We start from the raw sequence: 71,895 nt of genomic DNA on the forward strand, positions 1-71,895 counted from the left end.
AATCTTGCTCCTGCGCCTGGGGTGCCCTCTAGGAAAGAGAGGCAAGGTCTGAGAGCGAGGAAGGAGCAGGCAGCGGCCGACAGCAAGAGCCCCCCGCCCGAGGGGAAAACGGGACCAGGTGCCCAGGCGAGAGGCAGCAGAAGGAAGAGGGCGGCGGCGGTAGCTGCAAGCACGGACCCGGACCAGGAGGCAGCCGGGAGCGCGAGAGGGAGCGCAGCCGCAGCCGGAGGGCGAGGAGGAACCTCTGGCGCTGGGAAGCCGGCGGGCGGGCGGGCAGGCAGGCAGGCCGGGCGGCTGCGGCGGGGCAGAGGATCCGCCGGTGGGAGCTGGGAAGGAGGAGGAAGCGGTGCGTGTTCCGGCTCCTCGTGTACTGCAGCGCGGCAGCTCCGCCCGGCCCGGCTCCTCCTTCCCCGGCGCGCGCTCAGCTCGCGCTCTGCTGCTCTCCCGCCGTCTCTTCCAGCTCAGCCAGCGCCGAGACAAGGACACGGGGAAGGAGGAAGACGAGGAGGCGGGGCCTCGGCACCCACGGCAGCCTCCTCCGGGCGGGAGCCGCACTACACGGCGGGGAGCCCACCTCCTGGGGCGGAAGGAGAGGCGGGCGAGAGCAGGGCGCCTCAGCCCGGGAGAGGCTTCGCGCGGCCTCGGGCGAGCTCCTCCTCCTCTCCTGCCTCCCTTCCCGCCTTCCCTAGAAGAGGAAGAGCTGGCCGGTCGATAGGAAGCTCCTTGCAGGCAGAGACTCGTCTCCCGGTCTCCTCATGCGCAAGGGCGTCGTACGAATAACAATGCGTGGTGGCGTTACGCTCCCGGCGTCTCTCCAGGAAAAGAGAGCCGACAAAAAAGTGGCTGAGGGCATTTTTCTGAAGAGTGGCTACAGTTGCATCAAGAGCATAGTAAATAAAACCCGTTCGATGGCAAAAATGGTTCAGGGATAAGGATATGCAGAATATCCCAAGGAGGAGACCTTGCTACGATATCGTTAAAATAGCACAGGTGCACACTGCATTTTAAAAATAGCAGCAGCAGCAAACGGACATATGAAAAAACCGCAAGGCAGCCAGAATAAAACCAGTCATAAAAAGCCAGATAGTATAAACTGGTTTTTCAAAGCCAGCCTAAAAATGGCAGGGGAGAGGTTTGATAGATATCTACAAGGAAAGAGTTCCACATTTGCAATGCGACACCAAGAGGGTCCTGTTCTGGTACTTATTGGTTCTGATCTTAACTCATGGAAAGTCAGAAGAAAGGTTTTCTGATGCTGATGATAGGTTTGTGAGGGCAAGCCTCAAATTACCTGGCTTTAGGCTATTTAGAGCTTTAAGATCCCATCTGCACTATGCTTTTAAAGCCACATACGACATTAAACAATAAACAGAGTGGTTTAACTGTTCAAAGAGGTAGGATATTGCTTTAAATGTATAATACAATGGGACCTTAGGTTGAGCCACGAAACAAATTGGCAATCAATGAAATTGATGTAGGATTGGTTCAATATGTGCTTGACCATCTTGTTCCTCCCAGCATCTTGGCAGCTACATTTCATTTGTACAGTGGTATCTTGGTTTAAGAACAGCTTAGTTTATGAACAACTTGGATTAAGAACGCTGCAAACCCGGAAGTAGGTGTTTTGGTTTGTGAACTTTGCCTTGAAATAAGAACATGTTTCGCTTCCTGTTGAGTGTATTCAATTTGTAAACTGAGTCCCCCGCTGCTATGGGAAAGCACGCCTTGGTTTAAGAATGCTTTGGTTTAAGAACAGACTTCCAGAATGTATTAAGTTTGCAAACCAAGGTACCACTGTACTACTCCCAGGGCCATTGTTAGGGAATGGCCCAGGAACTCCAAGATCTGGTTCTGTTGTCCTGGGTTTCAAATCTTCTGTCCTTACCCCATTTTTTAATACATGTATCTTAAAAATAAAAGCTTTGCTTTATTTTGTCTACATTCACAAAATCTCTAGATCACCTTTCATCCTAAATAATCTCAGGCCTATGTCATGCACAAGACCATGCCCTGGGCACCCACCCTGTACAAGTGCATATTAATGGAAATAACGTACAAAAATGCATTGTATTAGGGGAAATGGATTTGCAAGAAATTGCATATTAGATAGAAGTGCTTATACACATGTGTGTATTTGGAGAAATTCACACTAAAATGCCAATTAATTTTCATGAGGACTTTAAAAAAAAGTGGTAAAACCAATGTGGAGAACTGAACTTAAGATTGGAAAAAATTAAAACAGAGAGAAACCAAAATTGATTTCCGCATTCCTGTTTGAGAATTAGCTGTCCTCTCTCATAGAATTCTGCGTGCTGTGATTTGTTAAGGGTTTCTGTGCACTGTGTTTCTGTGGGGGGTAAACTACAATGCCCAGAATTCTTTGAGGGAAAGAAGATGTCAACATGTGCTTTAGCGGTGTAGCATGAACACAGCCTGTAATTTTCAAAACTGTTCATGCAGTTTAAGAGCTTTCTTTGAATACTCAATCCTGGTAATGTAAGTCCACTAGAACTTAGTTCTGCCGTCTCAGACAGCAGAGGGCAAATTGTTGTCCCCTTCCTTTCAATTAATACAATGGCAGAACCATCCTTGTGTCTTTGATTCCCCATCTAACAACCTCATAGGAATGCAGGAGGAGGAGATGTGAAATGTAAATATTTGGGAGGCAATTTGTACATTGTAAGTACATCACCAAACCTCTATGGGCGAGCACTGTTATCTGTAGCTTCAACTTACACTAGTACAGAACAGTATATGAAACTACATTAAGTTACCGTATTTTTTGCTCTATAAGACTCGTTTTTTCCCTCCTAAAAAGTAAGGGGAAATGTGTGTGCATCTTATGGAGCGAATGCAGGCTGCGCAGCTATCACAGAAGCCAGAACAGCAAGAGGGATTGCTGCTTTCACTGCACAGCGATCCCTCTTGCTGTTCTGGCTTCTGAGATTCAGAATTTTCCCCCCTCTTGTTTTCCTCCTCCAAAAACTAGGTGCGTCTTGTGGTCTGTTGTGTCTTATAGAGCAAAAAATACGGTAGTTTAGTTATGTGGATGCCAGTTTCCCTACCAGCACACTGACTTACTAAAGATTGTGTATGTGGACTCACTTCAGCCCAAGTAGCATATTGGATTCAAATATCCTGATTTAAGTGGACGTCGGTAGCCTAACAGCTATTTTGGTTCAATCTGAGGTCAGCAACTAGTAGCCCGGGGTCAGATTTGCCCATCTCAGATATGGAATTTGGCCCATCACTGAAGCTAGAGAGGAATGTGGATGAGCAGCATCTGCAAGCAATGAAACCTGGAAGCAGGCCATTTTGAAAGGCGGAACAAGAATGAGGCCTTGCCCCCCACTTCTTTATCAAAGTTCCTCCATGGCAATGCTTTGCTGCTGATCAGCTAAACCAGCCTGACTGGTAGTGATGAATACACACTTCTGTCTCATGCTTGAGAGGACAACCATGGCACCATGGTTTTTTCCATGCAGAAGGAAGGTCCCAAGTTCAAGCCCCACTATTTCCAGTTAAATATATCTAATAACAAGTGGTGAGAAAGACCTCTGCCTAAGATCCTGGAGAGCTGCTGCCAGTCAAAGTAAACAGCACTGAGCTAGATGGACAAACAGCCTAACCAATAGGCATAAGGCAGCATTCACTCCATGTAAAGTCAGCTCTGGTAAGGTCACAAGGACGGGCATTCATCCATGCTTAGTATTCCCACTCCATACTCTGTTCCAAGGAAATTGAATAGGGCCTAAGAAGATTCTCAGCTTGCAGACCCCATGTCTTCTTAGTTAATGGGGTCCACTGTGTGCCTCCAAAACCCTCGACCCAGCCAGGAGAGACTGGCATATCAGGGTAAATTTTGTTGTGAAGCTGGGCTCATATAGCACTGAATAATTTGTTGCTTATGCCTGCCTTTACTCTAAGCGTGTGTAGGATTACATCCACCTTGAATCATTCGCCGAGCCCAATGAATTGTACAATAGCATGCAACCTTTGGAGTTTTCAACAGCTTTGTCCCTCTTTAAACGGGCATTAATAATAATAACGCTTTATAGCACTGGGCAAAGTACTTTGCAATAATTCTCTGCTTCAGGCTCTCGATAAATCTGCAGTGCATTCATTTGCACACATACAGATGTATGCACACACACACATCTCAGCGTGTGGTTGGTTGCCTGCGGTCAGTCAGAACTTTCCCCAGGGTGTTAGGCTAAATCTCTATTAAATGCTGGCATTGTCATGGAACTTACCACAAGAAATTACTGCTTTGATCCACTTTGCATGAAAAGGGAATTCTGTGTGGCATTTAGGGCATAGTATTTCCGGGTGAACAAAGATTTTTAAACTGGGAATCCAATACAGTGGTGCTGTCAGGAGGAAGGACTTCAAGGGGGTTGGGCTGTAGCTCAGCGGCAGAGAGCATGCTTTGCATGCAGAAGGTCCCAGGTTCAGTCCCTGGCATCTCCAGACAGGGCTGGGAAATGAATTCCTCTCCAAAAAACCTGGAGAGCTGCTTCCAGTTAGTGGCAACAGTGCTGAGCTAGATGGACTAAGGGTTTGACTTTCTATGCAGGCAGATTATGATGTTCCCAAGTCCAGAGCCACACTCAGCAGAATGAGCAGGAGGGGCCCCCAACATGGCAAGGCACTTGGAAGTAAGGGAAGTACTACACATTACTATCTAAAGGGTGGGGGGCGGGTCATAAAACCATTAAATCCAGAATCAAAAAATCTAAGTGCACTATCCAATCTAGCTTGATGCTTGAGGCTGATTGTGCTTATGCCTTAGAGCACTGGCATCGACCAGGTATGTAATGGACATGTCTAACCTCATGTCTAGCTTTTTATTTTATTTTTATACAAACTACTTAAATTAATATCGGATTTGTGGGGGAGGTGATGGATTTTCACTGAGAACATAGCAACTGAGGTTTTTTAACACTATTCCCCATTGCTGTAGCCGGATAAAAATTGCAAAAAAAACCCCAGCCAGCAGGAGCGCCCCACCCCCTGCCCCACCCCATCCCACTGGGGCCTGTGAGAAGGGGTTGTTGAGACCACAGGGGTGTGTGTGTGTGTGTGTGTTAAACCACCCCCGTACACTGCTAGAGCCAGTGTGGTGTAGTGCTTAAGAGCGGTAGACTCGTAATCTGGTGAACCGGGTTCGATTCCCTGCTCCTCCACATGCAGCTGCTGGGTGACCTTGGGCCAGTCACACTTCTTTGAAGTCTCTCAGCCCCACTCACCTCGCAGAGTGTTTGTTGTGGGGGAGGAAGGGAAAGGAGAATGTTAGCCGCTTTGAGACTCCTTCGGGTAGTGATAAAGCGGGATATCAAATCCAAACCCTTCTTCTTCTTCTTCTACAGTGGCTCCCCACTCCCAGAAGAGGAATTGTATCACCAAAGGAGAACACAACTTTGCATAACATCTGCATACTCTAATTTATATGGACAGATGCAAAATTTTAGATTTTTTTCAATAGAAATGCATCTCATTGTAATGGAGAAGACAGGTCATCTGTGTGCCTGCTGAGTTTTGTGGTCCAGGAGCTGATGAGGGGCAATCCCAAGGCACTTGCTCGCCCTCCTTATCATAGAACTGTAGAGTTCAAAGAGACTACCAGAGACTACTACAGTCCTCTCTCCTCTTACCTCTGGTTCTAATTTTTCAAAAGGCACTGCAGTGGTTTGCAGTGAGGAATTTGATGTCACATCAGTTTGACCCGAAAGCAGATATTATTTATTTAATTTAACAAAATTTACACACTGCTTGATTGTAAGAAAACCTCCAGGTGGGTTACAAAAATATAAAATAAAACATTAACATTCTTGATTTTTTTTTAAAAAATCCAATTAAAAGCAGGTGTTTTAAAACATTCAAAAGATGAATAAAATCATAGCTAACACACACACACACACACACACACACACACACACACACACACTCTCACTCACTCTTCTGTATGTCTGGATAGGCTTGCCTAAACAAATACGTCTTATGCAGGCACTGTAAATAATGTGGTGAAGGTGCATAACTGAATGTCAATAGGCAGTGAGTTCCAAAGTCTAGCTGCTGCCACACTAAAAGATTGATTTGCTACAATTGCAAGGCAAGTATTACTGTATGTGGCATTTGTAACAGTGCCAGTTCCGCAGATTAAAACAGTTGAGGGTGCATATACAAATAGTAACACCTTGAACTTGACCCAGTAGCAAATGAGCAACGTGTGCAAATCTCTGAGCAGAGGTGTTACAGCCTTAAGGGGTTTCACTCCTGTTAGCAATCGTGCTGCAGCATTCTGCACTAACTGAGGCCTGCAAATCAAGTGCAATGGAAGGCAAACACAAAGTGCATTGTGATGTCACGGTGGCTAGCCAAGAGATGCCCATGTTACTTGCAGAATGGGTTTTTGCTTTTGACAATATTGTGAACAATTTCATTCCTGGTTTGCAAGGTAAGAACTAACAGAGCTAGGAGAGTGTGAAGGAACCATTTGAAAATGCTGCCACCCTCTGGAGAAAAAATAATTTCCCAACACAGAAACTGCCGTTCAATCTAGAAGTGTCACAGAATTGGATGTACAAGAAGAAAAGGGGTTTTCACCAGTAATGTTAAGATTGCAATCCTAGAAGCATTTCCATGTACATAGATGGCACTGAATTTGATTGGGCTACCTTCTGAAAAAGCATCCATACAGTAAGGTTACAAGCCTCTTGAACCCACTTGCACAGAAGTAAAAAGGGTAAAGGTAAAGGACCCCTGACAGTTAAGTCCAGTCACAAATGACTCTGCAGAGTTTTTCTGGGTCATGTGGCCAGCATGACTAATCTGCTTCTGGCAAAACCACAACAGGGCACAGAAACGCCATTTACCTTCCCGCCAGACTAAGGGAGCTCACCCCGTCACAGGGATTCGAACCGCCAACCTTCCGATCAGCAAGACCTAGGCTCAGTGGTTTAGAGACTACAGCGCCACCCGCATCCCTCTTTGCACAGAAGTATATTCCACTAAATCTAGTGGGGCTGGAATTTAAATAAATTCATTCAGACACAGGCTAGAAGAGTGTTTTGTGGGAGTGGGGTCTCACTCGAAAATGTATGCTAATGGAAGATAAAACACTATTATTAAACCAAACATATCCTAGTTTTATGGACTTGAGTCCACCTCATTCTAGACCTGACTAGTGTCCATATGGTCAGACTACGGGTAGATCCACATCATACATTTAAAGCACATGGCTTTCCCCCCAAAGAATTCTGGGAGCTGTAATTTAAGGGTGCTGGCAACTGGAGCTCTATAAGGATGAAATTACAGTTCCCAGGCTTCTTTGTAGAAGGCACATATTTTAAATGCTTGTTGAATGTGCTTTGAATCAGGGTTGTAGCTAGCGGGTGGTCAGGTGGGCCCCCGCCAGGGGCGCAGGTGAGGGGGGCGCAAAATTGGCTAATAATATGTCCATAAATATGTCTATAAATAAAAATATTGATTATTGCCTCATAAGAAAAGGTTTTAAATAGAGAGTGAATTGAATGGGGGGGTGGAAGAGAGGCAGAAAGAAGAGCTAATTTGTCAGTGGCTAGGGTGCGCAATCTGGACAGTTCAGCCAGGGGCGCAATATAACCTAGCTACAGCTCTGCTTCGAATGTATGGTGTGGACCTGCCCTATATTTCTGACGTACAAAACATCAGAGGGGTAATTGTGATGGCCTGTTGCAGCTTAAATAGGGATTCTCGAGAAAACGTAAATGCTAACAAATATATGGCACAAGCAATCATGGACTAGAGAGTCCACTTACTGTATTTAGATGGATGTGATGCAGTGGATTGCCCACATAAACTTATGCTGCAATACATTTCTTAATCTTTCAGATGCTTTGATTCTATTTCTGACTCATTTGGTGTGCTGCAGTCTTACATCAATCCTATGCATGTTTACTCAGAAGTAAGCTCTATTGAAGTCAAGGGGCTTTGCAGCGAGGACAATAAGATAAGTCAAACCTTTGCTTAGTGCAAACATGATACTTTGAAAAGCACTGGGGAGGAGCCAAGTGGCTGCACACTTCTTTCTGGGAGACCATAGTTTTATAAGGTCCTGGTAAGCCATAGTTTGGTTTACCATGTCATGAGAATGAGGCCTAAATCTACAGCAGAAAGCAGTAAGGGTTCAAAGGCTAAAAATGTCTTATGAGGCTCAAAGTAAACATCCCAAGCTCTTTTGTTTGCTTTCTCCTAGTTCTTGAGCTGGAGGGAGAGGCAAATCTTTCATCTTCTCTGCTAGATCAATTTAAAAGCCAGATACTGTCAGTGTCAACCTTGGGTATTTTCACACCTGATGTTTTTCTTCTTTTGAACTGTTTTATAACTTGCTTTTCAGCTTCAAAACAAGCTCCTCAATGTGAGAAACAAAAAAGTTAAGAACTACTTATACAAAAAGAAATCATGATAGCAGCAAAATATAAAGGACAGAAACAAATTTAGAGAAGCAAATCTATACATGCACTGGTCGTTGTAAAGTACCACAAGACTGTTTAGTGTTTGCTATAAGATGCATGCAGAGCAGTCCTATGCAAGTGTATTCAGAAGTAAATACCATCAGGTTCAATGGGCCGTACTTCAAAATACAAAGGATTACAGCTGTGCAGTCCAATTCTATGCAAAAACAATGAAGTGTCCTGTCAGCACCATAAAAGTTAGTATTTGATTTATTTTTTGATACATTTCTATACCACACTTTGCGCAAAGGCCACAAGGTTTTTTTCTCTGCATGCAGCATAGCAAACAACATGACATAAATACGGAACATAATATGCATAAAATGGAAAAGATAAAAAGAGCTGAATTGGTACAAGTACCATAAAATTGTTCATAATTGTTTTAAGTCACTGATATCATCATTAGAAAACTGGCTGGAAGAGGCGCTTTTCCACCTGTTTCTCAGGAGGAAAGCAATGGTGTGGTTAAACACATCTCTGGGAGAGAAAGCTTTTCGCAGATGTGGAGCCACCACTGAAAAGACCTTTTCATGGGTCCCAGTGGTTTGCATCTCATCCTGCACAGTGACCACCAGTCAGGCCTCATTCACTGACCTTAAGGTACATGCAAGTTGATAGGTGTGAAAGCGTGTTCTTAGATCTGGGATGGGAAACCTTTGGCCCTTCCATCATCCCTGACAATCGCCCATGCTTGCTGAGGCTGATGGGAATTGTTCATCACTTCCTGGTGCAACTGGACTTCTCCGCGACCCTTCCCCTCTGCAGGGAGGTGGGACCGATTCGGATGGTCCGCCCCCGCCACTTAATGGATCCAATTGGTTTCCAGAGAGTGGTAGGGGATGTTTTATCCCAAGTTGATGGCCTTTCAGCTGATTCCCTGGTGGCCCGCTGGAATGCGGAGTTAACCAGGGCTATTGACTGTCTGGCTCCGAAGCGCCCTCTCCGATTGCATGGAGCCCGGACAGCCCCGTGGTTTTCCCCGGAGCTGAGGGTGATGAAACAATCGTTGAGACGGCTAGAGCGCCGGTGGCGGAAAACTCATTCTGAATCAGACCGGACACGGGCTAGAGCTCAACGTCGAGCCTACCAAGTGGCAATGGCAACGGCGAAGAGGGCCTTCTTCACCGCCTCCATTGCATCTGCAGAAAACAGCAGCAGGAGACTTTTTCAGGTAGTTCGCAATCTATCGGAACCACCTGCACCACCGGGGCCTGGTAGGGACCCCAAGATCTCCTGCAATGCTTTTGCAAAGTTTTTTGCAGATAAAGTCGCTCAGATTCAGAAGGAGGTAGACTCCACCGTGGGAGCAGGGCCAGGGTGGGAGAGTGCTAGAGTTCTGTCTGGTCCTGTTACATGGGATCAATTCCAATCTGTTACCTCCGAGGATGTGGACAGGCTGCTTGGACAAGTGAAACCGACCACCTGTCTCCTGGATCCTTGCCCATCCTGGCTGATAAAAGCGAGCCGGGAAGGGCTGGGCGATGGGCTCTGCGGGGTGGTGAATGCTTCCCTCTATGAGGGAGCCTTCCCAGACCCGCTGAAAGAGGCGGTCATTAAACCGCTTCTTAAAAAAACATCTTTAGACCCAGCCAATTTGGCCAACTATCGCCCAGTCTCAAATTTACCATTCTTGGGCAAGGTGATTGAGCGGGTGGTTGCCAGACAACTCCAAGCACGCCTGGAGGATGCGGACCATTTGGATCCCTTCCAATCGGGATTCAGGCCTCACCATGGGACTGAAACTGCCTTGGTCGCGCTGGTTGATGATCTCCGGCGGGCTAGGGACAAAGGTGAGAGCTGTTTCCTAGTTCTGCTGGATCTCTCAGCGGCCTTTGACACCATCGACCATAACATCCTTCTGGACCGTCTAGAGGGGCTGGGAGCTGGGGGCACTGTTATACGGTGGTTCCGCTCCTTTCTCCTGGGCCGTGTCCAGAAAGTGGTGGTGGGGGGTGAGTGTTCAGACCCCTGGGCTCTCACTTGTGGGGTGCCTCAGGGTTCCGTCCTCTCCCCCATGCTTTTTAATATCTATATGAAGCCGCTGGGAGAGATCATCAGGGGGTTTGGGCTGGGTGTTCATCAGTATGCAGATGACACCCAGCTCTACCTCTCCTTTAAATCAGAACCAGTGAAGGCGGTGAAGGTCCTGTGTGAGTGCCTGGAGGCGGTTGGAGGATGGATGGCGGCTAACAGATTGAGGCTGAATCCTGACAAGACAGAAGTACTGTTTTTGGGGGACAGGGGGCGGGCAGGTGTGGGGGATTCCCTGGTCCTGAATGGGGTAACTGTGCCCCTGAAGGACCAGGTGCGCAGCCTGGGAGTCATTCTGGACTCACAGCTGTCCATGGAGGCACAGGTTAATTCTGTGTCCAGGGCAGCTGTCTACCAGCTCCACCTGGTACGCAGGCTAAGACCCTACCTGCCCGCAGACTGTCTTGCCAGAGTGGTGCATGCTCTAGTTATCTCCCGCTTGGACTACTGCAACGCGCTCTACGTGGGGCTACCTTTGAAGGTGACCCGGAAACTGCAATTAATCCAGAATGCGGCCGCTAGACTGGTGACTGGGAGTGGCCGCCGGGACCACATAACACCAGTTCTGAGAGATCTGCATTGGCTCCCAGTACGTTTCCGAGCACAATTCAAAGTGTTGGTGCTGACCTTTAAAGCCCTAAACGGCCTCGGTCCAGTATATCTGAAGGAGCGTCTCCACCCCCATCGTTCAGCCCGGACACTGAGATCCAGCGCCGAGGGCCTTCTGGCGGTTCCCTCATTGCGAGAAGTAAGGTTACAGGGAACCAGGCAGAGGGCCTTCTCGGTAGTGGCTCCTGCCCTGTGGAACGCCCTCCCAGCAGATGTCAAAGCAATAAACAACTATTTTACTTTTAGAAGTCATCTGAAGGCAGCCCTCTTTAGGGAAGTTTTTAATGTTTGATGCTGTACTGTTTTTAATATTCAGTTGGAAGCCGCCCAGAGTGGCTGGGGAAACCCAGCCAGATGGGCGGGGTATAAATAATAAATTATTATTATTATTATTATTATCAACATCTGGAGGTCCAAAGGTTCCCACCCCATCTTAGATATTGGGGGCCCAATAGAGTCGTGACTATGACTTTCATGAACCATTTCATCAGCTGCATGGCAAGCTGTTATGAGATGAGAGGCAGATATGAGAAAAAGCAAAATAAGGGATGCTATTACAAACTCAGGCTGGAAAGCCTAGCAAATGCAAGATGTAAGTGTTACTTTGCAGGGCACAACTTCAATTCAAGATCCACATTTTTTTTTAATTGAGTTATCTGAGTGAGCTCTGCATTCCTGCATTGCAGGGTTGGACTAGATGACCCTTGGGATACTTTTCAACTCTACAAATATATGATCAGGTAAAGTCTTCAAGGGTGCCATTGTACCTGCAGGTGCCACACTGGTAACCCAACTCTGTTACTGTTTTCTATAATCATCCTTTGGACTCTCTTCAGTCCAAGTCTGATGGTGTCATATGAAGCCTATACATGTATACACAGAAATAAGTTCAATATGTGGGACTTCCTCAGAGTTTGTTGCAAAAGGACTGCAGCTTAACACAGAACCCCCTCCAGAAGAGCTGTAATGTGATTGCATAAGCTCTTTTAAAAATTATCCATCTTTAAAAAGACTTGGTACACATTACAATTTATGTTGGGAATGTATGTTGATGCAAGATTTTTGGGATTTAATTTTGATAGAAATGATACATATTACTGAATAAACTATTGTTTGCTGTCCAAGATTAATGTTGCTGATTTTTTATGAGGCAAATGTAGATAGATATATTGTCAAAATAACTAGTTCTGGATATTATTTTGGCAGCTTGAATAGTAATTCAAGCCTCAAATGTTATATTGGATAATTAGTAACACTCATTCTACAATATAGCTACAGTGGAGAAATTTATAAATTATTTGATATTTTGACAGGGATTAGAATCTCCAGATACTTTTTTATGATTTGGCATTCCTTCATTACATATACAGAAGAAGCATCATTTTCAATACAAGCCTTGCCACAAGCCGGGCAAATCTGGAATTATACTTGGCAATCAAATAACACTAATATTCTTTCATGTGAAAACAACTTTTATTGTACTTTTTTCTTGCATGACATGGACTTTATGTAACTGTACTTATTCTATGTGCCTATTTATCAATTTGCTTTTAATCTTTTACATTTTCATCTCTTGCTACTATTGTTTTCTCTCTTATAAAAGTAAAATTTAAAAAATTAAAACAAAAAAAGTCAATTCCTACGGCTTTTTTTACTAAAAAAAAAGGCATTTCCGGCGGACACCTACAATTTCCAAGTGAACACGGTTCTAAACTTTCACACTGCCGTCCGACGCATGTCTACTCTAAAGTAAACACAACAGAGTTCAACAGAACTTACATCCTAGGTAACCATGCATAGTACTACAAGCAAAAGAAAAAGAGAAAAGAGAAAAGAAAAATTAGTCGCGAAGCTCCCCCAGGCGGCTTTCATAGAGAAGGCGGGTTTCTGCCCTGAAGATTTCCTCCTCCTCCCGCTGGCCTAGGAAGGAGAGCCCATTTCCCTCTTTCGCAAACTTCAACTCCCAGCATCCCCTTCTGCCCCTGGTACGCCGGCCCCTCCCCCTCCCCTTTACGTTACTCTAAGTGCGCAGATTGGCCCGAGCCTCCAACCAGTCAGCGGCCTCCCCTTTGGCCATTCCGGCCGTCACTCCCAGCACGGCCAATTGGACGTTTAACGTCAAGGGAGGACGCGCTATTCCCGAAGCGCCCTTACGCCGCTCGCGCCGCGGAGGGGCCGGCGCGGGGATAGGGGTTGGTGGCGCAGTTAGCGTCGCGCAGGCGCTCTGCTGTCCGAGTCGGAGAAAGGGGAGGGGGGCGGTGGGAGAAGGAGGTGGCGTTAGCTGGAGCCCCAGACAGCTGGAGGGGATAAACAGAGGAGGGGGCCGCGGAGGGCTCGGGTCCCAGCCAGGCCGGGGCTGCGAAGCCTGGCGACCGGCTCAGGCTGCCACCCAGCCACTCACCTCCCGGAGGGGCCCCTGCCCTGGCTCGGGCTTCGGGCCGCCCCCCTGCATGGAAGTTCAGGGGCTTCGTCCACTGGCTGCTGCGGCTGCTGAGCCTGCCCTGAGGAGGCCTGACAGGTAACTCCCGTGACCCCCCTTCCTTCCCTCCTTCCCCGTGAGAGATATCGGCTCCCCCCTCCCCACTTCTTTTTCTCCAAAGGTAGATGCCCCCCTCCAAGTGACACACGATCCGCCCCCCTGTACTTCCTTGATTCCGTAATAACCTATTGCCCCATAGTCTGTTTCAAACCACCCCCCCACGTTTCCTCCCCCCTCCCCACGTGAATTTACAGGGGCACAAAATGGACCGCAGCATTTTGGGTTTCGAATAAGCATGTAGCTCCTCTGGCTGCTTTTGCAACCTCCCACTGTGTTCAAGGGAAGTTGGTGCACAGCTCACTCCAGGTTTCTCTCCCCCCCCCCCTTGAGGTCTCTCTCTCTCTCTCTCTCTTCCTAGCAAATTCCAGGGTTAGTCTTTCACACAGCAACGAACTCCCTCTTCCCCTTCGTAAAGAGATAGTGTGCTTTGTGGCCCCAGCAGATTCACTGTGGCGGAAGCTTTTAAGGAAGGTAGGAAGTTGCCTTCATGCAGAGTCCATCTAGCTCAGTATTCTCTATGCTGACTGGCAGTGGCTCTCCAGGGTTTCGAATGGGTCTTTTCTGGCCCTCTGTGGAGATGCTGCATATTGTGAGCTGAGGACCTTCAAGGAACATAGGAAGCTGCATTATACCGAATCAGTCCAATGATCCATCTAGCTCAGAAGTGTCCACCCCTTATCAGCAGCAGCTTGCCAGGATTTCAGTTAGGGCTTTCTTCCAGCCCTACCTAGAGATGCTGGGGGTTCTGCAGGCAAAGGATATGCTCTGCCAGAGAGCTATCACCCAAATTTTAATAGAGTAAGGCCCACTTCATTAGCAGAATTAAAAGCCAAGTTCATTAAAGCTTCTGCCACAATATGAGGTATCGCAAGACTTTAATAGGTAATGTTGAGGCAAACATCTCAGATCAGTTAGCATAGAACAACTGTCCCTACCTTGACCATAGAATAGTTACCGTATTTTTTGCACCATAACACTCACTTTTTTCCTCCTAGAAAGTAAGGGGAAATGTCTGTGCGTGTTATGGAGGGAATGCCTACGGGTGGCATGCCTGCGGATTTTCCTCCTCTAAAAACTATGTGCGTGTTATGGTCGGGTGCGTGTTATAGAGCGAAAAATACGGTATTTCTCTTGCTGTCCTTGGAACACATTATTTTAATACAGTGCCAGCTGTAAAAGTGATAAAGGTCTGGCAATATTTGTATGTGTTCAGCATTGTGATTGTGAGCAGGAAGGAGGTTTGGAAAAAGAGCAATCTGTGTGCTCTATGTGGACACAGACACACAAACACCAGCCCTCCTCTCATTGCTAGTATTGCCTGTCTTTGTATCTTATGTTTACTGCCTTGCTACTGTTTCTTTCCTGTCTTGCCTCTTCTGTCAGAAAATTGTCCTTCCTAAATTTGATAAGTAAGTTCTTAAATTCTACAGTCATTTTAATATTATTCAGAGTTGTAACCCCAACAGTTGTGAACCCTTGGTTGTTCCCATCCCACTTTTTTATGCATGGGGAAGTGAGGTAGAAGTGAATGTTGTGCTGAGGGCCTCCTTGCATTTTCTTAGCTGTGGAGGAAATGTGTGCTAACTGCTAACTTCTGACTTCCAAATACCTTTCCTTGATGCCCATTTCCCTGCTGCCTGGCCAATGATATCTTGCACCCTGCATCCCCTTCCTAAAGTATGCTCCTTAACTACCATTTTAGTGCATAATTTTAAACTGGGTTGGTTTTTGTTGTCAATTGGTATCCAAAGTAGGTTTATTTCACTCATGCAATTCTGGGCTTTTGAAAATCTCTGTGCCCTGCTTTCTGCTGTGAGTGTGGGCATTTGTACAAAGCAGAGTGCAGTATTTCTTTTTATTGACATGTTTCCATGTAGACCTCATGGGGGGAATTAAACCTGTGCTTGCTTTTTATTGTAATGACAAACATTAAAAAATAGGTATGAAATCATGTCACACATGTGCCTCTGACAGCATCAGAAAAGAGGTAGAACAAGCTCAAACATTAACCTGTAAAGCCAATCTAGATTAAATGTTTTATGTGTTAAATGAGTATAGCTAGCAAGTGTGAGGCTTAATGGCCAACCTGTACTAAAGGAAGTTGGGAAACATCATTTGGCTTAATACTGGCTGACAGCCTATATGGGAATGTGTTCAACTACTGGTGGATGAATCGCATGACTGAATATGAAGATGGAAAAGTGCTTATAGGCATCATCTTGCTGTGAATGCAGATCTTCAGCATGCCTGTGATAAGTTACATTAGAAGATCCATAGAGCTCACTACAGCACAAGTATAGTTGCCAATCGTAGTTGGCTTGGTGGTATGATTGACAGATTTATTTTACTATTTGGAGTATGTTTATTCCATCTTTTGGGGTCAAAAACTCTTCAAAGGTAGTTCATGTTTAGAAGCATAACAGTGATTTAAAACATAAAGGGTAGCCATCTAACATGTTACATAAAGAAAATAGTGCCAGTTAAATTGTGAATTGGCAGCTTTGTTTAGTTAAAAATAGATAGAAATTATCAAGACCTTAAGAATAATTTAAAAACAACCAGAGAAGGAGCCAATCATACATCCATTGGAAGGAATTCCCCAGTGACAGGGCCACTACTGAAAAGTCTCTGTATCTTGTGACAACCAACCAAATTGATGTGAAGAATGGGCCTATAAGCAGTTATCACCACACTGCAGACAATTGAGGAGGATTAGTGACAGTATAAGTGGAGGAACAGGACTGTAGACACAGCAATTGCATTCTGTCCTACTTGCAGCCTGATTCCATACAGGCTATTCAGGTGTACCAGTAAATTCTGCTCTGTTCAGTGAGATGTGCTCCCAAGTCAGTGTGTGTAGGATTGTAGCCTTTTAAAGGAACAGGCAGCATTTTAATGTGGCAGTGTAGCAATCCTAGTCAGGCATCCAGTTTCCCATGCCACATGCTCAGTCTGTTTCAGGAAACACATGTGCATGGACTGAGAAGAAAGCCTCCAAAAGTGGGTGGGTGAGTTGACCCTTTACTTCCCCTTCTCATGTAATTGGAGCACTGTGTCTTGGCCAACTATCTTTCTTCTCCCTTTCAAAAGTGAGAGCTCCTTTGGGCTATTAGGCTTCTTTTGAGTGGTTAGCGTAGTTTCTTGCTGCAGAGGCTGACAGCCAGACATAATTATATCAGTATGGGAAAGAATGGCTGTCAAGTTCTGTCCCCTGTCACCAAGCCTGCCATGTGTTTCTCTGAGGCTGGACTTCATTGAGCACGGATTGCAATGCTGGCTGAATTCCATCCTGAAGAGGCATCCAAGTCTTCAACTGTTCCTCTGTGGAGAGATGGTGTCCTAGCTTCTTCATTCCTTTCTACCATTAAACAAGCCCCTTGGGGTTTCTGTGCATGATCAGTTATCTTGAGTGAGCACTGCAGCTTGTTTGTTTGCATGCATGATGCATGGCACAGCCAAAGCTCAAGCGCACTTTTACAAAAATGAGGAAAAAGCCTATCTTGATATAGGCTGTTTTTCCTTGCTTCAGTGGTCGGTTGCATTGCTCGCATTCCTTCCTACAGTTTTGCCTCACGCTAACAGATTATAGGTAGTGGAATTGAGTGAGGATTACAATTCACAGCAAATATGTAGCTAGCTGGTCAAGATAAGTGATGACTAATACGCAGGGATATATATAAAGTCAGTGGGGTGGGGGAACAAAATTTATTGAATTAGAAATTTTATCTTTATTAAATTTATATCCGGTTCTTCCCAAAGGAACCCAGCGCAGCAAGCACATCAGTGAAAAAGCAATACGATTAAAAATGAACATTTAAGCATGTAAAAAGATCTAAAATCAATCAAACATTTATAAACAATTACAGTGGTACCTCGGGTTACAGACACTTCAGGTTATAGACGTTTCAGGTTACAGGCTCCGCTAATCCAGAAATAGTACCTCGGGTTAAGAACTTTGCTTCAGGATGAGAACAGAAATCGCGGTGGCGGCAGCAGCAGCAGGAGGCCCCATTAGCTAAAGTGGTGCTTCAGGTTAAGAACAGTTTCAGGTTAAGAACAGACCTCCAGAACGAATTAAGTTCTTAATCAGAGGTACCACTGTAAACATCTAGAAACAGTTTAAAACAATCCTTATCCTCTTGGCTAATAATTTCAAGGTTGCCAGGAACGGTTTCTTTGAGCTATCAAATGCCTGGGTAAACAGGAATGCTTTTAAATTTCCTCCTGAAACTAAGCAGTGAGGGATGCAGACCTCACCAGACCTCCCATAAATGGGTTTATGCCACGCAGGTAGCAACAGGGCCTCCTCTGCCAGTCATAGGGCCTGAGATGGTTAATCCAAAAATCTCCAAGCCTTCCACACAAAATACTAAAGTAATTATCAGTAATATACAAATAAAACCAGCAGGATTTAAAAACCATTTTACGCACCTGACTTATGTCCAGATAGGTTTTCTGTACTAAAAAAAAATAAAAATTGGTCGGTATCTAGAACAGCATGATTAAGGTGCCTGTCTATTATTAATAGTCGGGGTGTTCCAAAGCGTAGGTGCTGTCATGCTGAAAGATCGACTCATGGATGTGGAGCAAATGTTATATAGCACTTGTGAAATTTACACAGATAGAAGTGACACATATGGGGCAAGGCACATATGGGGCAATCCCTCAAGTCAACTGGCCTCAAGCTGTTATGGGCATTATATACTAATAGTAAAACCTTGAACTGGGTGCAGTAGCAAATTGGTAGCCAGTGCAGATCTTTGAGCAGAGGTGTAAAATGCTAACAGGATCCCACTTGGTGGACCAACCACAAGGGAAGCCTCACATAGAGTTCATTGCAGTAATCCAGTCTTGAAGTTTCAATTGCCTGGACTACCTCAGCTGTCGCAACTATCGTAAAGCTCAAGGTTCATAGGTGGCATGCCAGTGGATGCAGGTTGCTGGGGAGCAAGAGCAGAAAGGGGATGTTGCCTTCCTGCCCTGCTTCACGAGCTTCCTGAGGCACCTGGTTGGTCACTGTGGGGGAGCAGGTTGCTTGAACTAGATGGCCTTTGGTTGGATCCAGCAGGGCTCTTCTTATCTCCAAATGTGAGTGATGGATTCAGGCGGCTGATGGGGGAGAGGGGAGATCATAGTGGTAGGGCTAAGGGGAAAGGTGGTGGGAACTAACGACCTTGCTTGAATGGAAGAAGGTGGTGTAGGACCTGAGCCACAAGGTGTTGTGATAGCCGTGTGTTTAGATGGCTTTAAAATGGGGTTAGGAAAGGCAGCAATATGGAGGTCATGTTATCAATTACTACTAGCCCTAATAGCTAAATGGAATTTTCAGGTTCAGGGTCGTCTTCCAAATGCCATTTGCTGAGGACGGTGAATCAAAGCAGGAGAGGACCATAGCCATCACATCATGATTTTCTGTATAAATAATAATAAAATCTTCTCTTCCCCACCCCCCTTATTTGACCACAGGTAATTTCAATGCCTTCTGTATGGACACGAACTCTACTGGAATGCTCGGATGCACAGCAACACCTCCACTAGCTTGCTTTCGTCAGCCCTATTGTGAGAAGATGGCAAAAGCAAACATTACTAGAGACCTCATCCACAGGCAGCTCAAGGTACCTCTTGCGCTAAAGGGAGGGAGGAAGATAATGAACTTGAAAGGCAGTTGGAGTAGTTTGGTGTGGTCTCAGAAAACATACTTTTAATGTTTTAAGCTCAGATCAGATGTCATGGCCAAACCATGGTTTGGCTGTCAGTGGTGCTGGCTCTAGGTTCTTTTGAGGGGGGTAGAAGATGGGCAAAATTCCCTCTGAAGGCTTTCCTTGCTGAGTGGCTGTAGCACCTCTGCCACTGCCAGTCACTTGCCCTCACCCTCAGGACACAGTAGGCACAACTGCCCAGAGAGAGAGTGCGGTTGTGCTCTGTCTTATCACTCTCATTGCTGCTAACCCACTTGGAGAAGGCAATGAACAGGTATATATGTATTTTACTTCATAGCCCAACTGTCATCTGTACAGATAAGCAGGTGGAATACAAAACATAAATAAAACAACCAGATGCACAACAATAAAATACAATTTGAAACAGACAAAGGCAACCAAAAAACAACCATTCATTTAAAATGTCTCGGGAAAATAACCTGACATCAGAATGATGACAGCTGTACTTGTGAGAAGAGGGCATTCTGCAATTAGGGCACCACCACAGAAGGCTCATTTATCTAATTTATTTTGCATTATTGTATGTTGCTTTTTGTCAAATATGCGCAAGGTGGCTTACATCAAAACAAATATTTATTTATTAAAATTTATATACTGATTGGTTGCAAGACAGACAAACTCTCAAACCTCTTATATCTGTAGGACTTACAAAAGGAGTCAAAGTGCAATTAAAAATGATAACAAGAGATATTAAATGCAAACAGACTAGAAGCTGCCAGGTGGTGGTGGTGGGGGACACTTGAAATTAAACTAAACATGACCTCTGAAAGTTTCCGGAGAACAAAGAAGTCTTCACTATGTGCCAGAATCCCATCAGTCATGGCCACCCATGCGCCTCACATTGTTAAATATGGAGCTTCCCCGGTTGTGAAACAAGAAGAAGAACCTCCTCAGAAGATCTCAAAGCAACAGCAAGGAGAAGAAGCAAGGGGCTTCCCATCATTCCACAGCTCGGCTGCCGCCTCTCCTTCACAGCCACCCTCCATACCCTGGATTGTGGGGGCACTTGGAAAAGGGCCTCCATGGATTATCGTAACACTGTGCCTTCTGTTGGAATGGTATAGAGTTAGATTTAAGAGCTCACATATTGATTCCTGACATGGTAAGGCATGATATCCATTTGCTCTTTATAGGAGAAGGGTGCCCTCAGCTTTGAACGACACTATCATGTCACTGACCCCTTCATCCAGCGCCTGGGCTTGGAGGCAGAGCTGCAGGTAAGTTGCAAGTGCTGGAGGAACTGAAGTACAGCTCCTCCCCTTACAATGACAGCTGCTGAACGCTAATGAAAATCCAGTTTCCCTCTCAAGGATTGGTGTTCCTCTTCTGACACGTTTTGCATTTATTTAACATTTTGTGCTGGCAAAGGACCACATGGATTTGTGATGCCCTTCAAGTGCCACCATTTTTAATCTTTCAGGGATGGGGAATCTTTTGTCCTCCAGGTGTTGTTGGGACTCCAGCTGCTGCCATCCCTGACCATTGCTCATGCTGTCTGGGATGATGGGAGCTGGAGCCCAAGAGTGCTTGGAGAGGTTGTCCATCCTTAGTCTACTTGGATTTCCCCCTTCCAAGAGCTAGGTCTTTGCCTAAAAGAATTGAGCACCTACCTATGTGTTTGTGATATGCAAATCTCAGCTAGATCTAAAGCGTCAGTATCCTGTGAGTATCAGCCAGGCAGTCTAACCCTATGTGAGGTTACCTAGTTGTAAGGCTCAGTTCATTAGAAAGTGACATTATGAACCTACTTCCCTCAAATGTCCATGATTCATGGCTGTTTTTTTAAGGTAAAAAGACCACATGGCCACCTTGTCTCTTATCCTCCTTATTTTACTGAACTAAGGCTTTTTAAACAGGAGCATGGGCTTTTGCAGACAGCAAGTTCCTTGGCAGGAGGTGGCAATTCAGTAGCCGCCCCACACTGGTTGGCGCCAGATAACTTGTCGGAACCTGATGTATCTGCATCACAACCCAATTTCAGTCATGTTGAATCCCTAAAATATCAGAGGTGGACATGATTTTTAAAGGGCATTGAGACTAGTCAGAGGGTGTTGTTGAGCCTACCCCCTGCCCAGTACACTTCCCTGTCCGAAACCTCCTTCCTAGCTGCCTTTCTTCTGGTGGGGCTCCGTTGGGAAGAAGACCTTTCATAGGACAAGGAGAGTTCGGCACCCTTTCCTTTCTATCGGAAATCATAGAACTGTAGAGTTGCAAGGGTCATCTAGTCCAACGCCCTGTAATGCAGGAATCTCAGCTAAAGCATCCATGACAGTTGGCCAAATGTTCTTTACATTGCTCCTTCATTTTATAAGGATTCAGCAGTGGCTGTGCTGACACATGGGCTGTCTGTGGTCACCTCTAGTATTGAGTCTCAGTTGCTCTAGACTAGAGCAGTCTTCTCCAACCTCCAGTTATTGTTGAACTCCAACTCACCACCAGCCCCAGCTAGCATGGCCAATGATAAAGGGTTAGTGAAATGGGGCTTGAGGATTCCTTTCTCTCTCCTCTCTTGGGAGTTATAGTCCAACAAGATCTGGAGGGTGCCAGAGGTTCCGAGAAAGATCTTCTGGAGTTAGTGGGGGCTGCTTTGCATTTCCTGCAACTTACTCTTGTTAGTCGTGGTGCGGGAAGATTGTTTTCATGAAGTACAGTATGTGCAAGCAAGCACATTATGAGTAGTCAAGGGCGTGACATGGGACAACTCTCACTATACTTCCAAATGAGGGTCTGAGAACTTAAAACTACAAGGGGAATTGGACATGTCCAAATAGTGTGATATTTTATTTTATCCCCATCTTGGAATTCTGTAAAATCTCAAATTTGTATAACACTTTGCATTACCTTGTATAACTCTTTCAGGGTCATACTGGCTGTGTTAACTGCCTTGAATGGAATGAAAAGGGAAAGTAAGTATGTCTTAAAATTTAAAGGATGACTGTAGCATGTATCCAGTGGAGGGAACTCTGTAAAATGTGATGAGCAACTGAGTTTACGATGGGGCCACTTTCCATTTTGCTCTCTTGCTTAGCCAAATGGTGCCTTTGCTATAGTCTTCCCACTTCCAGCAGCAATTTTTCATTCATTTTTAAAGTGTAGATCAAGCACATTCATGCTGTGGCTAGCAGCTGTCAAACTGAGAAGCCATTGCCTTTATGCCCTCCTTGTGAGCTTCTGAAGACATCTGGTTGGCTGCTATTTGAAATTAAATGCTGAACTGGATGAGACCTTGGCTTAATCCAGCAAGACAAATTTTACTATGTTATTTCTTGCAATACAATGTTGTGACTTTCAGAAAGGATTAAATTGGGAGTGCAGAATCTGTAGATCTCCAGAACTGCTTTCAGAATTTTTTTTACAATCAAGCTGTGTATAAAATTTATGATATATAAAAAATAAGATGAAATAAGCAACATACATTCCCAACTCCTATCAGCCCCAGCCAGGATGGCCAAAGGTTCAGGAGGGTGGGAATGGCAGTCCCAACAACATCTTCATGCCTGGATTAAATTCTGGGAGGTGGGAGTTATGTTAACCATAACATACTGCAAGCCATACAAAGGCAGGCTGCACAGTACAACCTGGAGACTTGCTGGAATAGAACCTGTGGACCATGTTTGACATGAGATGCTGGAAGTACTTTCTTACCTGTAAGTCAAGTCCTTGTATTGTGGGGAAAGTACAGTAGGGAAGAATAGACAACTCCATTAAATGTCTATGGAAAGCTTATCTGGCCAAGGGAACAGTTTAAATCAAAAGGCATTAGTTGGAGGTATGGGGCACTTTCCACAAATTGTCAGCTGATGCTTTGCCATTATCTTGTCCTGTTTCTGTCAATTATCATGCTGATAGTGGAGTCATTTTCTTCTCCTTCTAATTCCTTGCTGTGTGCTCCACAAACCTACATAGATTCTAGAGTGTCCCAGGTTGCACTTGCACCTGAGGTCTTCCTGCAAATGAATGTGGAACAATATGGAAGATCAGAGTTGTTTTCATGGGCAGCAAAGCTCATAACGCTTTGTCTCCTTTGACTTCTCAGTTTGCTGGCCTCTGGCTCTGATGACCAGCACACGATAGTGTGGGACCCGCTGCACCATAAGAAGCTCCTCTCCATGCATACAGGACATACAGCAAACATATTCTCAGTCAAGGTGAGTGGGTTTTGGGCAAAGTGGTGAAAGGATGAGCAGAGGGGAAATGGTCTCTTTAAGTAGTATGCATTTACGAATGGGTCATGCAACAACATGTCACAGTGAGGAGTGTTGCTGTTCAGGATTCCAGCCATTCCATTCTATTGTCCCCTGCACTCAACATTTATGCAACATTTCTTGCCTACATTTATTCCTCAGTAGGCCAATTTTAGGGTCGCCCTGCCTCCCTTTAAGGGTTTTGTTGTTGCTGTTTTGAGTTTTTGCTCTTCTGCAAACCTTGTGATTCCTCTAAGTCTTCAGTGGGGAGTATTCAGCCATCCAGATGTTGCTAAACTGCAGCTCCCATCAGCCCCAGCAAGCAAGGCTCAAAACCTCGTGTACTTGTCTGGCTACACAAGCAACGGCACTTGCAGTCTGAATATTTGAAACAGAGGAGAACTTGTAAATCTTCAGCATTGGGGAGCAGACTGGACACTGCTGTGACTAATCTATTGTGCAGTGTCTCAGACCCAGGGACAGCCCCAGGCATTTGGAGGCGAATAATTCAAATGATGCCTGACTGATGGTGCTGTTCCACAACTGGTGCCCATTTCAACAGCACTTGTCCCAGAGAACCTCCCAGTTGGTTGTGCCCTGTGGGTCAAATAATCTGTATTCCACTCTGCTGCCATTAATGGCACTCCAAATCCTCATGGTAGGGCTGTCTCTGCTTCAATTATTTTTACATGGCCCAGACTTGGACTGTTTTTGGATGGTCAGTGTTGTTATTTCCTCATTCCCCAGTCAATATACCAGTGGTGTGAAATAGCTGTCATCAGCACAAACTTCTGGCATGCCTATTATGGCCTGCATGGGTTTTCTCTCGTAGCTCATGGCATGCGCACTAGCTGCTGTGTTTATGGTGACAGACTCATGTGACTGGTTCATCCAGTCCACATTCAGTTGAGGCTAAAGAGGGGAAAGGCGGCTGCACAGATTGAAAAGTGAAGCTTGCAGTTGTGTGACTCCCTTGCTGACATCAGAATGAATGTACAGACACCAGCTCCACACAGATAATGGTAGAGGCAAGCACAAGCCCCAAGTTGTGATGTTTTTCCTGTATATGCTGAATGATGTGTGGTAGCTACAAATCTCTGGGTGAATGAGTGAATTGGGCAATGTATTGTGCATACTTATCACACTTCTCTGGGATGCTCCAGTTCAGCATAAAGCAGGATGTCATGTGCTGTGCTGTCTGAATAGGTGGATTTCCTTTGTCACCATTTTTATCTCTCTGTCTTCCATTTCTGTTCTTTTATATTTGAGCATAAGGCCACTTCTAAAATTATTATAAAATTATCACTCAGTAGGGCAGACAAAATAACCCACAGTTTGACCAAAAGTAACAATCATTTATTTCATAAAATTTATATACTGCTTAATTGTTTTTTGGAAAAAAACACCACCACAAGACCCCTGAAAACAATTTGCAAAAAGAAGAAGATATATGTGGTGGTTCCAGTCCACATCAGGACACTCCTTGTTGTATGCAACTAGTGGGTCCTGCATGGTGATGTACTTACTCATACGCATTTCTCAAATATATAGTGGGTGCCAGATTAGCATTGTAGCAGCTCAACACATACAGATATGTGGTTCTTCCTTGCTGGATCAGAGTGTATCTCTAAGGCTAGACTGGGGAAGCTGTGGTCCTCTGGATGTTAAGAACATAAGAAAAGCTTGCTGGATCAGGCCAATGGCTCATCTTATCCAGCATCTGATTCTCACAGCTTTCACCCAGATGCCTGCAGGATCTGAGCACAAGAGCACACCCCCCCCCCCCCCAATTTCCAGCAGCTGCTATTCAGAAGCATTGCTGCCTCAGACTGTGGAGGCAGAGTGTAGCCTCCATCACTTCTAGCAACCATTGACAGATTTATCCACCTTTAGCTTGAGGCCTGGGGCCAAACGGCCCTCCTGCTTTCCCAGCCTCCCCAATTGGCCCTGAATTGTGAGGGGTTGAGATTTGAGATTATACCAGTCCTATCACCATGGTGTACCTGCCTTCCTGGCCATTTGCACATTGAACTTGACATGAGCATATGCACCAACACACACACAAACACACACACAGAGCCTAATGTGCTTAATTCTCCCTGCACCCCCCATCAACACACAAGAGTGTACATGTATGTAGTTTATGTGCCCTGGAAACATTTGCATGCTTGGGTTTCCTCCTCTTAGAATCATAGAGTTGGAATAGACCACAAGTCCAACCCCCTGCCAAGTAGGAAACACCACCAGAGCACTCCTGACATATGGTTGTCAAGCCTCTGCTTAAAGACCTCCAAAGAAGGAGACTCCACCACACTCCTTGGCAGTAAATTCCACTGTCGAACAGCTCTTACTGTCAGGAAGTTCTTCCTAATGTTTAGGTGGAATCTTCTTTCTTGTAGTTTGGATCCATTGCTCCGTGTCCGCTTCTCTGGAGCAGCAGAAAACAACCTTTCTCCCTCCTCTATGTGACATCCTTTTATATATTTGAACATGGCTATCATATCACCCCTTAACCTCCTCTTCTCCAGGCTAAACATGCCCAGCTCCCTTAGCCGTTCCTCATAAGGCATTGTTTCCAGGCCTTTGACCATTTTGGTTGCCCTCCTCTGGACACGTTCCAGTTTGTCAGTGTCCTTCTTGAACTGTGGTGCCCAGAACTGGACACAGTACTCCAGGTGAGGTCTGACCAGAGCAGAATACAGTGGCACTATTACTTCCCTTGATCTAGATGCTATACTCCTATTGATGCAGCCCAGAATTGCATTGGCTTTTTAAGCTGCCGCATCACACTGTTGGCTCATGTCAAGTTTGTGGTCAACCAAGACTCCTAGATCCTTTTCACATGTACTGCTCTCAAGCCAGGTGTCACCCATCTTGTATTTGTGCCTCTCATTTTTTTTGCCCAAGTGCAACACTTTACATTTCTCCCTGTTAAAGTTCATCTTGTTTGTTTTGGCCCAGTTCTCTAATCTGTCAAGGTCGTTTTGAAGTGTGATCCTGTCCTCTGGGGTGTTAGCCACCCCTCCCAGTTTGGTGTCATCTGCATTTTTAGTATTTGTCCTAAAAGCACTCTTAGGAAATACTAGAAATTTCACTGGAGGTGGGCACTTATCAGTTATGGGATGTATCCAGTGTTCTTTGTCTATAAGTGTAAGTTCTTTTGCGTTAGCAGCAGAAATTCATTGCACAACAGATTGTTGTACAATAAACTGAACAAGGTTACCAGCAACCCGCTTGTGCATTACCTTGTGCAACAACATTCCCCTGGTGCAAAACACTTTGCCAGCGGAACAGGCAGACCACTAAGTGATTTTCATTTAGTGCTACACTGGATACAACCCAAAGCCAATCAAATGGGGCTGCTCAGCAGCACTATCCTAAGCAGGCAATAGGATGCCTGTTTGTTGTTAGGGGAAAGTGTTGTGGTTGTGTTGGAAGATCCATGCTTTGAAAATCTTGCTTTGTTTCTCCACAGTTCTTACCACATGCAGAGGATCGGATACTTATCACTGGGGCTGCCGATTCCAAGGTGCATGTCCACGACTTGACGGTTAAAGAAACCATCCATATGTTTGGGGATCACAAAAACAGAGTCAAGCGTATCGCCACAGCTCCCATGTGGCCCAACACCTTCTGGAGTGCGGCTGAGGATGGGCTGATTAGGTACAAGTGCTTTCTTATCTGAAGAGTGACAGCTCTTCCTACTAAGGGCAGTGAATTTTGTGAGGATGCTAAGAACTCTCTGTTGGATATTACAGTACTGCAGTTCCCAGGCTTGTGTGGTGTGAGAGCCAGAACTGTTTGAAGCCAAATTCAGTATAAGGTGCAATGCTGCCTTATACTGTGTTGATCATTGGCCCATTCAGCCCTGTACTGTCTGCTCTGTCTGGCAGCAGCTCTACATAGTCTTTGACAGAGACTTCACATTGGCCTGCTACTCTAAACCTTTAACTGGAAATGCCAGAAATTGCACCTGTGACCTTTTTGCATGCAAAATGTGTGTTCTGCCAGTTAGCCTTCATCGAAGAGAACCCACCTAAGCAAAACCTAGGTAGGAAGAAGTAGCCAACAAAGCATTGGTGCCTTAATTCCCCACTTTCCTTGGTGGCTCAGTGTGTGATGCCTATCAGTAGCTTCTTCTGTTCTGTATGTACCTGTTAACACTCTTTCATTTGCTCATTTTTAGACAGTATGACCTGCGAGAGAACAGCAAACACTCAGAGGTCCTGATTGACCTGACGGAATACTGTGGACAGCTTGTGGAGGCAAAGTGTCTCACTGTCAACCCCCAGGACAATAACTACCTGGCAGTGGGAGCCAGCGGGCCTTTTGTACGGATCTATGATATACGCATGATCCACAATCACAGGTAACGGTAACTAATTCTTGGAGCTTGGTGAGGTTTAAGTCTTCAGGCAGAAGGGAAAGTAATGTAAAACCAAGAAGAAAGACTTTCACCAATTCACATGAACTGTAGAGGGGGCTGCAAACTCAGAGTACACTACAGGTTCCTTAGTGTTAGCTGTGCTGGTTTTGTAGCAGCAAACCATCAGTCATATTACTGTGGAACCAAGGCCAACATTTATTTTAAGCTTAGCCATAGAGTGTACTCTGCCATGAGATGGAGTGCTTGACTGCCTCACCATAAAGGTGGACATAATGCACTTTGAACATGACGGTGCATCCGGGGTCACATGAGTAATTTCTGTTGTCCAAACCTTGGAAATTGTTCAGCTGTGAGTGATATATGTGGCTGCTGTAGAGAAGTAGACTCTCGAAAAGTATTCAGGTTAGTTTATTGCAACAAAAGAGAGGGACCCGTAGCAGCTTTTAAAAGGTGGAATGATGTAGCACACAGTTTCGTTTCAGAGAGCTTGATTCTTGTACGGTATGATGTGGACAGTAAAGGTGGTGAATATATTCATTTATGTACATGCATAGAAAAACGGGGAGGGGGGGAGAGACCAGCTTTATAAAGTGAGATAAAGGGGTACATCTTGATGTTTGCTTTTGCTGTAATTGAAAATTCTACGCCTGAATGCCAAAGCTATCAGTAGTATGACAGCATACCCAAGACTTGCAGGAGAGCACTGACTTGTATGTACTGGAAGCTATTAAGTCTCGTTCCTGATTGAAAGTAAATCTATGGCATTTTATTTTGTGTTAGCTACATTTGCTTGCCTTTTTTTCTTCTTCTTCTTCCCTCCACTCTCTTTTGAATTGTTCCCATAGTTGAAATCTAAATTGTGAACTCTGGGACAATGATTTTTCTTTGTTTTGCTGATGTTAACTTGGTAAATTGCCATGTTTATAACAGCAGGAGTCTGTAAATAAAACTTTTTTTAAAATAGTCAAACTTTAACATTGTCTGTTGCACTACACATGAAGGATTATTCCTTGTGGTAAGATGCAATCTGTATTCCTAATTTACACCAAGTGATAATGCCTCCCAAATTCAGCAGCCTCCTCTTCAGTCCTCTTCTCCCATCTCTTTAATCATATAGAACTCAAAGACTGTCCCAGTATCCTCCCCCACTCTGCTCCCTGGTAGTTTCTTTGTGTTTCACCTTTTTAATTTAACAGCTTTGGTACTTTTCTTGCCCTCGAAACCAGCATCATCAAAATTAAACTCTTCCTCCCTTCTGGCTAGAAAAACAATGAAACAGAATCCCACAGCTGGGGTCCATACATTTTGTGACCGGCAGAAACCCCTTCCAGATGGTGCAGCACAGTACTATGTAGCAGGTAAGACAGTTTTGTGTGTTGTGACTAATCTGGGGTCTGCTTGTGTTCCAAAAGATGGTGGTTTTGCTGTCTCATTAAGGAGGTGCAGGTGCTTTTAAGTTACTTGGACTGGGAGTGGATGGCTCAGACATGGATCTTCTTGACTGTTGATAGCTTAGTATGAGTTGAGAACTACTTCATATCACAACAGCGTGCTACAAAGGCCAGCACAAATATAAGATGATTTTACTGTAAAGCACCTTTTGAAAGTTTGTAATAGTGGGCTGAGGTCACTTCCATTCTGTGAAGTTGTAGAGGTGAGATATGCTTGAGTTTCTTCTCGTTCTTCAGGGCATCTTCCAGTGAAATTGCCAGACTACAATAACCGGCTGAGAGTTTTGGTAGCTACATATGTCACCTTCAGTCCTGATGGTACAGAACTCTTGGTCAACATGGGAGGGGAGCAGGTAAGAAGGATCACAGATGAATTACCCATTAGAAATTGATGGGCAGGTGTTTTGGTACTGGGTTGTTGGGGGGGGGGTTGTTACCATTTCCCAATTTTATTTCTTTGAGCAACCCTCACAGGGCTGGAAAGTCATTCAAAAGATTTCCTAGATAAAACTCAAAGGGGTCAAGGTCAGCACCACAAGGAGTGAGTGGCCTTTGGCCCACCCACAGTGCAGAAAATATTGCAAAATAGAGAAAGCAAGGATTCTGATCAAACCAAATATGAAACATAGTTCTCTTATGTGGAATTACTGGTGCTGGTTATGCCTAAGAGCTCCCATGAAGAAGACGTGAAACATGTTGGGATCAAACCATACTTCCCTGCACCTGGAAGTGTCATCCCTTCTCCTTTCTCCAAATCTAGGTTTGCTGCCACATAAATCTCTGGAAGGGCCTATTTAATTATAGACTTGAAGTTAAATATATGAATTGTTTTCACTGAAACGCATTGCATTCACTGTGGGGCCAGGTAGCTCTTCAATGGTAGTGGTTTCATACATGTGGACGATCGCTTGGCAGTCATTAAATGATTTGCACAGTGCTCGTTCTGGGCAGCTAGTACTGCATATGTTTTGTAGTAGTTCCTCATCCCTCCAATCTCTTTGGGTTGAGAGTTTCCTGAAGATAACAGCTGTGGGGACTTTCCATGAAGGTCATGAATCCCTTGGGTTGCCCTCTAGATGTTGCTGGGCTAGAAGTCTCACCATTCCTGATCACTGGCCATGTTAGCTGGGGTTGGAGTCCAGCAACATCTGAAGGGCACAGAGTTCCCTACCCCTGCCTTAACTGTCTCTGAAAATCATAGGTGCCCTGGAAATGCTGGCAATGAACAAACACCTTATCCTTCCCAGCACTATCTGATTTTGGAAGCAAAGGAACCCTTTTTTTGGTACTAGGAAAGTGTGACTTGGTGTACAGAACATGAAAGTGACATGGTCTCTGTCCATAGGTGCTTCCTTTTGGTAGCTTCACTGCAGGCTGTAGACTTAAGCTGGCTTTTCAGTGTGTATTATTATATTTAAAAAATTCATACTCATGGTTTTCAAAATTTTGCTGTTGTGTATAAAACCACATAAAATTCTCCATGATATCCTTCCCTACTTTAAATTAATAAACTCATTGATGCTGTGTGTGTGCACACTCCAAGGCATGGGACACATTTTGGTAATTCTGATAATTCTGGGACCATTCCTAGGCTTCTGCATGTAGTCCTAGGAACATATGAAGAAATCCTTTTCCAAATGCAGGAAGTTTTTCCGTGGTTGCTTTTGTTCTCACCTGACAAATCAGTTTTCTAAGTCAAAGAGGTGGCTTGATTTAAAATTTCCATAAACTGATATAGTTTTGTTGTTTTATGACGAAGAAGCTGTTCTGTATATAACTCTGAAATCCATGGTTCTTTCTTAAGGCATCACTAGGCATTCAGTTCCCAGTGACCATCTTTTGAGGGTGGGGAGGCGCCTTTTGGGTTCTGAAGTCATGTTTTACATTACCCAGTAGAGGACATAGTTCCTCTCTACTAGAAACGTGCATGTTCATGGTAACTGGCAGAAAACAAATCCTTTTATTTCTTCATCATAACTTGGCTTGTAAAGCCTGCAAACTTACTGTCCTCCACTTGATTTCTAGGTTTACTTATTTGATCTGACTTACAAGCAGCGGCCATACACTTTTCTCCTGCCAAAGAAATGCCACTCTTCAGGAGGTGAGCGAACTACACTTATCTTGAATTGAAGAAAGCACCTGTATTTGTATTCAACTCTTAAGGCATTGCTGACTTCACTTACCACTCATAGTGCAGTTCTCTCTGTGTTAAGGGTTTCTCTCCCATTTGGAATAGTACAGTATGGAGTTGGTGGTGTGATGCTAGCATGTCAGGACACTACAAACATAAGCTAGTTCAATAGCCAATCTCCCTTTCCCAGGAACTGTAGTTTTGTGTGTATGTGCACCAGGGGTGGGGGATAGGGATCTTAACAAAATTGTTGGTGCCCTCTCTGACTTACGATTCCCTTGGGTTGCTTGGGGAAAGCTATTATCGTTAAATATGAACAAAGCCTACTAGTTTGCCATTTAGTTGTTATTTTTTGTTAAGTAAATGTGCCTCTGGAGGGAGATGTATGCCCACGTCTGCATTCCTGGTTGATGTTGACTTTTGAGATACCTGGCACAGGCTAGCGACAAAGAGTTTACAGAGATCCACGGGCAGCTGCATCTGTCCAAAAGTCCAGGCGGGGGCGAGGACCATAGCACTTCTCAAGCTGGCAACTCCATGGGGGGAAGGGGGTGCCTACTTGATGTGTGTCATTAGGCCCCCTTTGCCTTGAGTTGACCCCAAACAGAATACCTCAGCAAGCAGGTCAAAATGGCTTCCCAATGCCTTGCCAAACCCTTCATCTGTAATCAATAAAAGTTGTGGCCTTATTTGGCCCAAGCTATGTGCCTTGTATAATTGGTATGGGTGGTCCTTGGAGGTGGGGGCGCCAGGCTTGCACAATGAGCTGTGAGCCAGGGAAGAGCAGATTGAAATCTTGCTCCTTGATGAATGGCTACAAGTTCTATGTGAGTTACGAGTGTTTATTTCTGGGATGCAGGGGGTGGTGGTGGTTCGAACATATGCACTTTGTTTTACCCTTGGCCTCCTTGAGGATCGATGAGTCCATGAAACTGAATGGCCAAGTATGTGCAAGATGCCTGTACATTATCTGCAACTTACACCTTGCTTGTCTTTCCAACACTCAAGAGGTGCAGAACGGAAAAACATCAACCAATGGCGTGTCAAATGGCATCCATCTCCACAGCAACGGCTTCAGGCTGTCTGAGGGGCGAGCACACATAAGGTAAGGTGACATGATTGTCTTAAATGGTTTTGTATTTTTGATCTAAACCGTGTCCAAAAAGTTCTGGGAATTTACTTGAAGAGACTGAGAGTGAGAGTCAACTTGACTGGAAACTGTGCCAAGTCTTCACCAACCTGGTGCCCTCCAGATGTTTTAGACTACAGCCTCATCCAACACAGCTGTACTGGTTGGGGCTGCTGGGAGTTGTTGCTGTTGTTGCCATTAATGCTATTATCTTCTAATATCTCAAGGTGATGTACAAAGCATAATAAAGCCAACAAAAACCACTTAACAACTGCACGAGAAACAGCAGAATATAATTTTTTAAAAAACAATACAGAATAGACTTCCGTGGCAGGAACTTGTTTATCCAGCTGGGAGAACTGATTGAAATAAAAGTGTGTTTAGTTTTATAAAAGCAGAGTATAAATTTAATAAATCAATGGGAGGTTGGGGGTAAGGAGGGGTTCCATGGCCAGGATCTATTTTGACATATTCCAGCTCTCCTCTCCTCCCCTCCTTTCTGAAGTCCACAGGTGGAGCTGCCTCCCTATCTGGAGAAAATCAAACTGCAAGCCAACGAGGCTTTTGCTTGTCAGCAATGGACTCAAGCCATCCAGCTTTATAGCAAAGCTGTCCAGAAAGCCTCCAGCAATGCCATGCTGTACGGAAACAGAGCTGCTGCCTACATGAAGCGCAAGTGGTAAGCAAACGAGGCCACTTTCCTTAATGAAATGAGCCTCTCTTGCCATCTTAGGATAGCACTGTGGGAGTTCCTCTGCCCTTTCCTTGATCTCAAGAGTATGTGGATATTACTTCCTCCATAGGCGGCTGTCAGTCTGACTGCTAAAGCCACTGGCCTGCAGACTCTCTTGTGGGCTGTCTCTTTTTTAGACTAGCCTTCCTCAACCTGGTGATGCCCAGACGTTGTTGGACTCAAGCTCCCATCAGCACCAGCCAACATGACCCAGGGAGCTGTAGTCCAACATCATTTTGAGGGCACAAGGTGAGGGGAGAATGCTCTCGCCAGAGGAGCCACATGAGCCCCCCCCCCCCGATAGTTTATGCCTTCCTCTGCTTCTTCTCTCCTAACAGAAAGAATCTATCTTGTCTTTCCCTCCTGGGAAAATTCTGCAAGCAATAGTGCCCATATATGAGGACCAAGTATAGTCTGGCTTTTGCTGCTGTGGAAGGGAAGCAGAGGTGCTTCTGTTTTGAGGGAAATGTGGGCTCATTCATAGCTCCGTGGTAGAGTGCATGGTTTGGATGTAAAAAGTTCCAGGTCCAGTCCCAGGCATTCCAGGTAGGACTAGGAAAGACCAGGTCTGAAACCCTGGAGAGATGCTATCAGACGTTTCAGAGAATACTGAACTAGATGGGGGTAAATGAGTTTTGGAAGCAAGAGGGGAAATGCTTTCCCACTGAATAATTAGGATTTTTGTCACCTTTACAGGGATGGGGATCACTACGATGCATTGAGAGACTGCTTAAAGGCCATCTCCCTAAATCCATGCCACTTGAAGGCTCACTTCCGCCTGGCTCGCTGTCTCTTTGAGCTGAAGTATGTGGCAGAAGCACTGGAGTGTCTGGATGACTTCAAAGGAAAATTCCCAGAGCAAGCACATAGCAGTGCTTGTGATGCACTGGACCGGGACATCAATGCAGCCCTTTTCTCAAAAAGTGATAATGGTGAGAACTGTTGTGCCAGCGTATTGCCATCCTGCCCTGAGCATTGGTAAAGGCTTAGATTCCTTTTCTTAAATTATCAAACCTCTGAGCTATACACGATTCAAGACTATTCAGCTGCAACTTGCATTAGCACTGCACTTTTCTTTTTATGCCTTTTTGTTTTTCTGAACAGCGCAGATATCAGTTGTATGGTGGTGGGTGTAATTTAGATCAGGGCCAGACTGAGAAGAGGGCCACATTCAGCCCCGGGCCTGAGGTTCCCCACCCCAGGATCCAATAATTTCTGAGGTCCCTTCCAGCTTTAAAATTCCTAGGTGGTTGTTGTTGTTTAGTCGTTTAGTCGTGTCCAACTCTTCCTAGGTAGAGGATGTTATTTATCGCTGTGAAGTAGGGTAGATTGAGAAGCAGCAAGGCTTTCTTGTGCTCTCCCAAGTGCTAGAAACAAGTAACACTGTGTTTGACTTTTTTTAGCGGAAGACAAGAAAGGGAGCGGCCCTATCTGGCTGCGAGCAACAGGCCGAAAAGATTCCATTTCGGATGATGAGATGGTGCTGAGGGAGCGCAGCTATGACTACAAGTTCAGATACTGCGGCCACTGCAACACCACCACAGACATCAAAGAGGCCAACTTTTTTGGCAGGTATGTCAACTTCTCTCAAGGTCAGGAGTGGAGTTTCTGCTGTTTATGTGTTGCCCTTCCATCTGTACTGCCTGCTGAATTAGGGATCGAGGGAAATTTTGTTTGGTCCACATTTTACAACGATCAAACCTAACTCTTGCTTCAATTCTTCTACTTACTCTCTCCAACAATCCCTGCCCCCCCCCCCCCCAGCAATGCACAGTACATTGTCAGCGGCTCTGACGACGGCTCCTTCTTCATCTGGGAAAAAGAAACAACAAACCTGGTGCGGGTGTTGCAAGGCGATGAGTCCATTGTCAACTGCCTCCAGCCCCACCCGAGTTACTGCTTCCTGGCCACCAGTGGCATTGATCCAGTCGTACGGCTGTGGAATCCCAGACCAGAGGTATGATCAGACAAAGGATTAGACAAATGCATGGATCTGCCTTCTACAGGCAACCTCTAGCCCTGGTTGCTGAATGCTACTTGCATGTGCTGACCTTTAAAGCCCTAAAAGGCCTCAGCCCAGTATACCTGAAGGAGCATCTCCACCCCCATCGTTCAGCCCGGACACTGAGGTCCAGCACCAAGGGCCTTCTGGTGGTTCCCTCACTGCGAGAAGTGAGGTTACAGGGAACCAGGCAGAGGGCCTTCTCGGTAGTGGCGCCCGCCCTGTGGAATGCCCTCCCATCAGATGTCAAGGAAATTAACAACTATATGACTTTTAGAAGACATCTGAAGGCAGCCCTGTTTAGGGAAGTTTTTAATGTTTGATGTTTTATCATTTTTTTTTTTATATTCCATTGAGAGCCATCCAGAGTGGCTGGGAGACCCGGCCAGATGGGTGGGGTATACGTAATAAATATGATGATGATGATGTTCAGAACAATGTGCCTGCCGTGGGTTAAGCTTGGAAAACCAAAAGCACCCCCACCCACTTTGGTTTGCCCAGCACGAGCAGCTAACGTTGCCTGTTGCCCTTCCTCTTGTTTTGCAGAGCGAGGCACTGAACGGGCGAGTGGTGGAAGACATGGAAGGCGCTTCCCAAGCCAACCAGAGGCGGATGAACGCTGACCCACTGGAGGTGATGCTGTTTAACATGGGCTACCGGATCACAGGACTGACTAGTGGTGGGACTGGAGGCTCAGATGATGAAGACAGCTCCGAGGGGCAAGTCCACTGCCGGACCAGCTAAAGCTGAACTGCCTCTCCTTCCCATGATTTGGGGTTTTTTTTTTGTTTTTGTTTCTTTGTTTGAAGGGAAATCTAGTTTGCTCAGTTTGAACTCTGATGAAAGACTGCACTGTTTCACACTATGCACAGAGTAGGACACGTCAGCAGGGGCAAGAGTGGCTTTGTTAAACTGCTGCTACTATTTCTTCCCCCCTTTTGCCCCGTTCCACTATTGAGCAGCATGGTAACGTGGCCTGTTGAGTTTTGCCTCCCAGCAGAATCTAGTCTGTACAGGGGTTCCTTTTCCACGTTGTCTGTGAGCAGTGTAAAACTGGTAGCCATCCCCTCCTCCAGCGCTGCTGCATGGCCTGGGCGGCGGGAGGCATTGCCTACATGAATGCATTTTACAGAGAGGATGTTTAAAAACTCAATAAAATGTAAAACTAGGGCAGGGATTATGGAATTAAGTTTAATGCGGTGATCTGTGTCTCTGAAGCTTGGCTTGCCTGCTCTGCTGCTAGCTATTGGCCCATAGTTGTGGCCTCTCTGGTGTCTCTTTCAGCCCACAGGACAGCTGATGAGCCCAGCCTCTGCATCTAAAGCCATGGTCACAACCAAGTGGCTAGAGAGAACATGGGCAGCTTAATTCATGTGACTCTGGAGGTGCAAAATACATGACACCAGGCAGAGAAACTGACTTCCTGGTATTCAATACTTTATTTCTTCCATGTGCAGAGAGAGAAATGGCTGTAATAGAGAGAGGCCCTGACACGGGGCTCTGTGACTTATGTGACTTGAGCTAGTAAAAAGACCTGATGTTGCTGCTCTTTGGAAAACTCCTGATTCCCCCACCCCACCCCCGGCAACTTCTCCCAGAATGTTTTCTTTCTTGTGTGTCTATGGTTAGGCATGTGGCGTATGTGGGACATGCCTCATCACTGCTTGGGACTGAATGCTGAAAGTGAACTGATTCACTGGCTCTCCACAAGGTTGTCCTTCCCCATTTCCGTGACATTTGTGTGACCTCCCACCTCGGCCATGCATAGAGGAATCTCCATGGGGTTTGTGAACCTTCTTAGTGGAGCCGCCTATCCTTTCTCAAACCTTGTTTCTGGTGGGCAGGAGTCTTTAAAGTGGCACAGGATGTTGACTCCTCTTTTTTGTTAAATGACTCCATTTTACCTGTTTGCTTCCAGCCATCAAATGGATACCACACAGTTGATGTAACGTGGCTTTTTTTAAAAATATGATTGTGACCTAAGCCCAAGAGTCCCTGCGCAATACACGTAACATTTGTTCTCTCCTCATTTATGTTAAATTCTAGCATTGTTCCTTGAGGTAAGAATGGAGGGCGGAGAGAGAAAGGTATGCATGACCAGGACAAATGCTACGTTAAGGTTGGCTTTTAGGAACACAGAATTCCTGTGTTTTGTGAAGGAAAGGACATGTTTGGGAAAGTGATCTCTGGACATGGCACACACCTTGACGTCTTTTGTGTCACATCTCTGGAGCAAGTGGTTGCAGAAATAATGGTGGCATAAAATCTGCTGTCAGAACAACTTCAGGGTGTGTTGGTGTTGATAATGCGCCATTGTCTTGAACCAACTCAGACCTTCTCTTCCAGGTAACTCTTCTCTGGGATTTATGCTTGGAATTGGAAGCAAGGCAGGCAGCCATTTGTGGGTGGGTGTTGAGGAGAAATATGACTGTAACATTGCTGTCTCCATTAAACATCTTTGCTTTGCCTCCCCTTGAAAATGTGTGCCCTGAAATAAGACCTTCAATAGCATCCCATGGTCTTTCTGAGTAGAATGACATACTGTAGTCTTGCATCATGTAGTGCAGCATTCTCCAACTTGGTTCTCTCTAGATCAGTTGGGGCACCAGGTGTTGTTGGACTACAACTCCCAACCCCCCGACAACTGGTCATGCTAGCTAGGAATGATGGGAGTTGTAGTCCAACAACATCTGGGGACCCAAGGTTGAGAAAAGCTGCTCAAGGTGATGTTGAACTCAAATACATAGCTGTCCCAGCAAGAATGGCCAGAGGCCAGAGATGGTGGTTGTTTTAGTCCAGCAATGTCTGGTGGGGCACCAGGTTTGAGAAATCCTGTTCCTTTCATGGTCCCCAATATGTTAACCAGAAAAAAAAACTATGTTGTCTTTTGGCTCAACCCTTGCCAAAGCCAAGATGTATGCATATTATACAGAAGCAAAGACCTTGGTTTCACATAATTTTTTGTCACTAAGCAAATGGTGGTTGTACACCCTTGCAGTCCGCATTACTCTTAGGAAACTTGGGCCAGACTATGCCAACTGTAGATTGCTCCCCTCCCCATTTACTCAAACCATATTCTGTTGTCTTGGCTGGACAGCCACTTCCAATCTATCACTTTTTTATATTCACTGCACGCCACACTCTCTTTAAAAATCAAGAGCATTGCTATGTTTTCAAGGATCTTAAAAACAGAATATCTTCTCTGAGTTGTAGGTAAGAGTTTTCCCTTGCAGTTTTCTTATTTTGGGAACTTTCCAGTTGCTTAAAAGTACCCCCCCCCCCCAAAAAAAAACCCCTGAGTTAATTGCCTAGTATTTAGGTCTCTAGGGAAGGAAATATATTTTTTCTTCTGTCCCACCCACTTGTTTTTGCTGGCTCACCCTGCCGCCTTTTTCATTTCATTGGCAATGCACTTTCTCCAGTCTGTAGGACATAAGGTGCAAGCTTGGGTCTGCCTCCACTCTGCTCTAGAAGAACACACACACACACACACACACACACACACACACACACACACATATACATATATACAGGTATATGTACATGTATATGTGTATAGAGAGAGACAGGCAGACAAGAGAGACAGAGCAGGGTGACCACTGCTTCAAAAACATTGCAGTCTAGGGATAGCCAACATAGTGTCTGCCCTCCAGATGCTGTAGACTACAACTCCCATTGCTCCTGACTATTGACCATGCCAGCTGAAGTTGTGGTCCAGAACATCTGAAGAGAACCATATTGTTTTACCCCGTTGTAGTCTTTTGGATTCTCCTTGGACCTTCAAGCATCCTGTTCATTGGATTCAATTGGCCACAGCGTTAGAACCATCAGCAGCCTCTTGTTTATTATAAATGGAGCAAAAGGAATAAAACCGCTTTGCACATGGTTGACTATGGAAAAGCAGCATACAAATCAATGATGATGATGTATTAGGTGTTCCATTTGATAAGGAGTCCAACGAGGAGACCCCGAAAGTAATTTGCCTTTCTCTGTTCTGGAGACGAAGCCACTTCAGTGTGTGGAGGGCAGGTCACAGGTGGGAGAGGTGCACAAGCCTTTGGTGGAATAACCCCAATACAGTCTGTAACTTCTCACTCATGTTCAGTTTCTTCGTCCTTGCAACAGTCAAAAGGCATGCCAGTTCAACTTCCTTTTCAAACCTTCACATCCAAAACTTGTGCAAAAAAAGTCATGCTGAGATTAGAAACTCTGTAGGAAATAGGTTCGGAATTCCTCTCTGCAGAGCTTCCACTGTGGCAGCTAATTTTATTTAATTTTATTTTGCTGCTGAGCACTGTGTTTTCCTTCCCTGCTATCCATGGCATGACAGCTGAAGTATCCCTTTCCTATGCCATGGATAGATTTTTAGTTAATTGCTGCTTAACTTAAAATAATATTCATGTTTTAATAGTGGGCTAATGGTTGCCCCATATTCTAGAGTACTTGATTCTGGGCTTGTAGACCATACTTGTGAATGAGGGGCATCTGTGTGGATGGAGAGAAGAAAACCGTGATGGAGGAAGAGGCGCTTTTAAATTTATCTTGTCCTCCTGCCTTAGTTTGTGTGCAGGAAGAGGATATACTCATATTGTTTTCCTCTTGGTTAACTCTGTCTAATAGAGAGATGCCCCAAGAAATACTATTTTTGTAATCAAGCACAGGGATCTCTTCTGGTGTATAAATATGATTAATGCATAGAAAAAGCTTCATTTTGGCTGCTGGGAAAACAGTTGCCATATAATTTTTCAGGAATCTGAAATGAAATTTTCCCCAAAGTATATGTCTTTGCAGAACAACTGCCTTAGTTTTTTTGGAAGGTGGGGAGATAATGGGGTGTTTCTGTTTCTCTGATCCCTGGAAGAGAAGGGGTTAAGCTATTAAAAGCATTTTTGTTCTAGTTTTCTTTTGGTGTCCTCCTTCTGTTCTTGAGACAGTTCTGACCTTGTGCCACTAGTCTGCTGCAAAGATTTGCATGGTTGGTGGGTATGCTAACGAACACCTGATCTTCCTGCTCGGAGGCAAGATTTTTACGCTCCCCAGTTGCATAACTTGCGAAGCAGCAGTTTTGCATAAAAACGCAGAATTCAATGGTGGCTACATTTCATATGCAGGGAGAGAGACTTTCCCAACTTCTTAAATAAAAAATCAGCGGAAAAACCATTAGATGATCCTCCAAGAATCTCTGCATTTTTCCAGTGGGTCCATGAGGGGCAAAGTTTAGGAATTGCTGGTTTAGGAGAAACTCGAATGGTAGCTGTTTTGGCCCAGTATATGGTGGTCTGCTTTATGCCTCCTGTCAAGAGAGGTGGTAGCTGCCATATCTATACTTGGGGAAGACTATAGCAAATTCTTTGCAGGCACAAGGGCTTGAGTCCCATTTACTTAAAGCAGGTATGGGGAGTTTCAAGCTTTTGGGGGCCATATGTAGCTCTCCAGGCATTTATGAGATTCTCCAGAGGCCAAAGCCCCTAACTAACTCTACTCTGTGCCGTCCTTGAGTGCATTTGCCTGGCTGGAATGTGCCCTTGAACTCTGACCATTCCTCTTACTTGCCTAGAGGGGGAAGGGTGTAGAAGTATAAAAGTCAGAGTCTTACCTGCTGCCCTGCCCACTTTTCCCTCTGAGTTCTCCCATGCAGTCTCTGGAAGGTTATCCACAAGGAAATGCAGCCATGTCCCTGATCCTAAAGGAAGAGGTACCAGGTACCATATTTTTCGCTCTATAAGACGCACCAGACCACAAGACGCACCTAGTTTTTGGAAGAGGAAAACAAGAAAAAAAAATATTCTGAATCTCAGAAGCCAGAACAGTAAGAGCAATCGCTGCGCAGTGAAAGCAGCAATCCCTCTTGCTGTTCTGGCTTCTGGGATAGCTGCGCAGCCTGCATTCGCTCCATAAGATGCACACACATTTCCCCTTACTTTTGAGGAGGGAAAAAGTGAGTCTTATAGAGCAAAAAATACAGTAATTGAAAACACACCTGTCTGAAATCTTGGAACACTGCTACCAGTCAGAGTAAATTGCTGGTTTAGGAACAAATAATCTGACCTGGTAAAGGGTCACACCTTATAGTCCCATAAATCTGTGTGTGTGCATGGATGCATGGATATTTTCTCAGGGAATGTTTGTCACAGTCCTAGTAGAAAAACTCATGCCTTCTGTTTCCAGTATCCTAGAAAAATTACAAATCCTTATCTAGGCCCATCACAATTACGATTCTATAGTGTGGGTAACTGGGCAATCAATAGTATTGGCAGGATCAGTAAGGGAATGATGCATCATCCTGTGTTTGTCAGCGTATCCCTGCAGTGCTCCTGGTTTTCTTGTAGAAATAGAAAGCTCAGAATAGCCTGATTCCAAAGACTTTGCAAAATGAAGACATCTGCTAAGAGGACAGTTTGTACCTAGACCAGTTGGCTACACGTGTGCACCCAAGGATGAAGACAAGGCTGGCTGGTATGCTGGCTTGCTTTCAGTAGAAAGATCCCTCTCTTAGGGATATCTGTAAGAAATCGTGCATACCGATCCTGAAAGGGTTGCTTTGCTAGGTACAAACTGTTCTCAAGAGAGCGCTCTATTTTGGGGAAGATCCTATTTTTTTATGCCTGGCGCTCTAACATTTGGCGCACGAGTTTGTAGACCTCCCTTCCCTTGAGGCTGCATTTACTAATCAAAACCAGTAAGCTATTAAGATTTGTGAAATATTTGCTATCTTTTTAACCTCTGCTACATCAGTGGGGTAAAAATGAATGGAGCCAGGTGCAATCACATTACATATCTGTCTTCACTCCTGCATAATTGCATGGTTTTCATTATTAAATGTGAACCTGGTGAGCTGGTCATGAATGCATAATGTCTAAATGCCTTCCTGTACACCTTGCCTCTTTGAATGTTTATATGGCAATTCAGTAGGGGCTTGTCTCAGTTAACTGTGAAGCAGAGACAGTCTTGGCTTCCTACAGGGGCCCTGTCAATTTGAACATGCCTAAATTCACATATGGGATGTGGGTGGCACTGTGGTCTAAACCACTGAGCCTAGGACTTGTCGATCGGAAGGTTGGCGGTTCAAATCCCCGCAACAGGGTGAGCTCCCGTTGCTCGGTCCCTGCTCCTGCCAACCTAGCAGTTCGAAAGCACATCAAAGTGCAAGTAGATAAATAGGTACCGCTCCAGCGGGAAGGTAAACTGTATTTCTGTGCGCTGCTCTGGTTTGCCAGAAGTGGCTTGGTCATGCTGGCCACATGACACGGAAGCTGTACGCCGGCTCCCTCGGCCAGTAAAGCAAGATGAGCACCACAACCCCAGAATCATCTGTGACTGGTCAGGGGTCCCTTTACCTTTAAATTCACATATGCTGTTGGGGATGACCCTAAGAATATATTTGGGGTGCTATTATGGGTAGCAAATTCACAGTTTTGATGTATTGCTGTCTGGGAGTTTTCTGCCACAGGCTTTGGCCACCTCTACAGAGATGTTTGTGGCCAAAATAGGAGGTTAACCCACCTCCCTCCAGATTCTACCCAGGCTTTATGGCCATAGGTACACATGGATGGCTTACAGTTGCAATCAAAATTACTTCAACCACCATTACTTCAACCACCATTGCAAATCAGGTTTATTGTCAAAATTTACAGACTTTCAGCTGTTTGCAATGAGCAAATCAAACCAAAGCTATTCACACAGCTCAATGCAACAGATGCTTCAAGTCGCTCCCCCAAATTCAGCTGAAATTGCAACTTATACTGGCTTCTCTGGGTGGAAATGGTGGGCCTCTGTCCTCTGGGGTCTCCTAGGTTCTGCACCCACCTGGTGATACCCCCCCCCCCTAGCCTTTGATTTCCACTTCAGCCATTGGGTAAGGTTGATTTGTCTCTTCCTTCCACCTCTTGTTCCTGGTGAAGATCTTCATTCACCTCTTCTTCCTTGGCAGGAGGACGTGCCATTTTGTGGTTTGCCTCAAGTACCAAAAAGTCTTAGGCCATCCCTGCTTAGGGCGCTGCATTTTAATGTGGCTTGAACAGAGAACTCTACAGGATCAGAACTATCTGCCTGCCAGTTTTAATGATACCAGAATTCACAATGGGGTGTGCTTGCCTTGGCTGACCTCATGGTGGAGCTGTTCGTTACTTTTTAATGGAGCTATATCGTATAGGGAAATTACAGACCGAAACTTCTCAGTGGAAACAGAAAACTGTAGAGTTGGGTATGGGTGTTTTTTTGGACGGGGAGAGGGCAGGGCTTTAGCAGAAGCTCTTTTTAATATCCCTACCTAGAAATCAAGTGGGAATTGCAACCCACTCCACTGGAGAGAATGAATTTTCATGGTAAGTCCACCATTCCCTTTTTGCATCATATTGTTCAGAGCGACAACACACTGTTAGGCATGAAGAAAAATTCTACAGTGCAGCGACTTCAGTGGTATAAGATGTCACCCCCTGCAATACAGGAATCTCTTGCCTAACATAGGATGAAGGCTAAACGCAACTTAACCAATGTTCTTATTAACAGTAAACTGTCTAAATAGAAACAAGGATAGCCACCCTTTACTGCTTAATACCATTGTTTACTGCTACTATGCAGGGAATGGTTTGGTCAAAGATGACCCTGATAAAAGCACCTATATATGAGCAGAGAAGTGGGGTGCATGGCTAATGGACTTTGCAGAACTGGCGAAACTGACGGGAAGAATCTGGAACCAGCAAGGCCAAGAATTCCAAAAGGACTGGAATAAATTTATATTATATTTGAAAGACAACTGTAAGCAATTAACATCATTAGCAGGGCAATCTGAAGATTTGTAAGATGAAATTGCTACCTATTCAAGTTGAGTAATATAATATTTTAGGCAATGATATAACAAGGATAGGAAACAAAGCGAATTGTAAAGATGTAAAATTTAATTTTGTAAACCATCAGACGAGAGGGAGGGAAGTCATTAGGCTCAGTTGAGCCAAAGAGATAAAATAAGAGGGTATGATGTTACGTAATGTAATAATATGCAAAACCAATAAAAATATTTTATAATAATAAAAGAAGAAATGGGGTGCGTATTTGACTAGGGGGAATTTCAAGAGGGCATTTGCACAAAGAGCCATAGCTAGGTGATCTTGTGCCCAGTCCAGATTACGCCCCCTAGCCACAGATAAATTAGCTCTTCTTTCTGCCTTTCCTCCAACACCTCCTTCACCCATTCAATTCCTCACACACTTCAGCTTGTAATGAATTCTTTCACAGAAAATCCAGTATTTAATTTATTATTTAATAAAAGGTTTCAGCAAATAAAATTACATTTTGATGTGAGTTGACAGTTTTAAAAAAATATAATTCAGTTGTATACATGCACAAAAGGTAAAGGACCCTTGACAGCTAAGTAAGTCCAGTCGCGAATGACTCTGGGGTTGTGGTGCTCATCTCGCTTTACTGGCTGAAGGAGCCGGCGTTTGTCCGCAGACAGTCTTTCCGGGTCATGTGGCCATCATGACTAAGCCGCTTCTGGTGAAACCAGATCAGCACATGGAAATGCCGTTTACCTTCCTGCCAGAGCGGTACCTATTTATCTACTTGCACTTTGACGTGCTTTCGAACTGCATCTTCCAACCCACCTTTGTGCAATGGTATGCATGTGTCCCACTCCTTACTAAAATGGAGACTTCATGTGTACACTGGTCCCCAGCCTCATTCCATGAAGAATGGGGTTCTTTCCCCAGGTTCATCACAACTACTCACGAGGAATTGAGTGAGTTCCAGAATGTTCCCTCAAAAAGTTTCTTTCCAAAGTTTCCCTTTCCCCCCAGCATAGGGAAAAGACCACAAGGTTGGTAAAACTTTTTTTTCTAAAGGTTTACTTACAAACTCTCCAAATGTCAGGTTCATGTGCTTCAGAAAAGGTTGCACAGGCCATAAAACTCAGCTTAGACGCAAAGTGTTTAATGTTACTTACTTATTGGTATAGGAATTCAAAAGTGGCTTGTGAGAGCCATGCGGTTGAGATGGAGCAACCAGCTCAAACCTCTTCACACACTGAAGACTAGGGGAGAACAAAGGGAATTACTTGGTTCCTACCAAGGTGAGGGGAAGTAGACATGGATATAGCTAAACCTGGCAGGATAGCTTACTCTATGGTATTATCTTCATTCATTAAAATGCATGTTGGTTATAAGAAGCTGGTTATCCCACACCAACCATATATGGAAGTTGCAGATTCCCTGCCTTGTGTCTCGTTAAATAACCCAAGCAGGATTTGCACCTATTTCTCTGGTGTTACACTATTCTCCTTATTGTCCTCAGGATCCTTCCATCTCTGCTCCTTCTTGGATTTAACCAAAGAGCTGCCACTCCAACCTGCCTATGGAAACTAACTTTTCTGTTCTGTATCATGTTACCAATCATATTTTGTAATAAATGGCATATTCTTTCAGTCTAAGCTTGGCTTGCTGATTTCATTGCTAATTTACTCTGTTCTTGAGCCAAGAGTCACAGCAATCTGTGTTAGTTGAGAACATATGCACAAATGGAGTTTCTTACTGGTCCCATCTGCACTAGAAATTTAAAGCAGTATTATACAACTTTAAACAGTCACGACTTCCTCCAACTAATACTGGGAATTGCACTTAGTTCAGGGTGCTGACAGTTGTTAGGAGACCCCTGTTCCCCTCACAGAGCTACAATTCCCAGAATTTCCTGGGAATAGGGATTGCCAAGCTCCTCTGAGAATTGTAGCTCTGTGAGGGGAACAGGGGTCTTCCAACAACTCTTAGTGCCCTTAGCAAACTACAGTTCCCAGAATTATTTGAGGATTATTTAAAGTTGTATAATACTGTATTGATTTAAATATATAGGCCTTAATTTTATATTTAAATGTTATGGAATTGTAGTGACCAAAATGGCTTTACACATGCAGAGTGTGATAGAAATGTTTAAATAAATAAATAAATAAAACCCTCAGTGGGTATTTCAGAAGCCATTTTGTGTCAAATGAATGGTTCCTTAACCCCTGCTGAAATGACTTGGGAAACCCCACATAGGTTTCTCTCCCCTTCTTGATGATGACTCACAGGGGGAGAAACCATCTGTGCTACATGAAGGGGGACAAAACTTTGAGCCTCCAGCTATGGAAAGCACTAAATCCAGTATGCCATCTTGAAGAATATGTGAAGTACATGCCGGTTTATGGTGCCAAGGTAGAGTTGGGGCAAACAAAAATGGTAATGCTTGGGCTGCAAAGGAAAATAAGAAACTGAACACTCTCACCCCCCCCCATGTTTGCCAAGAGTTGGTTGGGCCCACTGCTTCACCATGTCCAGCCCTCCTGTTTGGGGACTCAGATTGAAAAGGGCTTTGCAAGGGGTTGGTGGGTTAGGTAAGCTCTGGAGGTTTGCAAATTGGCTGGTTTCTACATGTTGCCGTAGGCCAAGAGATAGTGCCATTTCTTTTATTTCAGTCATATCAACCAGACTTCTCTTAGCTTAGATAGCCATATTATGGCTTGGGGACAGGAGCTTAAGGTTGCTTTCCTTTCATTTTCCTTTCGCTGGAAGCCTGCGTTCTTCCTTGCTCTGTCTGCAGTCTTTAAAAGCAATTATATTTCAAAAGGGTTGCACCAGTGTAATTTCAGCCTAATTTATGCCATCAAGGAAATATTTGTGTAGGAAATGCAGCATTCTTGACACTTTTTTCAATACTCACCACCCCAAAAGTTACAATTTGGTTCATTATATTTATTAAAACAACAGGGCTTTTCTTCAGAGAAGATAATAATTAGGATGGGAGTATTAATTTGTAATTTTTTCCTCCGCAATTGAGTGAGGCACATCGCTCATCCACACAGAAGCGTGCTTTGTCCCTTCTGTGCCGTGATTAAAATAAATAAAACTTGTTTCTGCTGCTTGTTCTCAACCCTGAGGAGGGGGAGCCATGACAATACTTCCAAATGTGTACAAACTTCACATTGGATGTTTTTGTATTTGTTTATTTTATTTGAACAATTTATATATTGCTTAAAATTAAACAGGTCTCTGAAGTGAAACTAAACAAAAGAAGTGAAAATTAAAAACTTTTAAAATGGTTAGGCTTCAGCAATCCCTCGAGAGATTCCCTCCTTTTCTTTCATATTTGGTAATTCCACAGCATACTCCCACATAATGGAGAAACCAGGGGCTTCAGTTAGATCACCATTCATTTTGTTTTGTTTAGGAATCATGCAGATTAAAGTTAACTGTTCGTTTTATGTTCAACTCTTTCTCCAGGGAGCATAAGGCATCACAGATTGTTCTCTACCACCCAGTTTATCCTCGCAGCAGCCCTGTGAGGCACATTGTGGAAAAGGGCTGTAGCTCCTTGGTAGAGCATCCACTTTGCATGCAGAAGGTCCCAAGTTCAATGCCTGGCATCTCCCAAGTGGGGCCTTCCCTTTCCAAAACACTGGAGACCCACTGCCTGTCAGTATTGAGCTTCCTTCCTATATTGAGCTCACCTTCCTATATTTCCTAGGTTAGGCTGAGAGATACTGACTGTCAAAAATAACCCTAAAGGCTGAGCAGACTCCTTGTTAGCACAACTGGAGAAATAAATGAAAACTTTTTAAGGCCAAGCAGGGATTTTAATAGCCTCCAGCCATAGCTCAACAATCTATCCAGTAATGCACTGGTTGTCAGCTATACTCTCCTGAGCAGAAGCTGTTAACAGATATTTTAATGAGCACCTGTGGCAACAATGCTGTGTTAACTGGTAACCCCAAAGTAATGCTTCTCAACTTTTCTATCTCACTAAAGGTGAGGTCTTCTCGCTGGTCCTCTGACATAGTGCAGTGAAGACAAAAGCTGCATGCACAATCTCTAATCCTCCCATGGCTGTTCTGTGACTAATCATAAAGACTTGGCTTGAACATTTCATTCACCTTAGGCATTAGGAACAGTGATCTTACTGATGGTCAGGACTCCTCTGCGTAAGAAAAAATAAAGGAAATAAGGGGGTAGACCACAGTCACCATGAAAACTCTTTTATTAAAAATATGCTTCTTGGTGGGTAATAACACAAACTACGGGCAATAATCTTTTAGGCAGTGAGCAATGAACCCATTGACACAACCAATCATTGCTGGTCCCCCATCAATGGTAACAGATGATAATTGGTGAAGAGGCAGGCATGCTTGTGGCATAGTTCTCAACACTGAATACAACACTCGTGTCTGACAACAGAATAAATTCTATGGAATTGTGGTGCCCCAAATGGCTTTACACATGTAGGGTGCGATAGAAATGTTTAAATAAATAAAACCCTCAGTGGGTATTTCAGAAGCCATTTTGTGCCGCATGGTTCCAGCAGCAATGCTTAACTCCTCGAATGCCTTGGGAAACCCCACACAAGTTTCTCTCTCCTTGATGATTTACCAGAGGCTTGTTGTAGCATAGTTCTCAACACTGTATGCAACACTTATGTCTCATCACAAATGAAACTGATCTGTAGAAAACACAACTTGAAAATAGAGACTGCGTGTATTTTAGTAAACTAAGAAACCTTTAATAATTTTTTTTTTAAAAAAAGAAAAAAGCCTGAAATATATCCTCATCTCTCGTTCTACCTTTCAGTAGCAGTAGTTTCAGCAGCCCTTCTTGGGAGATTTAAGGATGAGTTAATTAGTGATTCAGTCAAAAGCTGATTGCTAACAGCACTTATTGCCATTTAGGGACTTTTTATGGGGGCTTTAGTACATTTGACAGTGGGTTGGTCAATGACATAGACAGAGAAGGTCTGTGTCATATATGCTGAGGCTGACATATGTCCTGTTACAACACTAAAGGAATATATTAGGTTCAGGGGTAGCATACAAATGAACCTGTTCTATCGTCATGATGGTCAGCCCCTGATCCTGACCAAGCTTCAGTTTTTGGTAGGGACCCCAGATTCCAGCTGATAGATCATGATTTTCTTCCCATCTTTCCATTAGATCATGTTTGGTATTAGGCATTTAAAACATGCCACAGAGTACGTGCAGAGTAGACCACACAGATGGAAACACGGAAAAGACGCAAAAATAACATTGCATGGTTTAATAACAAAACACTTAACATACATCTTACATAGTGTCTATAATCATCGCCCATCCATCCACCATGGCAGAGTGAGGTACATACTGCACATTATATATCATTCACAATTGCTGACACAGCTAATTACAGTGACTTATCAGCACCTGCTACACAGCTGTAAAAACTAGGTCAGGATATGCACCCTGGCTTTTAAAGTGGTACACATCCTGTGAAACAACAATGAACCCTAACATTTAAACAAACTATTCAACAGCTTCCTGGGGGAACTTGCACTCCAGTGCAGTCAGCAGTTTTGCCACTTGTTTCTTGTTCTAATCTGGCAGCTTGGTTCTTATGATGACCAGCCCAAAGGAAAACCCCCATCAATAATGGAACTTGATGCGTTGACTTTGAGTGTTTTGGTGCTACTATAGATTACCCGTAATGAGGCAAAAGGGGCTACTTCAGCTGAAAACAACATAAAATTAAAAGCCCACTGGGTTTCTTTGTTCCCTTCAAAAATTACATCATGAATAAGAACTGGGTATTGAAAACTACCATCTGAGAAAGGAAGAGGGTGCCTTAGCCCTGCATAAAAGGCATCTCTTTGCACAACAAACTTTTTAGTAAAATCAGGCCCCTTCAGTGCTGGATTATAACGGGTTCCTTAAGTGCTGAGTAGAGATATCAGAAAATACTGATGGAAATAAAAGAACAGAACGCCAATTTTCATTTATTTGTTCCTTGCCCACAACAAAAATCAATTCAGTGAATACTATTTATATTTGCCACTGTTACTGTTTGCAGACTGAAAGCAACATGTAAATAATTATTTTTGCATTGAGTTTCCTTTATACTGAAATATATGAGGTAGAATAACATGCCAGTTATGGTTACATAATTTAGTATTTAGTTATGTACGTTATGTAATTTTACCACGGTGGATTGTGGGGCAAATAATGTAGTTTTTTGGGAAAGACAAAACTGCAGAGCAATGGAAACATGGCTGTGGCTGAAGAATTCATAGTGGAAAATAAAACTATCCCGTCTTAAAACCCTAATGCTGAACCGAAGCACCCAGCCCAAAGATTTCCGTGGGTGGTTGTTCCCCCCCAATAAATACTTAAGTTCAGAAACAGTACAATAAAACCAAAGGAACGCAGAAACCAACATATATTCTACATAAACAAAGCAAACAAAACTAAGATGAGAAGCCTGTCCATAATATCCACAGAAGGAATGCTGATGACAAAGGGAGGGCATAAGTCTTATAAAGATACACACATCAGTACACAACAGAAAAGAGGTATGCATGACTGTGAAGCAGAGTTAGGAATCACACAGCCTAATTTACAATACAATGAGCTAAAGGTAGCCTGGGTTCTCCAGGGTTGGAGTTGATATAGGAAAGAAAAAGAAACACGTTTTCACAGAACCTGTCAAGTTTCATGCCCCAAAGACTCTGGGGGCATGCCTACTCAGTTGATGGCAGAGTACCAGCTCCAAAGGGGTGTATTAATTTCATTAGTAAAAGTTTACTAAGGTAAAAATAAGCTTAACAGTTCAATACCAGATCCCTGGAATAGCAATCTCTTAATAATCCACTTGCAGCAAAAATACATAACAGTAGAATAAAACTTACATTGAGTAAGTAAAAATCAGTCCATAATGAGAGAGGAAAAGAATGAACCCAAATCAAACTGCAGTTGTAGACAGTCCTGGGGGAGTTTGGCCTTGAGGGGAGGGATAACTCACTAAGCTCATCCCAGCTGCATTTCTGTTCCCTTGAGAACCCTCCAAACACACTAGAATACTTCCGTTGGCTTCTGTAAGCTCTATGGCTTCTGTACCTCAGAAACTCCATTATACCTGACAGAACCTGCCCTTTGTTTCCCCTGTGGCCAATTTAGATTGCTAAGTTTGTGTGATAAAGCTTCTTGCTGTAGGTAGGTTTTGAGAGAGGGCAAAAGTACCCTCTCTGGGGGGAAAAGCAAGGGAGCATTTCTCGTGCTGTGTTCTATAGCATTGTCATTGTGTGCCCTGTGGCATGGGACCCAGTGCCGTTACACTACCCTAAAACTGTCTCTGGTCTCTGAACAGCCTGGGCAAGTTCCTGAGGCAGAAGGCCCGTGTCAGACAGAATGTAATAATATGCTGCATTGTTTCCAGACATACATACATGAGAGAAAATATGTCTGTCCCCATTGTGGTCAAAGAAGGAAAGAAAATGTTTCACAGGACAATTCTTAGCATTTGCACCCCTCCCTCAAAATAAACCTGTTCAGGTGGCACTTACACCTCCAGAAACCTATCAAAATGGCAGGATTCCTGAGAAAACATTTATCCCTCTGGGATTGGCAAGTACAATCAAGGGGTGGGGGGAGTTGTTGCTCTTGTACAATTTGGACTATTGGAGTTTGATAGCTGGAGGTTTTGGTACAAGGTTGTACATTTCTTTTCATATGCTGTTGTTATTGCATTTGTTAATTGCTTCATACCAAACAACCTCAAAGCAGCTTAATAAAGAATTGTGATAGGCAGGATAAACTTAGAAATTAATAAATGCTAGGATTTTGGTTATTTGTGATATGGAGGGAGAATGCAAGCTGCAAAGGAATTCCTGTGCTGGCTTATGCAAACCAGCCTGGCTGGCTGGGGGAAGATCAGACAAGGTGTTTGAAGGGCCATAGAAGGATCCTTTGACCTGGGGAGTCAGATGTCACAAAGGTTGCTGGGGTAACTGTGTTTTGGGGGACAGGAAAGGGGAGCTCTGACACAGGGGCTTCTGGGCAGAAGAAAGAAAGAAAGGGGAGAAGGAAAGGTTGTCAGCAATGCTTTGGGCCATGCTTTAAGATCTGGACTCCCCCCACACGAACTAAAGGTGTAAATAGGTGAATAAACCATATTTTTCAGCGGCTGTAAATATTACCTCCTGGGCAGATTTTCCACAGTTTATGCTGTTATCCAATCCCAGGAACAAAACCTTCCACTCCTGGTCTGCACCCTATTCTGGCATTTTGAGTTTTGTAACACTGGTGGAATTTTGCCAGTACAGTGGTGCCTCGCAAGACGAAATTAATTCGTTCTGCGAGTTTTTTCATCTTGCGAATTTTTCGTCTTGCGAAGCACGGTTTCCCATAGGAATGCATTGAAAATCAATTAAGTCATATTTCAAAGTTCCTCCAAGTCTGGCAGTCCCCACAACTCCAGTTTCCTCCTGGCCCAAGTCCCAAAAGTCAGTGAATCCCTGCATGATCCCTATCCAACTTTCCTTCTCCAGTCAGTCCAAGCGGGGCTCCAATTCTCAAAGTCTGACTTTCTCTAGATTCCGTCATAAAAGGCATCCACTTAGAGTCATCAAGTTGCATCTGTGAGGCTGGGGCTCTAACAACTTTCTCCCCCGCCTTCTCAATTTGCCATGTCAAGGTAGATCCCTGTATCGATTCCTGAATAGTTTCTGTATTAATATTCACTTTTTGTCCAAAATTAGTCACTTTTTGTTCCAAGTTATCAATTTTTATAATCATCACATCCGTCTTCCTATGGAGCTGTTCCAGTGAGTCATTAATCTTACATAATACAACCACTAAGGATTCTTCTGTCAACATTCTTAACAGTCCAAGGTCAATCCCAGATTCTCACGATCTTCGTCTTGCAACTGGAAATTCCCCACTCAGCTCATGTAACAATTTCAAAGGCTTCCTCTAGGGGGAAACAATTTCTATTTGTATCAATCCTTTTAAGCACAGTTCAAACAATAAAGTTAGTTTCAATTTTCAATTACATTTACTCCTTTTTAGAGACAATGGAAACAATGTATTTCTCTTCTTTAACTTATTGCCCACAAACGATCTATTCACAGTCAATGAACATATGCAAAACTTCAGTCCTACTAGCAGCCCGTTTCCAGGTTCAGAGCGGTGGTAATTTGATTTTCTTCACTCTCTCCTGCAGGCTTGCGCGATCTAAAAATTCCCCCCTCTCCTCCTGCTTCCAAGGGGGGTTTGATGATTTTAGCCGATGGAAGTTTGATCCTTTAAGAAAAGCTTTCCAAGACTTTAGCTTGCAGCTTTTTTGCTCCAGTCTATTTACAAAAGGGGAAGGCGGACTTCCTGTTTGAAACCTCCCCGTTTCGGTGCCAAATTAAGACGTTTAAAAATCCAATTTTCTGTTCTACTCACAGGTAGTTGTTTTAAAATCGAATTGTCCACAGGAAAAAGTCAGCGCTCTCCGGCAACAGCAATGCGGCCTCACTCTGTGAAAGAAGCAGTCAATTCGCAGCACCGCACCACTCACCCCACGTCGCTCCGTATCCCCGAAACCGGGTTTCCCCGCGAGTAGGGGAGGCGCAAAAGGTGCCAGCCGAATCCCACGTTCACAGGCTTCGCCCGCCTGTGATTTTTTGTGGGTCCCCGCCTTCGCCGTGGCGGTCGGACCCTAGTTTCCACAAAGCGAATTCCTCCCGGTCAGAGGAATTCAGCCATTACCGGAGGCGCTAACCCAGAAGTCCTTCCCATAGTCTTTTCATTAGTCTTGATGTGAAAGAAGAACCAAGTCAGTGACTATTTCACTGGCAAAGCCCAACCTACTCATATAGTTAATTAAAGCGGTTGCCACCGTTTCTGTTTCAATGTTTCTCAATGGAATGGCTTCTGGATATTTGGTTGCGTAATCCACTATGTTGAGGATGTATCTGTTTCCCCGCCTGCTGGCTCTAGGCAATGGCCCTATCAGGTCCAGCCCTAACCGTTGAAAAGGGGTTGATATGATAGGCAAAGGGTACAATTTGGCTTTTGTTTTGTCTTGACCGGTGCCTCTTCTCTGACATATGTCACAGGCTTGACAGTATTGTTTTATTTGTTTTCCCATGCCTGGCCAATAAAATTTTTGAGCCACTCTCCGTTTTGTACGTGTAATACCCAATGTGCTCCAAATACACTATTGTGAGCGTGCTGCATAAACTGTATCGGTCAATTACAATTATGGGGTGCCTATCCAGACCTATAACTTCTGCTACCTGATCCAACTCACTAAACCACCTCTCAGATATTTACTTGTCTTCCTAGCCCCTAACTATTCCCGACTCAGCTTATTTTGCTACACTAACTCAACCTACCCACAAACTCTATCCCAATTCACTCCCACTCCAACCAGCTACCCAACTCCTAACAAACTCTACTCTTCGCCCCTCCCAGAGCTGGTTTTATAGTCCCTCTGACTCCACCCCCCTGGGTCCACTATTTCACCTCCAGCACTCTCATATGTTAACGTCACACCAATCGACAAAACTGCCTGCCACATAGAGGCAGTTAGTCCTGTCTCGGAATGTTGGACTTCACTGACAGCTTTATATCCCACACCCCTCACCTCCAGGAAGATGACTGCAGTGACTTCTGGCATCCCGGCAAAACACTTACTCTTCAGAGCTGAAACGATGTATGCCTCTTCTGTCCTCCAGGTGAATGAGCACATAATAAGTCCCCACCGTAGTGGAGTACAATTTGGCACAGGACAGGTCAAAAGTTCTGTGAAATCAGGATGTGGCGATCACACAGGGTCCCCGAACGTTTAACGGTCTATTGATCCCTGTGCAGGGGCGCCGACTTATAAAAAATATTGGGGGGGGCCATACCGGGGTCCTGCCCCGGGAAGTTTTCTAAATTTTAGATGAAAATTAGTGAGTTTTAAAGTTTTTTAAAAGTATTTTAGAGTCATATGATCAACATTAGAACCCCGAAAACTCGACTCTCTATAACTCCACACTCCGGGAAACTCGACAAGCCTGAAACACTTTTTGGCTTTGAAAAAAGAAACAAAACATAAACACGCACGGTATTTTCGTAAAAAGCTAATTTAATTTACAGTAACAATTATGCTTATAGACTATTACAGAGCAGTGAATATATAGTCTGAAAAGACTGAAATGATATTTAAATAAATCCTAAACTATCATTAAAAGAATAAAACATAAAATATTGCTGTCGCACAGTAATAGCACTTTGATTAATAAGTGAAATAGCTAATTTAAGCTTACTTTGAATAAGGCTGAGGGTTCATTAAATAAAAATAATATCTCAAAGTTAATGCTTTAATACAGTTAATAAAGTTAATACAGTATGCCTAATACTGTATGTAAATACTGTAATACTGTATGTAAATAACGGGCTTTAATTGGGTCTTACACCCTAAAAATATTTAAGTATTTGAAAATAACTAATACAGTACTATAGTAATATAGAAATACAGTACTAAACTAGTACTAATATTTCGAAACTGAAAATTTAACATTCTGTATGTATTTAATTCTCTATTTTATAAAGATTTTTAATATTGCTCTAAATACCATTATTAGGGTTAGAGTGTCTTTAGAAAGGTGCAAATGTCGACCGTCTGACTGGATTACTGAATATGAAGTCGTTGATGACTGGTCGGATATCCAATTCATCCAAAACATCTCGATGGGCTTGAAGAACAGCCAAGTTGTTCAATCGCTTCTGTCCCATTGTTGATCGGAGATATGACTTCAGACGTCTAAGGGCGCTAAATGACCGTTCTGCTGTTGCTGTCGTGATTGGAACTACTTGGAGAAGCTTAATGCACTTCACTACTTCACATAACATTTCTCCAACTGCAGGCTCTTGTGTAATGTACTTTCTCACATCACACATGTTTTTTAAGACCAGTTGTTTTTTATTAGCGATATCGGCTAACATATTCAAGTGTAAGCGCAGTCTCTCAATGTCTAGGTCATTTTTGAAAAACTCAGTTGATTTTTCAAAATTTGTTTCACCTCTGTTTACTAAAAGCAAGCACTCTTGTTCAACTGCAATGACCTGTGTGAATCCAGTTGATGCAAACCGCTCAGTAATGCAAGATTGCACCGTTTCACAAACTTCAATGTAAATAGCTTTGTAGTATTCCTTTGGGGTTTTGAAAGTGTGTGGTGAGCTGGCTTCGTTGTTTTCATACTTCTTTGGTATACGTCGATTCCGAGGAAGCGAAGGATCATCAACTTGTGAAGGTTTTTCTTTTAAACACAATTCCCAAAAGTGTTCAAAACTATCACGCCTTCCATTCAATATACAAATCAAGCCCTCATATATTTTTTCCAGATCAGCAACACTTAGATGAGGGCATTGAATTTTTTCATTGACATCCTCTACTGGGTTCATTGCATGGCAATAAAGACGTAAAAAGAAATAAGTTTTGAATTGTAACATTGACTCAAGGTAGCCTGCACATTTGTAACCTGCCTCTGTTTTGTCCTCTGCAGAAAATGTTTCAAAAAACTCTAGAAGTTCTTCAAAGTTTTTCAATATTCTCAAGATACTAGAAGCTCGCATAGTCCATTGAGTCGGGCAAAGGGGTCGTAGACCAGCTTGGTCGTTGGCGCTCTCACAGCGTATGCTTCTGAAAAGTCCCATCCTTTTGTTGGATTCCCTTACGGTGTTTATTAAGTCCTTGGCTAAGGCCATAATATCCCTCATAGACGTAAGATGGCGGAGACTGTCTACAACTGCCAAGTTTAAACTGTGAGCAGTGCAGTGCACATAACGTGCTTTTGGTTGTATATCCAAAACTAACTTTTTTAGTCCTTTGAACTTGCCTCTCATATTCAAGGCACCATCATAGCACTGTCCTCTTAAGTTATCCATTGACAAATCAAGACGAGCAAATACGTCTTTTAAAATACTAAACAGAGTTTGTGATTCAGTGTTGGGGGTCTCGTATAAGCCAATAAAGTCTTCGTTGATAATTAAGGAATCATCGACAGTACGAATACAAAATGACACTTGTTCGTGAATCGAAGAATCACTTGTTTAGTCAACCATAATAGAAAAATGTTCAGTCTTCTTGATTGAAGCCAATACTTTTCTCAACACAGACTTTCCTAGTAGATCGATGATCTCGTTTTGAATATCGTGGGACGTCCACTTATACCCCGAACGCCCAACCAATCTTTTAACTCAGGTACGTCATTCTTTCAGAGTTCCAACAATTGAAAAAAATTTGAGTTTACATCTTCGTGCCCTCTAATTGCTAGTCCTTGTCGGGATTAAAATTGCACGGTAGTAAAAATTGTCTCAAGAGCTAAACGGCCTTTCTTCATATCACTATCTAACTGTTCATTCAATTGGGAGGCCACACTTCGGTTAGTGATGGAATTTAGTTTCAGAACACCTTCTTTATGCGTAAACGTATTTTCATGAAGATGGAATTTTCCCAAAGCCTTTTTCCAGTTAGAAAACCCTACGGAAATAAATGCATCTTCTTTTTTTGAAGAAAATTGTAATAGATTTTTAGCATCTGCCTCTTTGCAGGTTTTGCAAAAAACTTTTTCGGTACATGCTTCATATTCTAGCCATGTATATTTGATCAACCAAGACTTCTGAAATGATCTTCCCTTACCGGATTGTCCAGGTTTCGGCTGTGAACGGTTCTCGCCTGAAGACGACGAAGCAATTGACGACACAATTATTGTCGGAGGTTGACTTGCAGTATCATCAACTTCCAAGCGCGCCTTTTTGGTAACAAATTTATCCATTGCAAACTTAATTCACAATACACTAAGAGACTAAAGTAAACGAATAAAATATAGTCATATAAAAGAGTCCACTAAACACTAAAGTCGGAACGCTGAACACGTCTGCAGCATGCACTGAACGAAACTATCCACACTGAATGACTGCGCCAGCAGGGTGGGCTTTATATAGCCGCGGCGTCGTAATGTCTCGAAGCATCAAGGCGACTCGAGGTGGAGGATTCCAGGCGCTTCTGCTCCAGTCCTTTTGATGTCGCCGCGGCCGCAGCGCTGGCCCGCCAGACTTTACACGAAGGTTCGCGCACCGGGACAAATTCTAAGTGTGCCCGCAGCACCGTAACACTATCATGATTCACACCACTCTTTTCAGTTAACCTGCTTACTACCGTAATAATTATTTGTTTTAACTCATTACTGAATGTATTTTAAAAGGTAACTATCGTCAAACAAGGAAAATAAAACATACCAACATAATTTTGTGATTTTACAAAGCATAATATAACTAATAATTTTCTTAAATTATTGGGGGGGCAGAGCCCCCCCAATGAATTTTTGAGGGGGCTCGGGCCCCCTCAGGCCCCATGGAGTCGGCGCCTATGTCTTGTGTCACCACTGTGCTCGCTTCCCCGCTGCCACCAACCAGTTATTCTCTGGTAAAACACTGAGTCCAGAGAGTTGTTAAAAGTGAACCAAAAAAAAACAAACCCAACAAGTTTATTTTACAAACATTAACAAGTTTATGGTTTCTCAGATAATATTCGTGTCAGTATCTTTACCGGCGTATACCTTCCTAATACCTTCTCACTGTCAACTGTTTGACTAACTCCTCTTAACAAATTCTCACACTGTGGCGATCACACAGGGTCCCCGGACGTTTAACGGTCTGTTGATCCCTGTAGGAGCTATCTTTATTTCTTGTTGATTGCACAGTTGCTTCCCAGCAGGTTATATCAGCTTTTTCTGGATCTTCACGTATTGCATACAGTGTCCAGCCTTCTGGTCTAAGAAAAGGCTTTAACATGTTCACATGAACCTCCTTACGCCCTTCTTCCCCTTGTTGGATTACGTAATTTACATCACTCATTTTGGACACGATTCTGTACGGTCCCTTCCATGCTAGTTGCATTTTATTTCCTTTGGTTGCTTCACTATCGGGTTCAAAAGTTCTTACTCTGGCCTTTTTGTCGTACCAGGTTTTCTGCTTTGTTTGGGCTGCTTTTAAATTTTCCCCTGCTATCTCTAAGGATCTTTTCAGTGTATTTTGCAGGTTGCATACGTAGTCTATCACTGACTCTGGATCTCTGTCTTGATGCTTCTCCCAATTCATACGGAGCAAGTCTAACGGTCCTTTTACTTTACGTCCTAGTAACAGCTCAAAAGGACTAAACCCTGTACTTTCTTAGGGTATATCACGATACGTGTAAAGAAGATGTTGTAATTTGCAATCCCAGTCATTGGGGTTCTCTGCTACATAGGCTTTGATCATGCGGATCAAAGTCCCATTAAACCTTTCCACCAAACCGTTTTTTCCCGGGATGGTATGGTGTTGAAGTTATGTGTTGATGCCACACAACTCCCACAACCTTTTCATTAGTCGTGAGGTAAAAGAGGTTCCCAAATCAGTGACGATCTCACTAGCAAAACCTAACCGACTCATATAATTAAAGCATCCGCCACGGTCTCCATCTCTATATTTCGCAACGGGATGGCTTCGGGATACCTGGTCGCAAAATCCACAATTGTGAGGATATATTTGTGTCCTCGTTTAGTGGCTCTAGGTAATGGTCCTATCAGATCAAGACCCAGTCTCTGAAATGGTGTAGAGATTACAGGCAAAGGACACAGCTTGGCCTTTGTCTTATCCTGGCCTGTGCGCCTTCTTGTGACAGATGTCACAGATTTGACAATATAATTTAATTTGTTTTCCCAATAGAAATTTTGTGCCACTCGTTGCTTGGTTCGAGTAATCCCCATGTGTGCTCCAAATAAACTATCATGAGCTTGCTGCAGGATCTTCTCCCTGTAAGCTTTTGGGATTACTAACTGCCTTCTGATTTTGTTCCCCCCTCTAGATGGTATGGCAAGGACTTCTCTATATAATCCATTGCTTAGACAGAATCGCTCAGGACTTTGAAAAGTTAAAGGCACATCAGATTTGGTTGCCTCAAAACAATTAAATCAGCATCCTCTTGCTGTTCTTTGGCAAAACTAGGTTTTTGGTTTTTTATAAAAGGAACCAGCAAGTCTTCATTTCTCCCTTCACAGATCAGTTCCTCAGCTCTGTCTCCTTTGGCAACAGTAGTATTCCCCTCAGCACTGGGTGACTGTTGACCCCCCTTGGAGTGAGTAACTACAAAAGAACTCTGTACATGCCCTAAGAGATCCCATCCGATCAGCACAGCACTGGGAATCTCCTCAGAAATAGCAACCTGCCACTTTCCTGACCAATCTTGGAACTTAACATGGATCTCTGCAACTGGTAGTACCTCAGGCTGTTTTGAAATTACTTTTAATCGCATAACTTTTCCTGGAATTATTTTGGTGGGACAGATTGTCTCTGGGTGGACAATAGTGACTTGTGAACCTGTGTCTTATTGAAGCAAGTGAAATTAAGTGGTACCCACTTAGAGTGAGACAAGGATCAGACAGACGCAGGAATTTAGAGAAAAAGAAGGTGATGTTTTATTGCTGAGCAATAATGGACCCAGTTGGAATCCTTTCCAAAAGACTGGGACCCAGAAGCATTCAGGTTCACATTCAACCCTAGAAATCTCCTTCAATCCAAATATCTTCCCCAGCGTTTTTCAAAAGAAGATTGTCTTGTTTAATGGCATAGCAATGTGCCACTTTAGCCTCCACCACTTCAGCAGGCTTCGTAACTAGCTTGGCTCTCCTCAGCTGCTTTGATACAATACGTTTTTTTCGGAGGGCTAATATTGACAGACTTTTCCCCTCCAGCTCTACAATTAAAACTTTTGTGGCCGGATTTTCCACATCCCCAGCATTTAAGTTCTTTGGGATTTGTATAATTTGTTTTCCACCCTTTCTCCTCAGTGAGGCCGGTGTTTGCTTGGGTTTTGTCATTTTGCCCTTTTGACAATGGCCTGTTTCCCTTATCTGTCTCTGAAGATGGGTTTCCCTTTGCCTGTTGGAATCTATTTCTGGTAGTCCCCCACACTTTCACCCCAAAAACGTGGTTCATCAAACCTATGGTCCCTTATTTCATTTATTTGGTCAGCTGTTAGCGGCTTCTTGAAGCGATTTAGGGTGTCTTTCCTTTATAAGATATTTTAATTGGCCATTTATCGTTTCATAAAATTGTTCCAGAGCAAACACTTCTCTGCCCCCTCCTGTCCTAACCATTTTGTGAGGTAGTTTGAGATTTTAGCCCCAAGTTGAGCGTATGTTTCCTCCCTCACTTTAGTTACATTTCTAAATTTCTTTCTCAGTTGTTCTGAGGTAATCCCAAACCTGTGTATATTAGTTGCTTAAACATATCAAAATTTTTGAATTGGTCCTCAGTCATTTGGGCATAGATTTCAGCTAATGCACCATTTATCTTGGCTCTTAAGTATCTTCATCTTATCCTCATCTTTCACTTGAAAATCTTGACAAGCTCTTTCAAATGATATAATAAAAGCCTCAGGGCTATCTTTTCCCTTAAACTCAGGAAAACGCTTTAAATCTACCTTCACTTGAGTTTGACTACTGGTGTTATTACTATTATTTTGATTCTCCATAGCTGCTAATTCCAGTTTCCTCATCTCCAGCTGAAATTGCACTCTTTCCCTCACATGCTTAGCTCTAATTCTTTCGCTCTCACTTTCCCTCCCAGCTCTAATTCTTTCTAATTCCAATTTGTATTCTTGTTCTAACTTCCACTTTTCAAAGTCTTCAGAGAATTTTGGATCTCCTACCTCAGGTTGAATATTAGGTACATCTTCTAAACTCTGCTCTTCCCTCTGAGCTCACTTTTTATCAGTTCCACAGAGCACCGGTTCCGAACATCACTCCATTTGTTTGCCATCATGGAGAAAATCCTCTCCACATAGCCTGTCGAGGCTGGAATGCTGAGATGTAGGAAATCATTTTCGACAAATTTGGTAGATCAGTTGCTGTAAATACAGCCAGCCACCCAGCAAAGAACTGGCAGGCTTTGAGAATTTAGCATTTACCCATTTGACAAAATTCTTAAATTGGGATTTACGTAAAGCGTTGCGTTCCCTCACAACTCCAGTTCTCCTTTCCCAAATTTCAACTTCCTAGTTCTTGCGTTTCTGTATAACCTTGAAAGACAACAACCACTGGCTATCAAGCTTTTTTAAAAAATATATATATATACCTTTATTGAACATATTTCACAAATTTATACAACAATCTACTATATTACAGTTTGTATCCCATCCCATACTAGAAAAAAGAAAATTTAAAAATAGGGGGGGGGGGATCAAAGGACCTAAAATAGACTTCCGATTGTTCACAAAGACCTGGCTTTCAAGCTAATCTCCAGCCCAGAGACTGCCTTCTCTGGATGAAATATTTCTCTACAGGCAGATTTTTCACATCTCTGAGTTTATGCTGTTAATCAAATCAAATTCCAGAACCCACTTTACCTCTCAAAGTGCTGTGCCCATCCCCTTCTGGCTAGCTGTACCCACAGCCAGTCACAGAGTGAAGCTCTAGCCTGGTGTTTCTCAACCTTCCGACCTTGTTTCCTTCTTGTAGCCCCCTGTCATATCAGTAGAAAGGTAGCCATTTGAATGTTTTGTTTGCAAATACAACATGTCTCTCTTATAATACAATTACATAACACATTATACTCTTAAGTATTTATTTTAAGTGACCCTTGTGCTTGATGGCCAGAAACAAGCTTTATATCTGGTTCTATTGCTGTGAGGGATAACTGAAGATCACCTCTGTCCATTATGTTAAGGTGATTCTGTGTTAGGCTGAGCATGGCTGAAAACTGATTCTGCCAAATACGAAGTAGGAAATGCCATGAAAACAATTTTGCTTTATCCCAAAGCTGTGGAAGCTTTTTAGATACTGTACTCTTAATCCAAAAATGGTCTGCAGCATTCAGATGGTATCTTCCAGTGGCCACTCTAGGGTGAAGAGTGATCCAAACCTTTCCTGTTTGTGCAGTCCTGTCATGTGTGTGTTTACTCAGAAGTATGTCCCATTGACTTCAGTTGGGGTTGTTCCTGGACGTGGGGCGCCCAGCACAGGCATGGGGGCAGCCGTGATGGCATCCTACTGGGATTGCGCTGCGGGGGGGGGGCACTCCCCCCGCACTCCTCTTCTTCCGCCAGTGCCTGCCTGCCTTCTTTTAAGGTCTTGTTTGTGGCGATTACTTCATTGAGCCAAGAGATTCTATCAAATCTGATGTGGAAGATACAACAGATAATGGACAGATCCCAGAGCAATATCGAGAATCCATTATTATGGAGTGGCAAATGAGAAAATCCTCTTTCTCTCCCCTTCTTAGTTCTCTCTGGAGTTCATTCTGCTACTTTGGGACAATTTTGCGAAAGAAAGAGGCAGTCTTGTCAGTTCATGTGGCCTTATGCCCGGTAAGGAGAACTGTTGGAATGCTAAAATTACAGCTGCCAATTCAGCACGTTGTGCTGAGGACTGCTCAGTAGTATACAAACTTCTCCATTCCCCCTCCTCTTCCCACACCACCCCCTGGACTTAGTGCCATCGGTAAAAACCGTGAGGGCAGGGGCAAGGGGGATAAAGCAGTTTGGAGGACATATCTCAGCCCTGTAAGGAAAGATAGACGAGGGTCTCTGGGAGGACTGTGAACAATTTTTCCCACAAATTCAGCAAAAGTTATTTGAGTAGAAACAGTTGTCATCATCAAGTGCATAAATTCTTCCTGGGAGAAGGGCAGATAGACTGATAATAAGTCCAGTCCGGAGAGAGCCAGGGCTCGATGTCTGCCCCTGGCAACAAGATCCATGACGCTATTGGGTGTAGCATATACGTTACGCGGGGGAGTATGAGGCAAATGAAGCCATTCCACAATAGACACAGTCCCAGGCTTCTGGCCAGTGGTGTACAATATGGCTGTTGGAAGGAGTGGGGTGGCAAACACTGCAAGTGATAACTGTTCCATGGAAAGAGAGGGGATCCTGTTCCCCATACATCTGCGGAGATGGTTGTTCACGGTTGTTAGAGCCTCTTCCATTGCAGTGGTAACTGTGACCTTGTCTGCTGGATCCTTGTATCCCTTCAGGGCAGAAAATAGTGGAGACAAGGTAGAGGTAGGCAAGTCCAAATAACTCTTGATCCAATTTAACTGTCCAAGGAGTTGTTGCAAGTCCACCAATTTAAGATGATCAGGGAACTGTAATTGAGGCGCAACTGGAATGGCAGCAGCTGCAGTCAACTTGTGTCCTAAATACATAATAGGCAGGGTCCGCTGAATTTTTTCTTTAGCTACTGTCAGCCCTGCCTTCATCATAGCACGGGTTAAATCCTCGAGAAGCTCATCAGAAACGTGCGGTGCCGAGAGCAAAATATCGTCCATGTAATGATAGCAAATGACCGCTGGGTGGCGCTCGCGGAACGGCTGAAGTGCTTTGTCCACAAAATATTGGCACAAAGTTGGAGAATTCCGCATTCCCTGCGGGAGAACAACCCAGTGAAAACGCTGGGTAGGTTGGGAATTGTTCAGGACAGGCAGGGTAAAAGCAAACCGCTGTCTGTCTTGTGGTGCCAGAGGGATAGAGAAAAAGCAGTCCTTGAGATCGATGACTGCAAGCTGATGGTCTTGTGGCAACATGTTGGGATTTGGAATGCCAGGTTGCAAGGTCCCCATTGGTTGCATTTGTTCATTAACCCTTCGGAGATCCTGAAGGAGGCGCCATTTTTCGGAGGCTTTCTTTTTTATGACAAAAATGGGCGTATTCCACGGGCTGGTGGAAGGTTCAATGTGCCCCAGTTCGAGTTGTTCCGAAATTAACTGGGCCGCCACTGCAAGCTTTTCTTTAGGCAAGGGCCACTGATCTACCCACACGGGGGTGTCAGTCGTCCAACAAAGAGAAAGCGCAGTCCGGGGCATGGCAGGGGCGGCCCTCAACATAAATTTGTAGAAATAGTGGTATCCGCTGCAGCAAGCAGATCTCGCCCCCAAAGGGAGACAGGAATGTCCAAAACCAGTGGTAAGATGGTCGTCTCAAAGCCTTGTGAGCCTTGGATCAAAATAGGGTTCCTGCTGCGGCGGGCCGAGGCGGAGCCTCCAACGCTGACAACAGAAGAAGCTGGTTCGGTGGGCCAGGCAGGGGGCCAATCCTTGGTGGCAGTCACGGAACAGTCCGCCCCCGTGTCCAGCACACCGTCAATCGTGCGGCCCCCAAGGGTCATCTGGATCTTTGGTCGCTCCTCCATGACCGAAAAAGTAGCGGCAACGAGAGGGTCATGGTGCTGGGCTGACCCTGGGACGCATATAATTTTTGCTACAGGGGAGCCAGATCACAGATGCGCCAGGCGATCAGAGAGTACAGTCACATAGGGGTCATTTTGTTGTAACCCATGTAAAACATCTGGAACAAGGTGGACCCCTTGCCGCAAGACCTCTGACAATGGAAAAACAAGGCACTGTGCTGAAGAAGAAAAACCAGCCCCTACTGACACTCGAACTTGTTGTGGCACATAGGGGACTGGCAGGCGTAAGTCCCGAGTTAAAAAGAGGCGAGGTAAAGCCCGGAGGTGGGATGACCGGAGAATGCGCTGGATCCCCTATTGTTGAGCCTGGGCCCGACTGCCGGTTTCCCGTCGGCTGGTTTTGCTGACCTTGCTGAGGCGCGGCGGAGCGACACTGGTTGGCCCAATGGAAACCCTTCTTACAAATGGGGCACTTTGTGCTAGGGCGACGTTGCTGTGTGGTGGATCTGCACTGCGCACGAAAATGGCCCACTTTGCCACATCCAAAACAGGTTTTATCCTTGGCAGGATTCTGGGACACGGTGGAGGACAAAGCCGTGGCTAGCAGGCGAGCTTTATGTGTCTCAGTCCCCACCGATTGGCAGGCTTTAAGCATATCTGCAATGGCTATATTGAGAGCTGTCATCAAAGGGCACAGCGCTTGCTTACAGTCCTCATTGGCATTATCAAACGCAAGCTGGCAGACAATCACTTCTTGGGCTGCCACGTCCTGAACTTGCCGCTTAAGGGTGTTATACAAGCGATCGACAAATTGTCCATAAGGCTCTGTAGGGCCCTGTCGGACGCTGCCCCAATGGCCACCGCGCTCATTTTTGTCATCAGGAACCGAGGACAAAGCCTCTTGGGCGGCGGCGGCGGTGGCTGCCCAATACATAGGATCAAGGGTCAACTGTTGGGCAATAGTAAGAAAATTGCCCCCACTCGTTAACCCATCAAGAACATCAGTTTGGGTCAACATAACAGGGGCTGGGGGTGCAGCGCCAGCGGCGGCAATCGCGGCTTGGTAAGCAGCCTGCGCAGCGTTGTTGAGATTATTGTGAATACCATCAACGTGACGTTGACAAGCCCAGTGCCAGGCTTGTACAAACAAAATCATTTGGTGAGGCTGCATTACTGTGCAGGCCAACAACTTAATGTCCTCTGGTATTAGATCTTGTTGGAAAAGGGTACCGAAAAGTCCCAGGGTATAAGGGGAATGCAAGCCATTGTCCTGAACAGAGGAATACAGTTCCTTTATAAATCTCAAATCGAACTATTCGTGCCGGGGTGGCCCTCCTGCCGGAGCAGCAGGAACAAGGACAGGAAAAAGATTTGGGGTGGCAGAATCAAAAGCCAGAAACGGAGCAGCGGCACGGAGAGATTCTTGAAGAGGAGTAGTAGTGGGTGGTGTAGAAGGCGGAGGAGGCGATGGTGGGACAGGAGGAGCCGAAAGAGAGAGATCCGGCGGTTTAGGAGGTACGTAAATCGGTGGTTCCGAAGAAGGCAACGTGGGATACAAAGACGAAGGAGGAGCCGGGAAGATAGGTGAAACAGCCGATGTGGTAGCCAGGAGGATATTTGCAGGAGTTAAGCTCGACATAGCTTTGTAGACTTTACACCAGGCATGCAAAACTTTGACATCAATTTGAGGATGGTTGTGGAAAAAAATGTCCTATTTTTCCCCAGTCTTTTAGGTCCCAAGTGCCATCCTGGGGGTACCAGGGGCAGTGAGTGTCCAGAGCTTCTATAAGTGCCTTAAGATCGGCATCCAGAACAACAAGGTTGTTACTGGCCAGGAGAAATTTAAGTTCATCAAAAAACTTCTGCGGTGCAGAGAGAGATTGCCCCATGATAGCGAGAGAAGCGAAAAAAGCAGGGAGCACTCACCGGGGTTCCACAGAGGATGAAAGGCGCCTGAAACCCTTGCCGGGCGAGGTGAGCGCTGAGAGGTTCGTAGCGTCGCAAAGTCCGGAATCAAACACACGGGGCACCAAATTACGAGAACCTGCTCGTCATCAGTAATAATCAGTCTCACGCCAAGATGGATTGAAAGAGCCTAACAGCCTCAGGAGCTGCTGCAGCCCAACATTTATTATGAACAGTAAAAAACATACAACATTGTATCAGCCGGCAGATAAAGACAATACATGGGCATCATGCCACCATCAGGCTATGCTATGTGGACCTATCATTGAGATCGCATGAGCTGTTCACGCGCTGTTCATGCTCCAAGCAACGCTTCTTGCTTGAACCCTGCAATAAACTTTCGCCCATGCACTTATGTACAGTGGTGCCCCGCAAGACGAACGCCTCGCAAGACGGAAAACCCGCTAGACGAAAGGGTTTTCCGTTTTGAAGGTGCTTCGCAAAACGAATTTCCCTATGGCTTCCTTCGCAAGACGAAAGCCCATAGGGAAATCTCCGGGAAAGCGGGGAAGCGCAGCGCGTCTTCCCCACTGTCCTCGGACCTCCTCCGAAGGCTGGCGGCGGGGCGGAGAGTCCTCCGCTGTCCCGGGGTTTTTTAAAATGCTGGCGGGCAGCAGCGGAGGCTTCGCTGCCGCCCGCCAGCATTTTAAGATCGCCCCGGACAGCGGAGAATTCCTCCGCTGTCCGGGGGGTTTTTTTAAATGCTGGCGGGCGGCAGCATTTTAAGATCGCCCCGGACAGCGGAGAAGTCTCTGCTGTCCCGGGGTTTTTTAAAATGCTGGGGGTGGGAAGAAAAGCCCTTGTCCCCCCCCCAGCCTTCAGAAGAGGTCGGGGGACAGACTGTCCCCGGACCTGGTCTGAAGTCGGTTTCCATAGGAACACATTGATTGATTTTCAATGCATTCCTATGGGAAACCGTGCTTCGCAAGACGAAAAACTTGCGGAACGAATTAATTTCGTCTTGCGAGGCACCACTGTATAAGCAACCATTTTCCTACAGAGAACAACAACAAAATCGCTGCCTCACAGAGGCCATTGTGGCCTTCACCTGATCTCCTACAAGGAGGTGATAACTTTACTAAAGGTGATCAGTGTTAGGATTCTCAGCCGTCAGTCAGAGGGAACTGGCCTCACACCAGGCATTCGGCTCGATCCTTGATGACCTTCCTGTCTCCTTCCCCGGCAGGATGCAGGCAAGGTCACAAATCGGCAATCCCACTCAACGTGAGAGGGACACACACACTCCTCCCTCCTCCCTGCTTCCCTCAGGGAGGAGAAAAGAGACAGACAGAAATCTATTTACATCCTTTTATTTCTGTCACTCTAGCAGTACAGAGAAATATGTCTGTACCCTCGAGTCTCAAGCAGAAGACCACACAGACTCCACCCATGTACTTCCAGTACAGGTCAGATGACACTCTGAGCTAACATCCGGTGCTCAGAACACTGAATAGACTGCCCCCTTTTTCCAAGAGTACAGTCCCAGACATCAACATTGTGTTTTGCATTCCAGACACCTGCAGCTTGCTTTTGCATTGCTGCTTTTTCCTGACAACCTCCCCCAAAAGCATCAATGCGTGTTGCGGCATGATCCAGAGAAGCAAACAAACAGTTGTTATACATATAACACTCCCCTGTTGTTTCAGTTCCACCCTTGGAACTCCCCGCCACTGGTTTCCCCAGTGTACCTCTCTGGTTGTCTGGCTTCCAAGGAATGAGTGCATCTGCATTACCTTGGATAGCAACTCTCTGTTGTGTCTTTGTCTCTGACTTAGACACTGCTTCAACCTGTCCTCGGTTGTTTACAACAGCAACACATGCAACAGCTAAGTTAGCAAACTCTTTTGAGTACCTCTTTGGTGGTACACCCTTTGTAACTCTCTCAGACCTGCGTATGAGGTGCTGATCCTCTCTGCTCACTGGTTCAGCCTCTGGACTCTCAGGAGAACCAGTACCAATGGTAAACAGTGGTTCAGCCTTCATCTGTGAAGGTCTATCCATTATGTGAGATTTCCTCTCAATGACTGTGTCAACTGAGCTCTTTGAGCTATCACTGTCATCATCAGTACCACTGTAATCAGTAAAATTATCATCATCATCATCATCTGAATCGTTCCCTGTGGGAAATGTGTGAACAATCACTCTCTCCTGTTCAGGAGCACTCTCTAGAAATCTTGTGAGAATCACCTGACCAGATTCAGACAAAATTACTCTGTAGAGACCCTTTTCATAACCCACGAAAATGCCTCTGGCATTCTTTACCCCACCTGGAGCTTCTGTTCTCACTTGAGACCCGAAAACCTTAAAATAGGCAGCAGAAGGTTTTCTATTGAACAGTTTCTCAAAAGGAGAACTTCCCAATTCTTTTGAGACCTTTCTCAAGCACACGTGAACATAGGACATTAACGACTCCGCCCAATATTCATGTGGCAAATGTGAACTAAGCAATTGCGCATTCATTCCTTTTTGCAATTCTTTGTTCACCCTCACACAGACACCCCTGTTCCACGCTTCCGCTGAAACAGCAACCTTGTGTCTTATACCTTTCTTCTGCAGGAACTTCTGAAAATCCTGTAAAAGAAAAACTGGCTTGTCATCTGTGAAAAGACAATCAATGTTAGCATCTTGCATGTTCTTAACCTTGTCACAAAACTCTTTAAACCTTTCTAAGGCTTCTCGTGGTTTCTCTAAAACATAAATCCAAACAAAATTAGAGAAATGATCCACAAACAAAAGATAAAATCTTGCATTGCCTCTAGATGGTGCTAGAGGACCAATCACATCAGCATACACCCGCTAAAATGCCCTGTTGACCCTTGTAGACTCCTTCTTAGCGTCCGCCTTGGTCTTGGTCACACCTGCGAGAGAGATCATGTTAGAATCAGAAGAATTACAATTCATGTAATCACTTTGATCAAAAGTCAACACATACAGTCCATCTTTCTCTTTGGCAGAAAGATACAGCTCTCCATCTTTGTAGATCTTGCAGCTTTTAGCATCATAGGACAACCTCAGTCCTTTCTTTGCAATCTGCGAAACACTCAGCAGATTAAACTTCAACTCAGGAACCAAGTAAACATTGTTTATAGTCAAGTTCAAACTCTCAAGATACACAGTTCCAATCCCGGTCGCTTCCAGCTCCTGACCGTTGGCCTGTTGCACAGTGAAGCTCTGCTTCTTAAACGTCGAAAACAGTTCTCTGTGTGGGCACATATGGACTGTGGCGCCCGTGTCCAGAATAAATGAGTTCCCCACTTCTGGTGTGGCTTTTAGCGACATCAAAGCCTTTGCAGGTTTCACCTGAGACTTGGTGCGACATTTGCCTGATGCTTCAGGCTTTCCAGAGCTGCCCTTAGCTCCTTTGTGCTGGCGCGGCTTTTTGCAGTTCCGCTGGATGTGCCCAGTCTGTCCACAATTGTAACATCGGACGGCGCTCAAAGCTACAGCACGCTCCTCAGTAGCTTCAGCAGTGGGGGAGTCAGAACCTTCAGCTACTCTCCCCTGTCCTTCACATCCAGTGCAGCAAGTCTGTCGTGTTCATTAAGAACGACAGCGCACACCCTCTCCGCGGTCAGATCAGCGGCAGGTAGGGAACCCAGCTGACTGGCAACCGTTTTGTAAGTCCGATTTAGGCTGTTTATCATCATGAAGCAAAGCACCTCCTCCTGTAGACGGAAATTGCGTTCCACCATCTTTTGGCGCAGATATTTCATCTCCGTCAGGTGCGCTTGAACATCTCCATCAGGCGCAAGTCTCAGATTAGTCAACTTCTCAAAATACAGCAACGCTGAAGAACCAGCATCCCTCTGATGTGTTCTACGCAGCGTCTCCCAAATCTCTCGTGCATTTGCTAAATCCTGAATATGCACCAATTGATCATCTGAGACACACAGAATTATAGCCGTCCTGGCCTTTACATTCTGTGATTCCCAACCTCGCGTTGGTGCTGCAGGAATGGGGTTCTCAATCACCCCAAAGAGCCTCTGATTCTGCAGCAGGGCCTTCATCTTTACAGACCAAGATGAATAATTGTCATTAGTCAGGGGAGGGGGATAAGGCAGGCCTCCCCCCTTTTTGGCATCCATTTTGAATCCAAGCCTCAGCTCTCACACTTGAGCCTGTAAAAAGCCAAAAGTCTTTGCTGGGTTGTTTACTGCCTACTCTGGCAGGCAAACTGCAAGCTGTTTACCAGTTCTTGCACAGCAGCAAAGATATCCAAAACAACTTTCTCTTGCCAGGCTTCCCAGGCTCTTCCTAGTCGTTGCTTAGCAACTGTTCATTCCAAGCCTTGAACAGGAAACCACAAGAATCCCTGGAATGCAAACATTCGCTCTTGGAGCTGTGTTTTTCCAACCGCTGCTCCCGTGAACCACAGAATAAATCAATCTGCGTTCACTCTTTTAGCCCGAAAATCAGCATACCTTTTGGGGCTTAGTTGCTTGGAAAACACCTCCTCTCGGTTTCCAGCCGCCTGTTCCAGCTACTGGCTGCACGCAGACATTATCTTCTTTCCTTTGGTGCAGAGGATGGCAAACGATCCCATCAACCTCTCAGTCTG

General features: G+C 44.6%; 2 protein-coding genes across 2 annotated transcripts in view; one reads left to right on the top strand and one right to left on the bottom strand.

The window, feature by feature from the left end:
* The window catches only part of SLC9A1 (solute carrier family 9 member A1), a 75,445-nt gene extending 74,792 nt beyond the window's left edge, over nt 1–653 (bottom strand). Inside the window, exon 1 of the mRNA XM_077932479.1 lies at nt 1–653. This exon is cut by the window's left edge and continues 724 nt beyond it. The gene's annotated coding sequence lies outside the window, so the exon portion shown is untranslated.
* A 12,723-nt stretch (nt 654–13,376) lies between these two features.
* WDTC1 (WD and tetratricopeptide repeats 1) lies at nt 13,377–40,313 on the top strand. The gene is made up of 16 exons (XM_028738717.2): nt 13,377–13,653; nt 19,141–19,289; nt 20,528–20,611; nt 22,254–22,300; nt 23,431–23,542; nt 27,054–27,241; nt 27,765–27,947; nt 29,229–29,323; nt 29,654–29,769; nt 31,442–31,517; nt 32,556–32,652; nt 33,182–33,355; nt 34,106–34,341; nt 34,813–34,981; nt 35,174–35,366; nt 35,958–40,313. Exons 2-16 carry the CDS (start codon nt 19,161–19,163, stop codon nt 36,153–36,155), a joined length of 2,097 nt encoding a protein of 698 aa, XP_028594550.1. The 5' UTR covers nt 13,377–13,653; nt 19,141–19,160; the 3' UTR covers nt 36,156–40,313.
* Nucleotides 40,314–71,895: the final 31,582 nt, after the last annotated feature.

Source organism: Podarcis muralis, chromosome 7 (assembly GCF_964188315.1).
Source record: "Podarcis muralis chromosome 7, rPodMur119.hap1.1, whole genome shotgun sequence".
Classification (NCBI taxonomy): Eukaryota; Metazoa; Chordata; class Lepidosauria; order Squamata; family Lacertidae; genus Podarcis; species Podarcis muralis.

What these genes read in the sequence shown, in the direction of transcription:
- WDTC1 (XM_028738717.2), top strand. Translation starts at nt 19,161, where the DNA reads ATGGACACGAACTCTACTGGAATGCTCGGATGCACAGCAACACCTCCA. An exon ending in TCAACATGGGAGGGGAGCAG is followed by an intron (nt 29,770 to 31,441) that starts GTAAGAAGGATC and finishes CTTGATTTCTAG; the next exon opens with GTTTACTTATTTGATCTGAC. An exon ending in GCCTACATGAAGCGCAAGTG is followed by an intron (nt 33,356 to 34,105) that starts GTAAGCAAACGA and finishes TCACCTTTACAG; the next exon opens with GGATGGGGATCACTACGATG.